The following is a 70,039-nucleotide window of genomic DNA, read 5'->3' on the forward strand; positions in this document are numbered from 1 at the left end:
TTATTCATCAGCAATATTTGTGCTCAAGGATAATAAAAAATCCTTGACCAACACCGCCTGGCATGCCTTCGTGCGGCATCCGCCCCTCACTCTGGCAGCTGGCTGAATGCTCTTCCTCTTTCCGCATCGGGACACGGCTAGACGATGCTGCCATACGCATCGAGTGGCTCACCGTCTCGGCCTGAATGTTTGCGCAGACACCGCTGCAGATGCGGTGAGAACGTTGACGAAAAGAAACTGCACCCACTTTCCTGCAAGAGGAGCGCAGGCAGAGAACACAGACACAAGGCCCTCAATGAAATCGTGAAGGGCGGTCTCGAACCGGTCGGACTCGATCGGAGAGACGGCAAAAGGCCTGACGGGATGACAATATTCCCGTAATCGTCGGGGAAGGCCCTCGTATGGGACGTTACCGTTGTGGATACCTTTTCAAAATCGAGGATCCATTCTTCCGCCGCAAACCCTTGTTCAGCTGCAAACCACGCCGAAAAGATGAAACTACAAAAATATTCTTCGCTCGCGGACCGCTACCGCGTTACGGCAATCGCCCTGGAGACCGCTGGAGCAGCTGGAAAGGAGACTGACTCGTTCCTCAAAGAGGTCGGGCAGTCCATTGGGAGTAAGCTCAAGGACACGAGAGAGGCCCTCTGGTTCCGCCAGCGCATCGGTCTGGCCATTGTTCGGGGCAACGCACACTGCGTCCTTGCCGCTGGGACTTAACGATTTTCGGTGTTAATTGATAAAAAAATTAACGATTAATAATACATTTTGTAACAAAAATTTTTGGTTGAAAAAAAAAAGATAATAAAAATCGAAAATACCATTAGTTTGGTCACGAAAATAGTAAACTATATCAGAAGTCATCCCCTCAACCACCGAGATTTTACTAAACTGCTGATAGATATTAATAATCAGTTCAGCGACATTCCTTTTATAGTCCAGTCAACTCAAAGAAAATTTTGAAAGAAAGAAAAACGTAAAAAAGAATAAGTCCCAAGAAACGAACATGATAATTTTAATTCCTGATTAAACAATTGTAAAAAAATAATAAATGTTAAAGACCTAGGGAATGCAAAGTTCGCATTAAAATGATATAAACCTCAAGAGCTTTCAATTCTTTATCACACTCTTTACGGTGCATATTGAGCTTTTCAGTATACTGCTGTTTTTGATAAAATATTTAAGTGCCTCTTTTACACTTTATTTGTGCCTTTGATAGCATTGATTGGTTATTCAATAAATATTGATCACGTAATAGTATTCAGATTAAATCAATAACTCAATTCAAAAAATAAAACTACAAAAATGACAAATCCAGTATCTATTCAACTGATTTTAGTGAAAAATTCAAAAAACAAAATTAAATCATGAAATAAACTAGAAAATTCAGCTAAAAATATTCTCTCCTAAAGTTGTTGTGGTGTTGTGCATGTCCGTTCCTAATGATATGAGGAAATCGAATCCTAGGGGCCTTCCTGCGAAAAAGGATAAAAATAACATAACAAGTGCAGGAGTGTCGTCTCTGGGGCTGGATAACAGCACAAGGACTAGTATTCATGACAATCCAATTGCTGGGAATCCTACTATCCCCAACTAACTTGCATTCCCTTTCGGCCATTATCGATGATGCTATTTGTGTTTCTGAAGCTGAGTGGGTGTCTCAGATTGTTTATGCCACGAAGCAAAGAATTGGGAGGATACCAAGAGGTGGATGGAACCTTATCCGTGAGAAGTTTAATTCAAAATTCTTGAAGAGTGCAAGTCTCAGTCAACTCAAAGGAATGGTTAAACCAATGAGAGTGGATAGTAATTATGGAAGCAATTGCCATCAGAAGCAATTTCTTGAGAGCTCAGAAATTTCCACTTTTAGAAAGTGTCTAGAAGAGTTGAATATACAAATTAAGAATATTGAATCGATTCCAAGGGATTCACGTAAACCAACTCCAAAAATTCAAAATAAATATTTGAAAACTGATATATTGACAGGATTGAATTCGGCGATATATTATATTACGAAAGATAATCATCCTAATGATATCAATAGCATTTCTGATATTCTATATGCTGCTCAATGTGCGTATTTATCTCTAACCATGAGAGACAAAGCACAGAGCACATGGGTAGAAAATATTGAAAAGAAAATTTCAAAATTATCTGCAGAATTGGAAATTGTTAATTCTCATTCCAATCAAACACTACCTCCATCTGAAAAGCAAAAGGTAATGGATGTTCTCTGTCGCTATGGGTATAAGAAAACTAAGAAAGGTGAGCTGTCGAGGATTCAGATATTATTGCAAGACCTGATTAGGATTAAAAATAAGAAAATAGAAGTTCATAATTCAAGGAAGCAATTTTGTAAGGATAATCAGTGCTTTGAATTAAATCGAAAAAAATTCTATCGAGACTTAACAAAGAAAGAGGAAGTGACGCTGTATGGATTTGATGATGAAGAATGTGTCTCTTTTTGGCAAAAAGTCTGGAGCGAGAGAAATGGGAGGCCTCAATCTTATGACGTTGTTGGAAAACGAACTACTTGTGCTGAACATATGCTTCCAGAGTTTACGGAAGAGTTTTTTGGAAATGTTATTAAGTATCTTCCTGACTGGAAGGCATGTGGATGTGATGGGATATATAACTTTTTCATTAAGAAGATGGAGTCATTACATGGATTTCTGTGTCACGAGATAACCCGAATAATTAATGGAGAGTACATGCCTGAAAGTTGGTTTTACACTGGAATAACATATTTGATTCCTAAAAAAGATGATTGTGAGACCCCGAAGGACTTACGTCCTATAACGTGTATGCCGACATTGTATAAACTTGTCACCAAATGTGTTAATGTAAAACTGGCTGATTTTGTCGAGGCATTTGGCCTAATTTCAGACAACCAACTTGGAACGAGGAAGGTAATGATTTTAGGATCAATTGATGAATATCTGAGTTTTGAAAAACGATAACTTCTCCCATAAATTGGATTAATTCCAAGAATCTTCTGTTTGTCCAACAATCGTTAATTGCACGTCTCGAAATTTATTTTTTGAAACGCAACGAAAAAATTTCTGAAACATGACTTAAACTCAGAGAAGAGTTATCAATAAGATAATTTATAATTTCTCTTTTTTGATCATAAAATAATCTAGAGCACTTCCTCGTGTTACACAAAACAAATAATAAATTTTAATTTTTTAATACTAAAAAGTGGCGAGTAAGAGAATTTTGCGAGCAATGGACTTTCTTAGTAAAAATGGCATTTTTTCCAAAAAAGTGGAAAGAAATAGAGGGTAAACTGTAGTTTGTTTTTGGCAATAATTAAGGATATCTAAAATAAATGCTTGAATTATCAATACCTCATATGAGCTAGTAGACATAATTTATCTATTGGTCTAAATCCGAAAGTTTTCAAGATTTATCATGTTTAGTTCTTTTTGCAATAAAACTGTCGACAGTGTCAAGATTTTGTGGGTGAGTTTTTTTCCTTATGTCATTTTAATTGTGCGGCTTCAAAAAGTTGTTTCCCATTATGACGTCGCATATCATACACTGCGCTTAATCGACGTTTTCAGATCCAGTATATTGGGTAAATTCACATTGGACATGAGGACCATTGCTAGTAAAATTAACTAATTTTTAAAATAATTAATAACAAAACAATTGTCAGTTAACTAATTAACCCAGCCGAACGGATTGCTTGCGCGTTCCCGCGCACGATTGCGAGCGAGATCCTCTGCCACAACCAAGAGGACTCGCGAGCATCCATCTTCTTCGAGCGATGAGGATACCGAGGTCTTTTAAGAAGCATGTGGTCTGCGGACCGGAAGCGCCTGATGTCTCAAAAGCCACAGGCACGAAGGAATGCTGAGTGGATTAACTAATTATATTTTTAATTTAAAAAAGATATAAACACAGACATAGATAATTTAAACTTCGGCGCATAAGATGGCTTGGAAGTTACTTCGAATGATTGGTTTTAGTTTCACAATAATTTAATCTTTTTTACATTTTAACATTTAATACTTCTTGGATTTTTCTATAAAACTCTATTTCTTGCCTATTTTTATATTTATTAAAATTTTACTATATGAAAATTCAATAATTTCATTAATCTATTTTTTGTTCTTTCTCAGTCTCTGTTTTTGAATGAGAATTTTGAGATGTTAATATGTCGCGAGCCGCGAATAAAACCGAGCCGAAAGTGAAACTGCCATCAATTTCAATCCTGTCAATCATTGTCAAAAATATAATAATCAATTATTTCAAAGAAAACATTAACTAATTATTGTTAATTATTTTTTCGATTGATGCACTCTCATCTCTTTATTCATTTTTTATAATAAAGAGAATTCAAATCTACCCAAAGGAAAATCCAATTTTTAATTATTTTTTCTAAAATTATAACGCTTACTTTATGTTTTGGGACTGTTTTTACTGCCTGGCTTTATACTGCCAAGACTTCTATACTTGAGCGAACATCAAAAAACAGTAGAATTGGATATTCTGAAATCGCTCGATAGTTCTCTAAAGTTGGCAGCTGAAAAAATCTCTAACATATGCTTTAATCACGCTCGATGGACTTGCTGCAAATCATCACTACGCCCTTTGAAGTTGGACTACGTTCGCCACTGAACATGACCCTTCCTGCCTTTCTTTCCTCAGGCGCCAGCTCCCACGTTTTCATCGCCCGAATCCTACGTTACTCTCGCGGATTGGAAGAAGATCGGGTTTCTACATCGAGAATTTAATAGTCAATCTCAAAACTTGACTTTGCTTTGAGATCAATGACTTCACCAAATTGTCGGAGGGACAGAAGACCACATGGAGAAGCTTTCGTAAAAGATTGAGTTGAATCTAGGTTATAACAGGTGTTTTGGTTATATATGGAGGACAGTACATCCCAGGCCAACTTTGAAGCCTTACTCCCAGTCAAGATCATTGTGTTTGACCTCTCTTTTTCTAGCCGGTAGCAGGACGACGGTACTTTAAATTGAGTGCGAACATGCTCACGTAGAGTAATGTCTTTTTCATATCTTTTTCATGTATAAGCTTTGATTGATGCGCCAATAATACAGCACTTAAATCGATGAAAGTTACTTATTAATTAAAAAAGCTGCCCATTTTAACAGCAATTGTATGCGGTGACTAAGATTCGTGATGAAGAGTCTTAGGAATATTAAACAGACTAAGCAACATTACCAAAATTCCATTCACATACCCCAGATACCAGTACAAATTCACACCGACTTGAGGTTCTAAACCTCATTACTTACAAAACTTCGACATTAAAGTCAAGCCATTAGTACGTGAATAGTAAAAGAAACGGAACACATTGTAAAGATGATAAATAGTCTTGTTTCAAATCAATCTAAGCACTTTTCAAACTGATTAAAAGTCGCAAAGAAAGAAAGCTGCTGATGTAGAAGCTTCGACCTATTTCTAAATCTACATTATTGTACGAGTATTTTGTTTTACATGCAATCATTTCATCGAAAGAACGGAGAGGAGAGAGTTCTGCATGAGACTCATTTGCAGACTGACATAAACTGTTAGAATCATACCAAGTGTATTGGGCATAGACATCCCAACCTTCATAGAAGATTTTATAGCCAAGTCCTGCTTTGAGTCGCCATTGCCAGTCGAAATCATGATCTTTCGTTTGTTCATCTCTAGCCAGAAGTGAAAAGAGCACATCTTGTTGATCATAAATAATCTGAAAATTATAGGAATGTTAGAATTCCCATATAGGATATCGAAAATGATAAAGAAGTTGTTTCCTTCCATGTATTAGTTTTAAACTGAGTATTGTCCTTCCTCATTCAGGCTATGCTCTCACCCGCTTGGAGGGGACTACGGGCACACCTGAGAAGCCCATTTCCGACCACGGACTGCACGCCTACAGGGCATATTGGAAGTGGTTGAGTGGTTGGATGGTCGAGGGGAGTCTCGTCGGTTGTGTATAAATGGTATTGTGGAGTGATATTTGGACATGGCTCACAAGACTGGGATCAGTCCCAAGGATTTGATCTCGACGTTGCAGGAAATGAAACTAATTAAGTGTGTTGGTGGAGAAAAGCGGATTATTTTATGTTCCGAGTTCAAACTGGAAAGATTCCGTCGGCCTCCCCCGAGAGTGGGCTTTGACGAGACCTGTCTGTCTATTCCATGTTCCTAATAAACACTCCTTTTGTTGGGAGTGACTCACATAGTGCGAGTAGTGAGGCCGCAAATATCTGTCCTTCTTCATAAACTCCTCCGTCTCCCCCAACAACACTGTTTGTAGTGGCACTGGTAGAAGGAATTGAACAACTCCCGTGGCAAAGGCAGGTCGAACAGGGCTTCCTGGATATCCTGATCACGTCCTTCTTCATTTCCCGACGGTCGTAGGCAAACACGTACGAGAATATCGTGTATGTCGCCAACTCCCGTAGTCCATCAACTCCGTGCTCGTGTATGTCGACACTCCGTCACGGAATGAGTCAGCAGCTCCGCGGAAGTCGCGGATTGTGAGTAAATAAAGTCCACGGTAAATCTTGAGACGGTTTCTCTGTTCCCAGTCCCCGGCGTCCTCCACAAACCTACAAATGAGGAATTCAACTCACTTTTGTGCCCGTTCGATGGTTGCCCGCATGTTCTCACTCTCCAGGTAGAAGAAGTGTATTCATCAGGAAGTGGTACTGCAAGTTCTGTCCCACCGTGTTGGCCACTGCAAGTGCAGTTTGGGGGGTGTTTCTCAGCTCGAAAATCCACTTCGCTCGAAAGCCACGTCCAGGTTTGGTATTTTCTCACATATTTCCTCGCTGGCAGCCATTTCTAGTTGTTATACGACGTAAACATGCCCACAGCAATGTCACTATTTTATTTATTATTAATAAATTAGACAAATAATATTAATTATATTGCTATATATTTTTAATGCATTAACTGTACTTTATTATTATTATTTGTACTATAGAGACCTATTTTTACACTCCCTAAGTAGCACTGCAGTGTGTCGACATATTATGAGACAGTCGGCATACTTCCGTTATTGACTTAGTCTTTACTAGTTTTCTCAGATATTATATAAGCAGTTGATTTTTGAATCCATTTAAACTAGCAAACAGATAGTCATTGAGAGTATCTTTAATACGTTCGAGTGTTATGAGCAAGAAGATTTTCAGAAATATTATCAGACAGGCTGTTTTTTAATCCTTTTTTTCTGTCTTATTTACAAGGGATAATGCGAATTCATGAACCTTTGTTTGTCGACAATTTAATTATTTTCAAATTTCTTTTTCCTTGTCGGAACTCTACAGGACCGTAAAGCAAAAAACTCGCCGTCCAACATCCATCTTGCTCCGAACGATAAGGAGGCCGACGTCCCTTGCGTTCCTCTGATACTCGAGACTTACGGAGGCTTTAATTTACAAACATCGAAATTACTAAAAGACGTCAGCTTCCTTATCGCTTGGAAGAAGATGAATTCACACGAATCCTCTTGGCCGAAACAGAGGATCTTGGTAGGATCGTGCCCGGCAACGCGCAAGCTATCCGCCTGGCCGGAAGTTAACTTGATTTTGCTGATAAAACATTACTGATTAAAAAAAATTTTAGAAAGAAACCTGAAAACTATTACTCGATTAGTTAAACATTCAATTAAATAATTATCAATAAACAACTGAATTAGATAGACACAATACTATATATTTTCGGTAAATAGCCTACGCATTTACGCGCAAAATTAAAAAGTCAATAATCAAAGTGCAATGTTACAATTATTGGAAGACCAACAGCAAATGTTTCGGATAAATTTACATTAAAAGACAATTGGTTTATAATTTCGCCATTTTAGTCCGTTGAGTGATCAGCAATAGTTGAGTGTCAGATCGTGAGTCAGTTCAGTGTTAGTAATAGAATCAGCTGAGTGGCCCAATGAGAGAAAATCTGAATACATGGAAATAATTGAAAATTAGTGTTTATATCGAAAGTAAGTTAAGATCGGATCGGTTTAGTTTGGGGGTTAAAGAAATGGTCGAAAACTTTGTCGACAGAGTTGAAAGCATCTCTGCTGTAAAAACGACGTGCATTGCGGGAGATTGTCGTCCTCAAACATCATAAATCGAGACAAATTTAATTTGTGTATGTTCCGACTGAATTCGTTCATCCGATTCTTTGCATTTTTCAAATTTTTGCGATCCTTGCGACTGAGAAGGAAGAAATTGGAAAATTCGAACTCTTCTTGATCGTAGTAATTGGCGTCCTTGTACGACTTTGTGGTGCCCTTTTCTAATCTGTATTTATTCCTCGATTCCTGGTCTTTTATGGTTTCATAGGCTTTGTTGATCTCTTTAGTTTTTTCAGTAGCATTGGCCGCTTTATTATGATTAGGATGGAATTTGATGGCCAATTTGGGATAAGCCTTTTTTATTTCTTGGTCAGTGGCGTCTAGAGTCTTGTTCAGAATCTCATGTTATTGTATTTGTTCGATTTGTAAATAATAATACGATTGAGGTACACTTCTTATGCTGTAAACAAATAAACTGTACGACCAAAGGAGAAGATATATTCAATCTTGTATCTACATATTTTGAGCAGAATAATATATCATGGAAAAATTGTGTTGGGATTTGCACAGATGGTGCTCCCTCAATGGTTGGATCTAGCAAAGGATTTGTCGCTTTTGAAAAACAGGAAAATGATGAAATTATCACAACACATTGCTTCACTCACAGAGAAGTGCTGGTTTTTAAAACTCTTGGAAAAGAACTAAGAAATGTTTTTACTGACGTTATCAAAATGATCAATTTAAATCCCGAAAGCGTACAACAGTCATCTTCATAGCTATTTTCTGATAATTTACAACCCAGATGAATAATTTGTTTAAATCGTCTTAACACATATTTCATTTTTTAATATACAATTTCCGCATGCTATGATTTGTTTCAAATCATTCTCAAAATTACTAAAAAGTGTGTTTTAAATTATTCAAAATTGTGATCTATTCGTATGACGGAATAAATCACTTGTAAATATAATAAACAAAAAATCAAAATTAAATACCAAAAAATGGATTAGTTTCACAATTATTTTCACTAACGACTGATTATTTTCTCTCTCAATAATTTCTTTAAACTTTCAGAATCAGCAACAAACTTCCTCATGCCCTCCGACAACTTTTCATTTGCCATTTGGTCTTCATTAAGAAACGAAATTCCGCCTCATCAATAAACACTTGTATCTCATCCGAAGCCATTGCTAATAATCAGAATCTCATATCACACCATTTTCGACAGTCAAGACTGCCTCAACTGACTCATTCGAGGAATCGAGTTGTCCAAACAAGTTCGAACTAAGAAATAAGATTTTTATATACGAAATAGTGAGCAAGTCACAACCAGCCAGTGCCTTAATTTGTCCAATATTTCTGAACGAAGCGCGCATAATACTCGTTTTATAACCATATTTTTAAAATAATTGTAAATTCGAGTGACAGAGAATACACCTATTAATAAATCCCCAAATTAGCAAACCAGGATCATCTCTAGGACCGTACTCAATTCCCGTCTCCTTTTTCCACCAGTCATAAATACAACACTTAAAAAACTGAAAAGCAACACAAGTCCAGGAATCAATGATATTCACGGGAAACTTTTAAAACAGCAGCCAACGTCTCTAAAGTATTAACTAGGCAACATTTTCAATGAAATATTTAAGAAACACACTGATATTTGTTATTTCTTTTTTGCAAAAAGTTTTCTAATATTCGAATCCATGTTGCTAAGAGCGATTCGCATATTATCTCCAACTTTCAATCGATTACGAGATTTATTTTTAATTAAACAAGACATCGCAGTTTTGCATAAGTATGTTGTTGGATAAGGAATTAAATATTGCATACTAGCCATAGTCAATAACGAATACTTTGGAATCATTTTACTCCATTATAATTCAATAATCATGATTAAAAAAGTAGCTGAATATAAAAAATAAAAGTAATGTAAATTTTCTTATAGCTTGTAAAATAGATATAATAAATATGTATTTATTTTAAAATTATAATAATTTTCCTGTGCATAAATACAAAGAACCCTGTATTTGATTGTTAAAATAATTATTGTGAAAAAATTGGAAAAGACCAGAAGATTTGTGTTGTGTTGTGGTGGTGGCGTTGCGGAGTAGCAACTTTTTTTTATGTATTCAGTCAGTTTGTGTATTAAAAATTCTAAACTTGGTAATTTGACAATCATTAACATATTCAATGGAATAGATTGTGTTAGAAGAGCGAGGATTTCTCGACGGCATACTGGCGATTTTATTCTGCAGTTTAAGAATTTGGACGACTTTGAAGGGTTCAAACAATCTTTGGAGGTTAGAAGTCCCTTTGGACAAGGTGGACATGAGGTGGTAAAAGTTAAGCTGCTTCCTTCCACTATTATTCTAAGAAATGTTCCGACATGGATAGAGATGGATGAATTAAAAGATTTTCTCAAAACAAAGTTGACAGGAGAGTTTCAAGTTGAAAGATTTGTACGCCGTGAAGTTATTTTACCTATTGTTAAGCTTGTCCTAACAAGCAGGGGAGAAGCAGAATCCATAATCAGATTGGGATTGATTATTGGGTTTTTAAAGATAAAGGCAGAATAGTTCATAAAACGAGAAATTCAATGTTTTCGTTGTCAGCAGTTTGGACATATTGCTCGGTTTTGCAAGAACTTGGAAAAGTGTTTACATTGTTCAGGACCATATAGAAGATCGGAATGTAAAGAATCACGTGATTTGAGAAAATGTGTTAACTGTGGATCGACTACACATCTAGCGAAGTATGGAGGCTGTCCGAAAGCATTAGAAGCTCGTCGTGAGAAGATGAAGAAATTTGTAGAGAAGCCAAGAATCTCACATAAAGAAGATAAAGAACCTGCCAGATTAGGAAGTAATAATATTCCAAAGAAAGCTAAACTTGATTTTCTAAATGGACGGACAAGTTGGAATACTGCAGCGGTCGAAAAGAAGGCAGAAGATGCTATTACACAGACAGAAGAACCTGCAGAAGAGAACAAAAATAAAATCTCAACATAGATGATAAGTACGAAATGTCAACTAGATTACTCACAAAATTTGGAGAAATTAGAAAAAAGCATTATAGAAGTAACAAAAACAAACAAGGATACGAAGCTTTTACTGGATTTGGTGGCGATTCTAAGAAAAGGGATCAGCCACCAAAAAAATCAGAAGTAATCAGGATAACCCTGATCAATGCCCGCTCTCTTAGAAAGCGGGCCTCAGAGCTGACTGCATTGGTCAGCACAGTGTGTATGGATGTTTTTGATGGTAAATGAGACAAAGATCAAGAAGGGTAGTTCCTTTAAACTCAATGGATTTTCATCAATTGATATTCCATGGAAGGATGGTTCTATTTCTGGAACTGGAACTTCAATTTATTATAGAACTAATTTTAAGACAAAGAGGGCTAGAATTATTGAAGAAGATGTATGTGAACTAGTCAGCGTTTAAATACAAACAAATATTGGATGGATAACAATTGGAGGTATTTATTCGAAGAAATTACGTGAATACCCATGGATTATTGATGAATTCTTTAACAAAAACGTGAATCCGATTTTGGTTGGGGATTTGAACTCGAAGCATGTTGATTACGGGTGTGTTACAACAAACCAAGATGGAAAATGTCTTGTAAAGTGGATGAAATCAGGAGAACTGAAAATATTGACGTCGGCAGAAATAAATCACTATGCAACTTATAGTGGTGATAGACTTGGACTGTTCATAATGCCTCAAAAGATGAGTGAAATGTGCAATCCTTCATATATTGAAAATGACGTAGAAAGTGATCACATTCCACAAACGATTGAATTAAGAACTGGCCCGGTTCACACACAGCACATATTCGTTAGATATGATATCAGTAGAATTGATTGGAATCACTTCAATTTTTTCATCAGAATGAAACTTGGTGGTATAGATTCTTTGAGGATTTCGAAACCGAAAGATATCGATAACCTGGATAACAAATTAAGATGCTTATTACTGAGTTATCTGGAAAATTATGGAAAAAGAAAAAATCTCCTACAGCAGGAGAATATGATAATAGGAGTAGAAGAACGTTCTCTACGTCAGGAGAAGAATAAATTAGAAAATAAGTTAAGGAGGTGTTGGGATTTCTTTGACTCCCAAGAACTTAAAGTTCAGATCAAGTTAATAAAGAGGAAGATAATAGATGTTGTAAAGAAGAATGAAGAAAAAATATGGAAAAGGGAATGTTCAAAGCTACATCGACAGAATCCAAAATTTTGGAAACTATTTGCAAGAATGGTTTCGCCAAGTAATGAAAAAGAAGAAATTTCTCTGAAATCAGATGATGGTTTCACTATTCCGAAGGAAGAAATACCGGATATATTACGTAAATAATTGTCCAGAATTCAAGAAACTGATCCAGCCACCTTTATTCCACAAGAAGTGCAAAATACAAGAAGTAATTATAAAGAAACGTCGAAACTGAATAGTCCCTTGTGCCAACCTATAACACAAGAAGAAAAAATACTGCGATAAAAAGTTGCAAAAATAAAGCACCAGGATGGGATTTATTCCAATGAGTATCTTCAAGAATGCGGACCAGATTTTAGTTGGATTACTAAATATATTATACAATTCCTCGTGGAGTTTTGGACATGTTCCGTCGACCTGGAAACGAACAATTGTACGTATGGTCGTGAAAAAAGGAAAGCCTAAGTCAAAAGCAGATAGCTATAGGCCAATTAGCTTAATCTGCTCAATTTCGAAAATTATGGAGAAAATTGTTTTCAATCGTCTCTCAAGGCTTGTTGAGGTTAATAATTTTCTCTCTGACAATCAATTGGGTTTTCGACATAAAAAAGGGACTGGAGATTGTCTCAGAGAGCTAAGATCTGCAATTGATAGTTCGAGGAGAAAAAAGGAATTTCTTACAATAGCGTGCTTGGATATAACGAAGGCCTTTGACAGTGTTTGGCACTACGGACTTCTTGATACGTTATCAAAAGCAGGAATTGGGAGAACCGCATTATTATGGATAGAAAACTTTCTTTCAAGAAGGAGGTCGTATATACGTTTGGAAATTTAATTTCTAAGAAAATTGAATTACGAAGAGGGGTTCCGCAGGGATCAATTCTCAGCCCGCTACTCTTCAATTGTGTAATGAGTGAGTTACCAAAAACTGAGAGCATAAATAGTCGTATGATTATTTATGCTGATGACATTCTTGTGCTTGATTCAAGCATAAGTAAACAAATTTCATGGAAAAGGGTAGAAACCCATATAAAAAACATTGGGAGGTGGTGCCAAAACAATGGGTTGACTCTGTCAAGAGAAAAATCAACAGTCACATGGATTGCAAGTAAAAGAAAAAATATTGATGAATATGTAAATACAGGAGATATAAAAAACTCTGGAAAATTGAAGTATCTCTGAGTATCGATAGATCGAAGAGGATCTTTTAAGGATCATATCAAAACACGAAGAGAGAAAGCTACAGGAATGTTGAAATTTTTAACTCGATTTCATTTGGAGCCTGAAACTTTCCTTTTTGTGTATTCTACATGTATTGAGCCATTCTTGATATATGGCTATCAAGGATGGTATAGATCCGAAGAAAGTAGCATTTTTGTAAAAAAATTGGAAAAGACCAGAAGATTTGCTATTAAATTGGCATTTGGATCGGACTTAAATTCAAAAATCGAAAATGCTTATGACGTTAAAGTCAGAAGGATAGAAGATTTGTTACATCACTTGTGGAAATTATGATGTAATTTTTTCTTTTGGGTATATGCGAAGAAGAGACATGTGGTGTCTCATAAAATGACCCTATACAATGAAATCAAACCCACATTAATTAGCCTCTTGTTCTGCTTTTGGCTTTTTTCCTAACATTAATTTATGGGTTTGTTGGAAAATAAAACTTGTCTTGTTTTGTCGCTTCTCGGCCTTTTGGCTTTGATCAAAGTGTAGTATCTGTTCTTTCCAGCTTTATATCTGGGACGCCCTTACACGCGGCAAGATATAATGCTTATTTTTGTGCCTTTGTGTGTCCTGCGAAGCTTCCTAACTCCATTCCACGCGTCCTCCCGGTATTGCATTACTTTCGGGTTGGGCGCATTCCCTTTTGGGAATTTTATTTTTTTAAAAGTGATTAGTTTATTACAAAAAGAATTTTATTTTTTTAAAAGTGATTAGTTTATTACAAAAAAGAATTCGGTCAAGTGTTGAAAGCTTCATGGAGGGGAAGACAACGCGGCTTTGAACGTTATTTTAATATGTCTGATTTTTATACACTTTCTTTTACTTACATGTATTCACAATATTATCCCCTTCAGCTCCTCCCTTCCAAGATGCATTTGGTGGAGTGCACAGGCTATAATCCACAAAGATAGAATATAAGGAAGACTTTAGTACATTTGGTGGAGTGCTCGGGCTGAGGTTCTAGCCAAGGAGTGACTCTAACGCTTCCTCCACCAACCTTCAATCAGCAAAATATATAAACCCGAAGCTCAACCGTCAACACACCAGTCAGGAACCTCACTATGCTGGCTCGATTCAGCCAGGTACTCCGAATTTGTTTGTTTTCTGGATCGCATTCTGCAGCTTCCAAAAAAGGGTATATGTTTTTCTTGTATCAGAATCAATAATGAGGTAACTGTTTAGCGATTTTGAAAATATGCTCACCATTTTTAAGGTCAAAATGCATGGTAATTTCATAGGCTTGATCGCTTTCATGATAAACCTTTTCACTTTTTGAATACGGGCAATACGTTTGCTTTTTTCTAAGTAATAACTCTTTTGCTTTTTGATATGATCGTTTATAAAATCCTGAAGTCTTGTCTCTGAGTTTAAGGCGTGTTTCAGAAATTTTTTTGTAGCGTTTCACAAAATCAATTCACAAACGTGCAATTAACGATCTTAAATTTAACAAACAGAAGATTCTTGGAATTAATCCAAATTATGGAAGAAGTTCTCGTTTTTCGAAACTCAGATATTCATCAATTGATTCTGAAATCATTATCTGGATAGATTACATGGAATTTATTGGAGTTTGCCTCAATGAGGAGATAATTTTATCTGAAGCAGCTAAATTTGCTGCGTTAAACGGTCTCTCCGAATTTAAATCCAGTAAAGGATGGCTTGAAAAGTTCAAAAAAGGCACAATATAAAGCTAAGAATTTTTCATGGTGAATTGGGATATACTACGGATAAGTTCAAAGACGAAATCGAAAACTTTTAAAAATTATCTCTTCAAAAATAAATGAATATGGTTTCGAAAATGTCTATAATGCCGACGTAACAGGCGTATTTTACAAGATCATTCCATCAAAAAGTGTCTGCAGGAAACACCAACCAGGACAAAAATTACTTAAAGATAGGGTTGACATTTTTTAGCCAATTTTCAGATTTTTATTAATGGAAGAATTTGGTTGTGGAGAAACTGACTCGAAAGACTTAATTCACTACTTTGATTTGGCCAAGTCGGTGAGAGACTTTTTAGGCTTCTGTGGAATATGACTGCTTTCTATTACAAAAATAATCTTTACTTTTGTTTCATAGAACACCGACAGTTCGTTTGCAAACAGGTCGCATTTGTACAAAATTCTTCACTTTAACTCGCTTTAAGCTGTCGTGTAAGATAATGTCCACTTCAATTAAAGTTACAGTAAAACCTTTTTAATATACCACCGAAAAATAAGCTCCTTTTTTACCGAAAAATGAGATTCTGTTTTTCCATTTTTTTATAGAACTCTTTTTTTAATTTGCTTTTATTCGAATTTGAGCTTCCGAGTTTTAAAGCTAATTCTTTTTGTTGCTCTAAAAAGTCTCTAAATTTTTGTTTCTAGGAATTTCCTAGTATCAAATAGTCCCAATTGGCAATTATTTTTAAATATCGAAGATATTCACAAGATCAATTGAAGGGGTGCCACTGGTTTCAACCTCATGTAGACGTTTAGAAATATCTTGTTGGTATCTCTTTTGCCAATTGTCAAAGTTCAATATTTCCACAGCCAAACGTCCATTTAGAGACGTACTTTTTCTCTTTACTGCCTCAATTCTGAATTATCGTTTAAGTTTCAATCTGGCAACTGTCAGTTTATAGTCACTGTAATTTATCGTTCTTCCATAACTTATAGAGTCTGACAACAATCTCTTTAATAGATTGGGAAGGTAACATAGTCAATTTGATTATACACATACAGCTGCCATTTTTGGATCTCTTGGTGCCGACCCAAGTGCCTTGCAGAGTTTTCAAAGGTGATAAAGCTGATGAATTACAAAAATCAATGAGTGAGTGTCCAGAGAGATTTCGAAAAACTTCGTTTTGTCTTCTCAAGCCAGCTTTAGCATCTCAATCACTACAGATAAAAGTCATTTTAAAATTATTAACTTGGCGGTATGTTTTCGCGAAGATTTCGTAAAATTCGTCCAATTCATCATTTTTAGAAAATTCTGCTCATACGTGGAGCATAAACGTTGAAAATGGTCATCATGAAATTCTCCGTGGATGATAAATGTCATTGCATAACAGCAACACGGTCATTGACTGTCCATATTTTATGCAGGCAAATCATTAGGTTCAAATTGATAGCAAAACCAAGACCGCGGAGACGATTGTCAGGCGCGAGTAAGAGAATACGATAGTTACCAAAGGTTCCTTCAAATCCAAAAGCGTTCTTCGTCTATTGAATGCAACAGATACCAATTTGTAGCGTGGCGGATCCTCAGCCAATTGTTTCCTCTTCGAACATTGTATGTGACGATGGTGATCAGGGATTTTGAATTTTAGCATGCTAAATGTATGATTTTTCCTGAGAAAAACTGAAGCACGTCACCATTTCAATCAGTATATTTTCCTGTAAATAAAATAAAATTGGATGAGCAATCGCAACTATTTATGATTATTAAACGAAAATGTAGTGGCGATAATTTGGTAAATACTTGTATGTTTTTAATGGAATTCGTTCATTCCCAGCATTTATGTTTATTATTGTTATTTTCGCACTGACGAAAAATCATAAGCTAAAGTTTTCCTTGTGGCACGGTTAGTATTCTTTTCCAGATGGGTTTCTATGTCTCTCTGTTGTTTGCTAGTGTTCGTAGTGCATAGAAATCCTCTTCAATTTGCAATTTTTTGTTTATTCCTGCTAAGCCTTTGTTTAATGCGGTAAGTAGGGTGGCTCTGGGCTTTTAACGGAATGCCCCTTCGGGTCTGAAAAAATAGCTTTTCATCGCGATATTCGGTGGAGTGAGACTGTCGAGTCAAAATTTGGCCAAAAAACCTCCATTTAGAATTCAGGATTTCCATGGAAATGGAAACGGCCAGCGCTACGACGGCAAAATAGGGAATTCTATGTTTATAATTCTTCTCAATTAATTTTGATAAAATTGTTTAAAACTGTTTATTTAAGCTTTGGTGATTCCCCATGTCGATCTGTTATACGTCAGGACTGGAACAACAAACGCCTTATAAATTTTTAGTTTTGTCTCTGTATTTAATCTTCTTTGACGCCAAATGTTTAAGAGTTTATTATACATAGCGATTGATGGTATCCATCTATAGGTGACATCTCCAGAGTCACCTAGCAGTAATCCGACTTTTTTGTGCTTTCTCCAGGATTCATCATAAGTGCGTTTAGCTAGAACAATTTTCGTGTATGTCACAGTCCAGACATGAGCCACGCCGGACGTGAGTCACTTTTCAAAAATTAATGAAAATAAATAAAAAATAACTAAATAGATATAACTTACTCCAATTATACCATATTAGTGTTTTTTATGTTTTTTTTGGATAAAAGTTAATAATATTCACCCACAAAAAACAAACATAACGCATTTTTGGCCCGACTTTTTAATTTCCTTAGCCGACTAAAATGTACTTTTTCAATAATTTCCCCCTCTTTATTTTCTAAATCTAATGTGCCACCGTCCTGTTTTATCACTCTGTATGCAGATGTATCTATCTGGTCATACAGAGGATATTTTCTTGTGTTTTCATTTATATCTTAATCCATCCGTAAAAGTGCGTAATGTCCAACTGATATTTCCTCTTCATCAAATCTCCATCTTCTCTTTTTTTTCAATTTTTCCCCCGCACTTTCCAAATTGTTAAGTACGTCTTCTTGAATTTTATTTACTTCTTCGCTTTCTTGATACACAAAATCTACTTCTTCGTATTCATTTTCTCCTTATCGTAAAATAATTTCATAATTACCAGTAAAAGCAAATAAAGACTGCATAATGTAATCATCTAGTTTTTTTTCATATCCCACTCCCATAAAAATGTTAAATGGAATATACTTTGTTGTGTCATGTTTAGAATTATTATATTCGTAGACAATTCTTTTAATAATTGGATGATATTTCGCAAACATTCCATTTGAAGCGCTTCGTTTTATAGATTGGTTAAATCTTAAAATTAACAAAATAAATATACCGTTCTACCTGACCTTGTATCCATGGGGCACGTGGTCTTCCACATATGTGCTCAGGGCCAAACTTTGTACACATTTCCTCAATCATATTGTTTTTGAACTCCTTTCCATTATCTGTTTGCAAGATTAATGGAGCTCCAATCATCATAAAAATGTTTTCAATAATAAGCACTATTTCTATTCTGCCATTATAAACTGCTTTCGTTACTGCTCGGCAATTGTCGTGTTAAAGTCAGTCCATGCCCTGGTTCGACTACTGATGAACAAGTTTCCCGAAGTCTTTTCCAATTCAAAAGTCGTCCTCATCAGGAACGAACTTGAAGAACTGCAAACACTAAACAATTCCTTCAACAAGTTTTTGAGTGAAGCCTTCGTGAACACCGAGATGTTGAGTGGTGTCTTTATTTCTAGGTTGAACTATCAATGTGATATACAACTCGTTGTTCTTGCTAAAGATTGGGATGGAGTGTTATCCGACATACGCTGATCTATTTTTGCCTCAGGCATTGAGATGCGCACGAAAACTTGTCACTTATTTCATCGATAATCAGCGTTTCCAGTGCAAAGGGTTGCACTCAGCTCTGTCCAGTAATGGTGCATTCGAATGTGTGTAGTCACTGATTTAATTTCAACTGCTATACACATAATCAAGCATCGTTGTGGAGTTATGAATCCCGAAAACCAGCGATAATTCCTAACTATGCTACAAGAACTAATATTAGGGACAAATGACACCAAAATTGTGACTTCGATATTGAATGCTGTAGAAACGTGAATATTGAATGCAGTCAGATCTCCCCTTTACTCATTTAATTAGTCTAGCCAGTCCCAGTCACTATTTCCTAGTGAACAAAACAAAAATTCTCCAATTGAATCCGAAAATGTATTTTTTGACGGCTTTATAATTTTACAGGAGGAAGAAAATCCGGACTAATTTAATAATTAAATTTGAAAAATTTGTTTATCCTTTAAAACTTGAACAAATTGAAGATCCTTAATTTAGATTTGTATTACATTGCTCAAAAATAATTACGATACTTCTCGTTTTCGGATTTTATAATTTAATAGGGATCATTACCAACACATTTTGTTTTATTGTTAAAAAATCCTGAGTATTTACTATTTTTAAAAAAGAATTAAAAAATTGTCATTTTAATTTTCAGCCATTTGTTCTAATTATAACATTTGCATTATTATTTTGTATTGAATGACGTCGCATTGTCATCTTTAATTATTTAGGGGGATAGTCATTAGTTTGGTATTATTATCTATGCAAAATAAGTTGGCCGATTTCTGGACTAAATGGCTACCCACATATTGATTACAGTTGTAATTCAAATAGCCAGATAAACGCTAATAAAACTCGATATTTGGTATAAAAATGAGGCAATCGGAGAAAATGTATTTGGCGACTTTGTTTATCGTTTTCTAAAAGTCGACACGAGTACAAATATGTGGTCAATGGGGTCTGGAGGGTCAATCACAACGAGGTGGAGCGGTTGTTTATTTGGGTAGAAAACTATTCAAAGTCCTTTAAATACTCTTAATAATGTGATTTCAATATCCAGGGGGACTTTGATGTGCATGAAGTACTTAAACAAGAGTTGTTGTTGTTGCATAACCCCGGTCTCACATTAGGGTATGAGACCGGCGGCTAGCAGAAACAACAGCGCCTTCGCGGGTTGCTCCCAAAGGACCTCGGGGGAGTGGACAGCAAATTTCCTGCGGACAGGGAGGAGAACAGGGCAGCGGAAAAGGTGATCAGTTGAGTGATCTTCGGCACAGCAGAGGTTGCATAGCGGGGAGATCACGACGTTCAATGAGTGAGCGTAGGAGTTTAGTGAGTGGTGATGGCCCGAGCGGAAACGAGCATGGTTGATCTGAGCGGAACGCTCCAGAAGCATTTCGGAGGGGTGAACTTCCGGAGGAAGTTTGTTGAGGACAGAGTTAGGCTTCAGCCTTAGAATGGACGACGTTGAAATGAAGTCGTGGATTTTTTTCATTGGCTGTGAACATTGGTTTAGGCCATTGATTTTGGCAAGTACCCGGGAGACTTGGCCCTAACGCCATCAACGCTATAGTGTCTATTTTCAACAATTCCGTTGTAAAAAACGAAATTCCATCTCTTTGGAAAAAATCACGTATCATCCCGTTAATCAAACCGAAAAAACCGGCTGGCATTCCAAGCTCCTACCGCCCAATCTCTCTTTTGTGCACGCTATCTAAAATCCTCGAAAGACTAATCCTTTCACGAGTCTCGAAACACTTACCAACATCCCACACCCAACATGGCTTCAAACCACTGCACTCAACAACCACTCACTTAACAACGCTTTCCCAGTTCGTCCTGGACGGCTTCAATGTGAAGAGGCCCCCTAAACGAACAGTTCTAGCTTCCATCGACATATCTAAAGCTTTTGACAGCGTCCCCCGTTGCGGTCTCACCAAGAAAATTCTCACGACCGGCCTAGACTCAAACTACAAATCCTGGCTTGCTAACTTCTTATCGGGCCGCATGGGCTACGTCTCCCTCATGGACCATTGTTCCAAACAACGCTATCTTCCAAACGGGGTACCGCAGGGTTCCGTGCTGTCTCCATCCCTGTTCAATCTTTACTTGCACGACTTCCCGGCAAACGACCCTAACAACTTGACACTATCTTACGCTGACGACATTATTATTGCCTCAAAACACGAAGACTACAAAGCTGCCTCCTTCAACCTTCAGCAACAACTCCACTCCGTTGAGAATTGGCTCTGAGAAAACAGGCTCGAGGCCTCGTCCTCCAAGTCCTCGGTCACCCTACTATCTTCCGACAGAAGACAATCAAACATACATCCCAACCTATCTCTCTTTGGCTCTGTTCTCCCACTATCAAAACACCCCACTGTTCTCGGACTAACCTTCGACCCAACGATGTCCTTCAATAAACATGTCTCGAAGATCTCTGACAAGGCTAACAGGCGTACAAATATCCTGAAAGCAATAAGTGGTCGCATCACTGGTGCGCAGAAACCACTTCTCAAACGTGTGTATAAACAATACATTCGCCCTGTCCTAAGCTACGCGAGTCCGAGTTGGGCTCCCTGTCTATCTATGAGCTCCTCTGTGGCTCTCCAATCAATTCAAAACAAAGCCATGCGCATCATATCCGGGTGCCTGAAATCAACACCCATCGACCATCTGCACTGTGAAACCAACCTCCTCCCGATAGAGGAACATCTAAACATGAGAGGAGCACAATTCCTATTCGCTTCGCGAAAACTCTACCACCCTTGCACTGCCCTAAACACGCTAAATGACAACGGCCGTGCATTGAAGAACACGCCTGGCAAACTATAAACAAGAGTTTTGGACGGAAAGAATGACAATACCACAGAAAGCAGTGGATTATTGTATTTATTTAATTATTTAAATATTATTAACTATTATATATAATTAATTATTTAATTAATTAGCTGAATATTATGAGGATGATGAAGGATTCTCTCAGGAGATATCTTTACGGTACACATTCGAGAAGAAAAAGCCTCAAACCCTGCCTATCCACCTCATACCTTGTGTTTAAACGAAAATCTGCCTATAAATGTAAATTATATTAGCCATGGCAAGGTAGAACCCAACCTCCTGCCCGAGCCAAGCCATGCTGTGTTACAACACATGTTTGTTTTGTCCATAAAAGTAGTTTTGGTGGTGTAATCTGCCAAAAAGGAGTCCTTGTGATGAGTGCCTTTAATCGCTATCGGAAAAAGTTTTTTACTACTCTGTTATATCGGCTTGCCTGATTTGTTTTAATAATAATACTTTTTAACATTTATTATTATATTTAAATTCTTTTTTAATTAAATATATTTTTATAATAAAATTATTCACCTAATTAATTACCCTAATTAATTGTTGGTGATTCTTGGGTTAAATAATAATAAAATTATTGTCATGTCGTGTGTCATGTGACTGATATGGATGATGTAGAACAATCAGAAAATGAGAATATGTGTGGTATTATCCTTTTTATTACAAATTAAAGACCGAATTATAGTCAGTGGTGGTTTGGATAACAGAATAAGATTATTTAATAACTTCCCAAACTCAATCAGATCACTCAATTTCTGGTCACACGTAAACGACCTGGAATTCAGTCCAAAACACGACATCCTTGCCGTGTCTGGACATGAGGTGGTCTTCCTCTACCACTACCCCACCCTCCGAGAACTCTTCGGCGCCAAACTGGGCTCTTCCAACGTCATTTCCATCAAATTCCGTCGTGACAACCTCACCATGTACACTGCCTCAGACCAATTCCACAAAGCACTCAATTTGTGCGATATTTCCCGCCATTTAGAACCCATCACGTCATTCGATTCGAACGCCATCCTGTCCTGTCTGGAATACAGCCCCACCATGGTTGGCCCCCACCTCCCCACTCCCAGGACACGTGCCTAACTGGGGACTTGTTAGGCCGGCTGATTATGTATGACTGGAGGTCCCCCACCAAGATTATCCTCCACTCTGTGCCTAATAATGTGTGTGCCATTTCGATGAGGGGTGACCAAGTGGTAGTAGGGAATAGTGGGGGCTATATATATTCGTTTGATGTGAGGAAGTGTGATGAGTATGTGGGTCTGTATTCGATGGGGAGGGGGTGTGTGTTGTCCTGTCGAGTGGGGGATCGGTTTGTGTTTGCTTCCTCGTCTGTGGGGAGGGTGGTTGTGTTGGATTCGAGGACATATGCGTTTTGTTATATGTTTGAGGATGAGTCGGCCAAGTATATATATGATTGTGTGCCTGTGAATGATGAATGTAGATTGGTTACTGCTAGTAATTCCCTTATTAAAATGTGGGATTGTACTACTTTTCGTGTTATTCATACGTGTAGTATCCACACTGAATCAGTCACGTGTCTTGCTTATCTGCCAAATGATCACGTCGATTTTTAATTTTTTTATGTTTTATTATTTTTTATTTAAATTAGTTTTACAAAGACTTTTAAAAGTAGACAGAATAAAATAAAGTTGAAAGCGGTCAATTCTGGGGAAATTTGCAATATTTGTGGCCTGAGGGCAATTAGTCGACGATTAAATAGCAATCTGAGCATTCCATTTATTTGGTAATATTTTCAAAATGAATCAAGAAGGTTATTTTTGTTATTATTCCCAGTTCTTGGAAAAGGGTACTACATGTTCATTATTTTGGGGGGCTTCACGTTTATTTGTCCCAACTCTCATCGTGTCAATCTAAGTCTAGTGATTGTCCAGGTAGTACAAACTGACGATAAAAACATTTCTGGAAACGTGCTTGTTTTAATGACTAATTTCAAGTTTATTGTGAAATGGAATTCTCTCGAGCGGGGAATGGTCCAATCCTCGTTTTTTCTGGGATATTTTTTGATGCAGTTCACAGGGGGAATGGTAATAGAAAAATACGGACCACCGACGACAGTCCACGGTGATCGGACTTATATTTCCCGGAATTTGACGTTGAGTAGACCACCAGGAGCTCAACTGGGGGCTGTGTTTGGATTCCTTCTGACCTCCGCTATTGCTCGACTGCCGAATTCGTGGTCATATTCATTTTACATTCTTGGTTTGATATTGTAATATTCAGGCTGTTTTGGCTTGGTTTTGGGGACTGTTTGGCATGTGTGGATGGACAATTTCCCGGAGGACAACAAATTTATTTCTGAGCGAAAAAAACGGTATATTGTTCAGAACTGCAAAGAACCAATAAAAATTAAGTTTTCGGTTTTAAAATGACTTTTGTTTGTACAGCAAGTCCCACTAAAGTCAATATTTTTGTCCAAACATTGCATTGCTGTGTTTGCGAACGAATTCACTTCGATGTAGACCACATTCACCAATCTGACTATTTATCCCAAATATTTATACGCAAAATTCGGATTTCTTACAGAAAATGTCCATTTTTCTCTAAATTTTTGAATGTGAGTTCTGAAATTGTCAAAAATGTGAATGTCGTGAGTAGGGAGTTGGAAAGATTCAACAACTTACGGACACTTATTTGGACAATTCAAATCGTGTGTGGAGAAGGGTGGATGACTGTAGTACAAGAATGAGATGTGAGTTGAATTCTTTTGCTTTTTCCTTCAAGTCGTTCAAAGAAGTAGTTTCTGTCATCACATCTTAGCGGTTGTTGGCCTCGTTGGATAACGAGCCTGTGGAAAATAAGGAGATTAAGGCGTATATTGGTGAGACTGATCATTTGGGACTGTACAAGTCCACTTTGGAAGGGTTGTGTCGAGTATATATGTATATTTCGTGGGCAAGTATATCAGCACAATAGAAGGAATGAGAAGTTCAGCATACTTAAAGGAGATTGAGAGTGTCACCTCACTTATTCATCAAAAGGTGGTCCAATTGTTTATTCCAGGTCTGTGATCTCACTTCTCAATTGCGTGTCGAATTTAAGAACTTTGTTGAACGCTTTAATGACATGGACAGGAGAAACACACTTCTTCATGTGGTGTGAGAGTAAAAAATTTGACCGGAGAGTGAACGAATGGAAGACACCCAGCAAGCGTCAAATAATGAAATGTGCACTCAACTCTGCCCAGGTGGTGATTGCACTCTCCGGGGGGCAGATTGTGTACTTTGAATTGGATGTGGTTGGGTGTTTGTATGATGGACAGAATGGCCAACTGAACGAGTTCACTAAGAGGAAGGAAATGATGAGTGAGATCACGTGTTTGGCAATCGGGAAGGTGTCCACTGGCCAGCAGAGGAGTCGGTTCTTGGCGGTGGGGTTGGCGGACAGTGAGGATACTCTCCTTGGACGTCCACTCCATCAACGTAGCGCTTTCCCCCGACCGTATGATGAGGGACTTGTCTTTGCAGTCACTCCCCACATTGCCCGAGTCACTGTGCATATCCAACATGTCATGAAGAGTGGGGATGACAGTCTGTATTTGACCACCGATCTCCAAAGCGGGGTGTTACTGAAGGCAGTGCTCGACCCGGTGATGGGGGACTTGTCTGACACGAGGACGCGTTATTTGGGGGGAAGACTATTTCCCGTGACAGTGCAGGGCGTGGAAGGGGTATTGGTGGACTGATTGTGCAGGTGTTGGGGTCGTCCAGCACCCAGCATCAATCAATGCAAGAGTGGTCGCGTTGAAACAGGCAAGGAGAATACTCCATAATAAGGGACTGATTATACCTCAAGAAAAATGTCGATCTGGGATGAAGCTCCAGTTGGATTGAACTATTAAAAGCTTTTTTGATCATTGTCTCTATCTCTTGAACCTTTCTTCCTCGTGAGAGACGTTTCCTCCATTCCGCGGCAGTAAATGAAGACTGACTGTATAATGCTTAAAATTATTTCTTATTTGAAAAAATCCTCATTTAGAAAATTATAAATAAACAGAGTAATTTTTCATCTGTTTTTAACAGATCATTATTTCCATTTTTATGAAAAGAAGGGTTTGTGTCATCCTTTTTTTGTGACACTTTCGTTTTGAAATGTTGTATTTTGTTTGTCGATGTGAGTCACCAACAGCTACGTGGCTTTGTCTTCCAAATCCTCGGTCACCTTATTATCATCCTACAAAAGCGATTTTCTTTATGAAGGACTGGATATTCGGACGTATCCTTTCTTAGTTCCAAGTTTAAATTTCTCCCAATAAAGCATTGAATTTTTATTCATGTTTATAGGTCATTGTTCAAGAAAAGATACAATCGTTTTTATATTCGCGAAATCATGCCATTACTAGTCTTGTATTTTTTGATTAGCTGTCTTTCAAATAATCTTTTCTTCAATGTCAATTTAGCAATCCTTAATTTTGTTTCGTAGCTGATAACCATCACAATAAAAGTATAAATAGACGCGAAAATGACCAAAGAAAAAAACTATTAAATACCCGAATGCTTTGGAATTGATTAAACTCAGGGACATCAGGCTTTGTATTTCAACGATTGAAAAGATGAAGTTGTTGGGGTTGGTCATGTTTTAGGGACGGATGGATAGAAATGCTTTTGGTGATCTTCTCTTCAAATAGCAATTGCTGGTTTCACCAGACACCGAAAAGTGTGTTCGCCCCTGTGGCCCTCGTCCACGGAGAGAATAGCTCATAATGTGTGGTCTATCTTCCGTACTAATGGAAACAAAATGGGAATCAGCTTTGAAAACGGATCGATGTTTGTGTTTAGACCACATTTGTTTAGTATACCTCTTTCGGGAGATTCATCACAGGATTATTGTGATGAGATTGCAAAGACTTCTAGTTTGATTGTTTGCATTCTTCGACACCAATTGGTTTATTTTAATGATGGAGGTTGTAGGAAATGATTGGACCGGGGAACACCATGCGGTCATTCGAGTGGTGGCCTGTCACTCGCCAGTGATATCTTCTTCCGATTATATTCTCAAAGAACGCTACGGAATTAGCTCCAAGAGTTCTCTTGTGAAAATGACCGTTTAACCCCAAATTTACTTGCAGGGAGACATTTTGACATTTCGTGGAAGATTGGTTGCAATTCTCGACAATTCAGACACTTCCGTGATTAATCGACTCGACTTGTCTTCATGTGCTTATTCAACGGGGATTTTTGCGTTGGAAAACTTGCGGTAGTTTTTCATTTGATGTGTAGGACTCAAGTTGTGCGGATTTGAATTGGGCAGTCCGACAAATATATACATGTCCCAGTCCTCGCTTGGTTGAGCGACTGGAGGACATTTGCAGAGGATATGAACAGTACGGCAAGTATTTGTGGGAGACCAAGCAGGAGAGCATAAGAAAGCTGAACAGTCTGCTCAACTCAGTGCGGAATGTATGTGCATGTGAGTAATGACAGAGAAGACAAACACTGCGACACGAATATAATCACGCTTATCTACCACACGTACTTCACTCGAAAGGCCCATCTCTTCCACGGGTTGTCGGCTGACTTGCAAATAATCCGATCGAATGTCGACAAGTTCAAAGGACTGACTAGCATTTATTTATTTTTATTTATTAAACACCAAGACCACAGTTAAGACCGAACTAATTAGCATGTGATCCCGACGCACTTTGACGGAGATCCTCCGGAAAGGTTCAATCCTATGCAAAGTGCATCGTCCTGCGACGACGATGTCCCAGGGGGTAGGAGAGCTATTGGTCCTTTTTCGGTGAGCATTAGGTGCCCCCTCGGCGTTTCCAAATCCAGTCGAAATCTCCAAGTGAATTTGGTGGACCACGTAACGCCTTTCTAAGGCCGGATAGGAAGGAGATCCCTTTTTGACATACTGTGTCGTGCCAGATGCTACTCGTCACCTCACGGGCAAAGGAACTTCGACGAGATTAACCCCGACTCCAAAGTAGCCTCTTCTGGATTCGAACCCACGACGGCTGAATTCCAGTATCCAGGAGTTGAGTGTTCCAGTTATAATTCAGGCGACTTGCAGCCACTCGCCGATAGTCTTGGCCATGTCTACAACATGTTCCCTACCAACACGGACGAGTGCACTCGTCAACACATTAAAAGTCTTCCTCATACGTCATCTTCGCTCCCGAGTTGAGGCACTTGGCCCATGTCCTTGGTTTATGGCTGAGAGGGAGTTATTCCGTATTAATTCCTCCAAAGTAATCATCCCACCCTACTAGACCCCCCCGAGACAAATTAGTGTGTGTGCAAATGACGCGAGTAATGTGTGGTGCAAATGACGCGAGTAATCACTGCCATTCTGGCTACACAAACACACCGACATGCTCTTTCCCGTCATTATATACGTCATTTGCAAGGCCAACCCACCACACTTGCTCCACAACTTGCACTTTGTCCGCTCATTCGGAGACCTCACTGGGGAGAACAACTACTGCTGGACTCAGTTCTGCATGGCTGTGACCTACATCACAGAGAGCTTGATTAATGAAAAGAACTTGTTTTAACAGCTAATGTCACATAAAGTAGCTAATGTCCAACACAATAAGAACATGTCACATAAAATAGTCGCGGAGGTCAGTGTGGTTGGCGGAGAGGGGTGAGTGAGTGAACTGTACACTGGAAATGAGGGGAGGGAGTGTACAAAGTAGTGTGTAGGTGTGTGTCCAACTTCATGAAGGCAGCCATGTTGCCACTGCGGTAGCAGTAATTGGGGGCGGAGAAGAGAGTGAGGACAGCTTGGTGGTGACACCAATTGTATCCCTGTGAGTGAGAAATGGGGAGAACAGTCATGGCGAGTTGGTGAGCACGGGCAATGAAGTGTATGTGATTGTGGTGGACGAACAGAGTGGTGATATCGGGACCAAAGACATAGCCGGCGCCCCTGGGAGAGACATTCCAGGAGGGGAAGTCGTCGGGGTCAGACCAGAGAATGTCAGTCATAGCACCCTGGAGTGAGTGGAGAGTATACTTCGTGGGGGATTTCCTGGATTCGGTCGAGAGTGCGAATGTGGTCAATCGAGTCGATGGAGGGAGACAGTCCTCCGTGCACGGCAAACACTCGGTCGTCGATGACAGCGCACAGGGGGAGGTAGTCGAACACGTCAGTCAGCAGTCTCCACACTTGCACCTCCAAAGCTGAAATAAACAGTTTGAACCAATTTCATCTGAATGATGGCAACTTCTTGGCCATAAGACTGGGCAGTCTCATTGCGGTGGAAAGTTCTTTTGTCCGATCTGAAGGGACATTCCGTGAAAGACCCAGAGCCACCGCAGCTATAAACAAAAAATTGCAAAGTGGAGAGAATCTCGACGCACTACAAACAACATGTCACTGTCCTACGCAGACTACATTATTATTGCTTCTAAACACGCAGACGACATATCAGCTTATTTTAACATCCAGCAACTACTATACTCCGTCGAGAATTGGCTCATTGAGAACAGGCTCGGTCACCTTATTATATTCCGATAGAAGACAATCAAACCTACACCCCAAGTTATCTTTCTTTGGTTCTGACCTTCCGTTGTAAAATCCGACTATCCTCGGACTTACCTTTGATTTAACTACGTCTTTAAAAAAACATTTCTCAAACATTTCTGACAAGGCAAACAGACATCCTAAAAGTAATAACTGGTCACATTACTGGTACCCAGAAGCTACTCGTCAAACAAGTTACAGTATTAAGTAACGCGAGTCCACGGTGAGCACCCTGCTTATCTACAAGCTCGACAATGACACTTGAATCAGTACAAAACAAGGTCATGCGCACTATATCTGGGTATCTAAAATACTCCAATCGATCACCTCCATTTTGAAACATACATTTTATCGATTGACGAACATCTAAATATGCGAGGAGCACAATTCCTATTTTCATCTTGGAATTTGTATGATCCTTGTCCTGCTCTACATTTGCTAAACGGAAATGGTCGTTAACTAAAGAATACGCTGGCGACTCTATATTCTCAGACCCTTGCTAAAATTGATGGTCTGCACAGATGTTCACATCCAATTAAAAACATTCACAATTCAATCTCAACGTCAGAAATTCTCAAGCCGTCAGAAATTCTATATTTATAGTATTCAGTATGGCCGAAAAATTCTTCCATGGCCATATTGCAAGGTGTTTCTTTCTTCATTCGTAAAATATGTCCAAACAGGCGCCAGCGGGTTTCAAGTACATTTAGACTTATAGGCCCGCAGTTAGCTAACCTGTATAATTTATCATTTGATATTTTCTTGGGCCACGAGTAGCCGAGGAGTTTTCTCAGTTGACCCCTGTGGAAAGAGTCAAGTTGCTCCATGTTTTTCTTTAATGTTCCCCAAGTACCTGCGTTGTACATGAGGACAGGTCGGACAAATGCATCATATAATCGTAGGCGCATCTTAGTCAAAATTTGGTTAACCACTATGCACACAAAATGGACATCTCCCCCTTATATAATATTTGCTGTGCTGACAAACACTCAACTGCTCATCTATTCCACTGTCCTGGTCTTGTTTTACTCCGCGAAAAATTTGATGCTCACTCCCCCGAGGTCCTATGGGACCAACCTTAAAAGGCGCTGTCATTTCTGCTAACTGCTGGTCTGATGATCGGGGTTAACAACAACACGGAAACGCAAAGGACACTAACCGTGAAACAAGGAAAACTAAATTAGCTTACATTTAAGCACATTTTATTGACCAAAGGACCAGGGTAAACCAATCAATTATAATCCCCCGTGATCCCCGATTCAAGCGATGGAGATCCTTCTGAAAGGTTCCTGCCAACAATGATCGGACTGAGATGACAATGTCCCAGGGTCAGAGTTCTAGAAGTCCTTTTCGGTAAGCATTAAGTGCCTCCTGAGCGTTTCCGTATTCGATTGGAAGTTCCAACTGATATGATAGACCGCATAACGCCACGCTAAGACCGGAAGCCTTTTTTGCCTCCGAATTTACACTCTCTTCGATTTCAAAGTGAGAATCAAGACTTTATTTTGGCCTGAACTGTTTTGGCCTTAAAGTTACTGTCTTTTTCAACAATATTCATTAGCAATTTGAATATTTTATTCTTATCAATCCAATCGAACGCTTTGCTGATATCAATTCCAAAAATATGGATCCCGACTTTATACATCTGACATAACGCAAAGAATTAAAGTTGGCTTTAAACTACATCGGCTGTGGATCTTTCGGGTATAAAACCACTTTCTTCTAAGGACAGATTTTGCATGAGGTATTTTGATCTTAGCCATCCAACAGGACCACTTGTTAAAAGACCAAGACCTTAGCAACCAGAAGTACATCACCCCGATTCAATTCCTCACAAAAACTGTTCCCCGCCCGTCCCGCTTTTGCGTTGGGTCCAGAGTCCAACATCGGGAAAAGCTGAGAAAGATTTTGAGAATTGTTGGAATCACCTAATTAATTACCCTAATTAACTGTTGGTGATTCTTGAGTTAAATAAAAAAATGATTATGTTACGGGCAAAGTCATTAATCTGGGCAATTATGTTAATTATTATTATTATTTAAGCCAAACAAAATCACTGTCTTAACCAATTAACTAACACGTTCAGGTGATTCCGACACTTCTCAACAGTCGAGCCATTTTTTCACGATGTTCCGACCGTGACCCCACACACTTTCTGTATGTACGGTGAATGGTTTGTGGTCCATTTCCACGATCCCCCCATTTGCCTCTACGAGAGACTCCAGTGTTCTATGGACAATTTCCCTATCGGTATGGTCCTTCAGTAGGTTGATAGATTTTTCTTGAATTATTTCGATTTTTAGCCGGTTCGTTACCGCCAGGTTCCAGCCCCAAGCAGCACATGCATAGCCTATTTATTGTTGGCTCGAATTCCCGGGCATTATTATTATTATTTAAGCCAAAAACAGAATCACCGTCTTAACCATTAACTAACGTGTTCAGGTGATTCCGACACTTCTCAACAGTCTAGCCATCTTTTCACGATGTTCAGACCGTGACCCCACACACTTTCTGTATGTACGGTGAAATGCTTGTGGTCCATCTCCACGATCCCTCCCACTTGCCTCTACAAGAGACTCCAGTGTTCGATGGACAATTTTCATGTCGGTATGGTCCTTCAGTATGTTTATGGATTTTTCTTGGATTTTCTCGATTTTTAGTTGGTTCGTTGCCGCCAGGTTACAGCCCCAAGCAGCACATGCATAGCCTATTGTTGGCTCGATATACTGCTTGTAAAGGGTCTCTACCCCTGGCGGACAAGTTCTCCCACAGTTCCAAAGAAAGGCTTTCACAAAATTGATTTTCTTTATACAAGTTGACACGATCGATTCAACATGAGGTGAAAACAGAGGAAAGTATCAAACGTTACACCCAATATCTTCTGTGTTTTCTTTTGTGGTATTGGGACTCCATTCAGCGTGACTTCAATAGTTTTCGTCCCCATCTTCCTGTTTTTCGTGAATAGGGTGACTGCTGACTTTTCGGAACATGCATGTAGTCTGTTTTCATATAGCCATCCATATAAGTCGTCCAGTATTCTTTGTAGTCTTTCCTTCGCGTATTCGACATTTACATCCCTTGATGCGACAACTATGTCATCGGCATAGGAGAGTAGTATGTCATTATTATCCATAGGAACCGGGAGATCATTCAGAAACAAGTTGAAGAGGGTCGGGGATAAAGGAGAACCCTGGGGTACACCATTGGGCAAAAAGCGTGATCTTGAACTCTCGTTCCCGACGCACACTTTCCCACGACGTCCGCTCAAAAAATTCGCTATCCATAGCTTCATAGGTGTAGAAATATTTGTACCAAATATCTTTTGAATTAGGATCTTCCTTGGGACGGAGTCAAACGCTTTTTGAATGTCGATAGTGCATACAATTGATTTCTCCTGCAATTTCTTCTTTTTGTGTCCTTCATTTATGAAATCTGTTAGTGTGGTGAGGAAGGAGGTCGTTGACAATCCTTCCTTGAATCCATGTTGAAATGTGGATTGTGGGAGGAAAGGGCGAATATGTTTTAGGACCAGTTTTTCCAAGATTCTTGACAGCACACATATAAGGGATATTGGTCTATAGGAGCCGGGGTCGTTTTTCGGTCTTCCAGGTTTTAATATTGGCCGGATTTTTGATAGTTTCCATAAGTTCGGTATAGAGTTCGTGAATAATGATGTGTTATAGATCGTGGTTAAAGCATTTATTGAAACTGGGCCCAAGTGTTTTAGTAGAATAAGTGGAATTCCATCCGGTCCACATGAGTTTGTTTTCTTCTGATTCGAGATTGTTTCAGACACCTCTTCAGGAAGAAAATAAGTCGTCGGGGGCCTTTTGGATGGCTTTGATTTTAATCTTGACTGTGAGTTCATTTTTTATAAGGAATATGACTAATCTTGACACAGTGTTTCATAAAATTGTTTAGATTGAGCTGGTATGTTTCTGTTTTACGCTCGTCAGGATTCTTTAAGCGTCTCAACATCGTCCACATGGCCGAAATAGAGGCTTGTTTATTCATGGCTCTAGAGATTCGGCTGAGCTTCTTCCTTTGGACTTGGTTGGTATTATTCGTAATAAGCATGTTTAGAGCCCTGATTCGATCGATGATTACTTTGGGTCGATACTTTCTTTTCTTGAGGCTGGTTCTTTCTCTGATTAGTTTTTTCGTTCTTGAGTCATATTTTGAGCTCCCACTTCTTATACATGCTCTTCTGATAATCAAATTTCTTGCATCTATGATAGTTTTGTTGAAGCTTTCCACTGCCCTGTCCAAGGAAGAAAAATTCTTAGGGTGAAAGTTCTGGAGTCTTGAATCGACGTAATTTGCGAAAGCATTCCAATCTGCGTTTTCGTAATCATAGAAATAATTTGGTTTCAGTATGAGATGTGGAGAACAGTTCATTCTCATTATCATTGAGTGGTGGTCACTTCGGAGATCATAGCGGACCGACCACTTGATGATAGGGGAAAGCCGAGGTGAGCAGATTGATAGATCTGGCGATGTCCTCGTGTCCTTAGAGTTGTAGGGTGTTCGAGTGTTCTTTTTCGGGTTGTTAAGGATTATTAACTTCTGCAATTGCGATATCAAAAGGTTTCCTCTGGCATCGGCAGTCTGATATCTGAACCAAGCGGGATGCTTCGCGTTCAGATCTCCGCATAAGAGTAAGTTATCCAATTTATCAAGGCTTGATAGGTCAAAACGATAGCCCTTCTTGCATGAACCTGGGGGAGGTACGTAGACATTGGCGATTTCAAGTCTTCCGTAGGAGGTCATAAGTGAGATTCCAATTATTTCGGTGTTGGAGTCCTTCTTTAGGCTTGTATACGGTAAGGGATTCTCGAAATATTTTATTCCTCTTTTTATAAGGGTCAGTAGACCCCCTCCATGCTCCGACTCGCGGTCACATCGTAGTGCATCGTATCCAGCAAAAAGAGGAGTAGGGATCCGTTTCGAAAGTTTCGTCTCTTGGAGAAGACAGATATCTATTCGGTTCTCCTCCAAAAAACTGGCAAGTTCCGCCGTCTTTCCTCGAATCCCGTCAATATTCAGGCATTGTATTGTTAGCTTTGGACCGGGATTCTGTTCCACGTCACCTGAGGTCAACAGCAACAATCGATAGTAAGTGCCAACGTTGAGAAGATGCCGTCCAGGGGGAAGTCCTCTGGTTGGCGGGGAGCAAATGGTTCTTTTTAGATACCGTTTAGGACTGTATCCGGCGCCACCAGAAAAGGTGAACCACATGACGCGCGCTAAAAACATCAATTATATTAATTGAGTTTCATTTGTTCTTTGTTTTTTTCATTTGTTGAATTGAATTTTTAGTGTCATTCGAAGAATTATTACGCTAATACAAATGATGACTGAATTTCTACTTCTGAATAGTGATTAAGCATACTTGCTGAGGTAATATAATGAAAAGCATTATGTCTTATTACTGTTACCTCAAATATAACAAAATTCGAACTAATTTTCTTTATTTAATAAGTAGAGACATCGAAGAATGGCTCTTAATTCCTAAGTTTGTAGGGACGAAGGAGCTAGATGAGGTTGAATAGGTCAATACAGTCATGTTGATCCTGGTGACCCGTGAGCAATTTTTAGTTAATTTAGTTATAAATTATTATGTTTTAAATCGATTAAATTTAATGGGTGTTAATTGTTTCTAGTGGGTGCACCACGTGCGATGGCATTCAGGGTCAACTTCGGATCTATTTGAGTCCCCTATTGTAATATATCAAACCGCAAGTATCTTACTCAATTTGATCAAATACGTCAACAAAATTTACCTTAGTGGCAAGAAACATAATAAATCACTTCTAAAATAATAGCGTTCTTATTTAAATCTAAAAAAGTCGTTTTTTATTTTCACCAAAAATAAACTCGAGATCTCCACTTGTGTGCAAAGAATCGACCTGATTTTTCCAGGACAACTACCTGCCTTGAAGGTCTACTATATTAACTTGTTTGACCTCCTCTAAACCTTTTTACTATCTCAAACTAAGGAACCATGTACGATCTAACTTAAGATGTCAGACTTACAATGAAAATGAGAAAAAAAATTAATTAATTAATAATATTGTTATATATCAATTTTGATGTTTTATGAACGTTTTTGCATGCAAAACAGGAGTCAGACGTTCCTAGACCTTAGTTTCTTTAAAGCCTACTACAATGTATGCTAATGGAGATACGACAGGTCATTGAGAAATCTATCCGGTCTTTCCGGAAAAGAACTCAGGTGACCGACCTGTTTATCGATCGGAAACTCTCTGCACTCGTCAAAAATTAATGAACCTACTTTATTAACTCTGGCTCACGACAGATGAATTGGACGCAAGTTCAGAAGAGTTCAGTTGCCTTGGCATCAGTCTCGTCCTATCACCGTCCTCAATTCCTGTCACTTTCTCTTTATCTGTTAATTACAACTTAATTGAATTGAATTGAACTTGCAAATTTTGTTAATAATGGCACCTAAAGTTAGCACAAAAGGACAAAAAAGAGCTCCTATAAAAACCAAAAATGTTTCTGTTTCTGTTGCTGTCTTACCAACAAGACAATCATCCGAAACATACTTCGACAATAGCAAAGAGCTTTTATGGCCAACACAAAGCCCAGATTTAAACCCTATAGAGAATGTTTGGGCCTGTTTAATGTTTTAAATCAATAGAAGTTATTTTTTAAATATTGTTTCATAGTAAATTCGTAAACAGATTCCGATGCGGACAGATTCGTCGTCTAGCAACATTCCAGCAGAGGAAATCGGCAAAGCGTCAAGCCAATCGGCCGAGTGGGGTTGACAGGCACAATTAATGCTTGCCAACTGAAACTGGTCAGCACGTAGGCGGATATCTTCGAGTACATGGGAACAATGTATATCATCCCATTTCTTTTGAACTCAGGGGACGTCCGGGATTTTAAGTCCATGAGAAATCCACATGTTGACACCCGCCGTATATTCCAACAACTCGGGCTGTTCAGGGGAGGGGAAGAGAACAGAGTTGAAGGAACTAGCAAAAGCAGACAACGAGGAAAGGTAACATGGGAGGGATAAATCAACACAAGAACGAATGCCGATGCCCCCGTAACGAATAGGTAAATTAACCCGTCGCATGTCTGAAGGTTTGAATTTGATATTTACGAGAAGCTCAAGAGATTTGGAGACCATGTTGTCGAGACGAGACAAGTGATTTTGTTCGAGAAAGCAGGGCGATAAGCGCATGAGATAAGTTAGCTTCGGATTCTCTATGAAACAGAAATAAATATTGTTATCGCAGTCTTTATTTCAGATATCTGGATCATCATTGAGATATCCCCTCTGGTATTTACACTGTTTATAAGCTACTAGGTAGAATTGTGTTTTAATTAAAATTATCTTAATTTTTAGTTAACCAATTATTAATAGAAAACATAATAAATTGTGGCACGTGTGAGCACACTTTTGACACACATTGTTGTCTTGTTACATTATTGGGTCAATCTTTATTTTTTTATTTAATTGGATTAGAAGAAATATTTTGCGATGTAGTTTCTTTTAATTAATAAATTATCTGAAATTTCATCATTTTGTAATATTTGCGAGTTTATTCTTTCAATCTGTTTATATCGCTTATTTGAAATCTTCTCATTTATCTTTATTCATTGAATTTCACCTTATTTTTTGATAGAAAGTTCTATTCTTTATATTCTTATGGCAAACTTTTATTTATTTGTTGCCGGATTAGGCGATCTTGTATTTTAGCGCCCTAAAATCTAAAATGATCAATTTCTACCAAATTTTAATCATTATTGTTATATTTTTTTTCTTATTATTATTATTATTAGCACTGTCATAGGAACATAATGTAATTTAAACTAATTAAGTTCCCACATGTGCCACATATGAGACTATCTTTTCGGTCATAATTTTCCATGATGTGCGGTTGTATGCTATACTCCTGAGAGTATCTAGGTCGTCTCCATTTTTCAGTTGTCTTTTAACGCGTTGTAGTTCTTTTGAGATTACAATAGGTAATGTATTTCGTGGGCGTCCTCGGGACGCAGATCTTTCGTCCTTTGCGTAATATGATTCCATTGCCCAGTTAGCATAGACATCCTGGTCGAGTCTTAGAATGTGGCCCAATAGGCGCCAACGTGCTTCGGTAATGTCCACACTGACGGGTCTGCTGTTGCAGATATTGTATAGGGTGGAGTTCTTGATTTTCTTTGGCCAGTTGATGCCAATAAGAATTCTTAACTGTCTTCTATGGAATGCATCAAGAGATTTTGATTCAGACTCAGATATTCCCCATGTTCCTCCGTTGTACAAAAGTATGGGTTTAATAAAAGCATTGTATAATTTGGCACGTAAGGCCGTTCCAACCTCGCGGTTTCGTAGCCAAGTGGTCCGCAGTTTGTTAAGTGCAACAGTCGATAGCATCTTTCTCCTCATAATGTCTTCACTATCTCCTAAAAGAGTTCCAACTTTTTTCGAGTTTCGCCATTTTTCGTCTGTTCTATTTGCCTCCCGGTTGATTGTTACATATTCGGTTTTTTCTATGTTCACTTTTAAGAACCATTTTTCCAGTGCATGAGGAGCAATGTTCAGCAGTTCTTCGAGTGTCGACTTATCATGAGACAAAAAGTCTACATCGTCGGCATATATCACTTCAGTTATTGAAGTAGTCTTCACTAGTTTTCTCAGATCTCTTAGTGCCGCTTCAAGATAGACAATGAATAGTACAGGTGATATTGAATCACCTTGGGGCGTTCCAATGCTTGTTTTGAAAGATCTTGATTGTACGGGTCCGATCTTCACCGTTAACTCGGTGTCTATAAGTAGTGCTCGAACCATTCTGATCGAGTCATTGTCAAGAATGGTTTTGAGGATCTCCATTAGCTTGTCTCTGCGGATTGTATCAAATGCCCTGCTCATATCAATGCCCAATATTGTGGTCGCCATTTTAAATTTCTGAGATATGGCACAGATCCATCTATGTCCCCATACTACATCTGCAGTTGATCGCCCAGGCCTGAATCCACTTTGGCTAGCCGACAGATATTCATTAACAGGGTCCTTAATACGTTCCAGTGTTACGAGTGAGAAGATTTTCCTTATTGTGTTCAAGAGTATGATTGGGCGAATGTTGTTAAGAGGACCTTGCGGCTTGTTGGGTTTTTGGAGAGGAATTAGCGTTCCTTTCCCAATAGGCGGTATGGTATTTCCATGGAACATCTCGTTCAGGAGATTTGTGATTATAGTTGAGATCTCCATTGGGGAGTACTTTATCAATTCACCGTTGATGTTGTCTGGACCCGCCGCACGGTTGTTTTTTAATTTTTTTATAGCCTTCAAAACTTCAAGGTGTGTTATTTTGTTGTTTAGATAACGTTCTTCACCCTCATCGAGAGCATCGGCCCTGCCATTGAATAGTATTTCGAAGTGGTCGGCGATTGTATTTACCATTTCGATTGGGTTTCCAATTGTTTTCCCATGTTCATCGTGCACAACCAGTTTTGTTTTCTGTTGTCGTCGGCGTAGTAGTCTGATGGCTGCGTACATTTGCGCACCATCCTTTAAGTCTTCAACTTCTGATATTCGAGAGTTTAATAAAGCTTTCACGTATTTAAGATTTTCCTTCTTGATTGTTCTCGATATTTTCCTACGTTCTCTTTTGAGTTTTTCCTTTGCCTCCTTGTCGTTGGTGTTTTCAATTTTCAGTTGGATGGCTTTTTGTTTTGTTGCCATTTCGGCAACATTTGGATTCAATGGGTTTGAGTGGTTTCTGAATGCAGTCGTTCCAATGGTTTCCGTTGCAGCTTTGTGAATAAGTTTTTCTAATATATCCCAGCTTTTGTTTGGGTCTTTTACCGTTTCTGTTACTTTTAGGTTTTCGATGATTGCCTGGGAGTATTTTTCCTTGGTAACATCTGATGTAATCAGTTTTTCCACTGAGTATCTAATTCGGTTTGATTCATTTTCTTTTGAAAGAGGCGATCCAAAAATTCTTTTCAGTCTCAATCGTGCCACAATGACTTTGTGATCGCTCAGTGTAAGTGCCCCGCCATATGACCTGGCATCCAGCAATCGATGTTTTTCTTCTTGTCTACAGATGATATAATCGATTTGATTATAGATGTTGACGTACTCCCCATTTTTGTTTCTTCTAGTCCCGGTCCACGTGGTTTTATGACGTGCCGCATGAGGAAAGACCGTATTGCATAGCAGTAGCTTGAATATTTTTTTTCTAGACTTTTTTTAAACTGAAGAGGAATTTAATTATTGTTATATTATTTTTATAAATTATTATGTCACAGGCCTAGGGTGTACCGAGCCTAGGTGGTTATACTTTCGGACTTGGAAAAAAATTCAAAAAAAATGTCACCGGTTTTATAGCCCACCGGGTTGGATAACCCATCATCGAAAAAAACTATCAAAAAAATATAAATATAATCTAAAAATCATCTGAAAATATAATTAACTTTGATTTTCTTCTTTTTTATCAGTTTTTATATTTCTGCCTGTTGCATAAATCACACATCATTCATTTGTGCTTTACATTTTTTAAATAAATAAAATTTTATTTATTTAATGCGAGTCAATAAAAAATAAGAATTCATTCATTTAAAAAAATTCAAAATTTTAATCAAATTTTTTAAATCTACTTAAATGCACGTTTGATACTGTTTCTCCATTATCTTTCATTTTCAAAATAATTCGAATTTGACTCATCACTTAATTCTGCATTTGTTCCGTCGAACATTAACAATGCATTTATTTGATCTTCTGTTTCTTCCGAATCTCTTTTATCCCCCATAAAAATTTTGAAGGGCGCCCATTTGGTAGTTTCATGTTGTGTAGTGTTATATTTGTATACAATTTCTTGATAAATTTTCTCGAATTTCCCTAGCATTCCGTTGTATGCACTTGTAGAGCTAATCCATCTTTTAATTGATTGATTAAACCTACAATTAAATTGACTATAAGGAACCTCTCCACTTGCCCCTGAACCCAGGGTGCTCTAGGACGTCCACATATATGAGTGATGTTTAATTCGGAGCACATTAATTCCATGCATTTATTCTTGAACTCTTTCCCGTTGTCTGTTTGCAAGATAAACGGGAGTCGGATTGAGAAGAAAATCTTTTTTAACTTTTTTGTTATTTCTTCAGCTGATTTCGTTTTTGCTAGTTCTACCACTGCAAATTTGGAAAAGGAGTCGATTAGAACAATCAAATATGACTTATTCAAAAAAAAGACCCATCCGTAATTGCTGTTAAGGTTTGAATATCTCCTTAGATCCACTAAATCTGCAGTATACCGATCTCTAGGTTCTCTTGCAATTATGGGGGTGATAGTTGGTTTTATTGCCATGAAATTTTTCGACTAACACTGATTAACAACATTACTTGGCAATGGACACATTTTGCTATCACACTACAAAATTCTTCCCTTGTTACTGAATATATTTGGTCTTTTAGTAACCAGAGCATTCTGTGCGCTTGGTCTCATTTAATCTATCCATATTATCCTCCTTTGATCTTCTCCTTTCTTTCTCGTCCGCCAAGGAGTATCTTGGAACACCACCTATGAATGTTATGTCAGGGTGTGATATTGGCTCATAATTTGTGAAAACCTCAAGTAATGAGCCTTCTCTTTTTCTCTGCTTTCCAACTCGGGATTTAATGTGATCATACTCCTGAGGGGTCAAATAAGGGTGGTATAGCATTCTTCTTCTCAATCTTACAACAAGAGAGGTGTAAGGATTTATCACTTTTGCTATATCTCGCTCCACCTTTTTGTATTCCTCTGTCTGGATTATCTCACAGTAAATCTCGTACTCTGCGTCTGTCAATCTTTTTCTTGGGTCCTCAGACGGCACATTTTTCGAAAGATCATACTTTATTGCTTTCTCGATAGCATATTCTTGCGCAGTGAGCGCTGGAGTTTCTCTTGTAGTTCTGTACGTTTCGTGCATAATGGCAAACAGAAAACCGTTAACCATCGCCTGAGGATTTGGAGTAATGGACCGTGAAAACATAAACTTCGGGTGTTTGATCATTGCTGCGATAGCACTGCTATACATGAAGTAACCAGGCAGAGACATGGAACTGAAGGCTGAAGCTTTAACAAGACCTAATCCTTTCTGATATATACAGAGATGGTCAGGATCAAGAACTTCGAAGCAGTGGCCTATAAATCGACTGACTTCGTTGACATGTGCAGGGCGAATAGTGATTCAAACATGACAGCCCTTTCGAGTTCTCTTGGAAAGGCTGCACACAATAAGACCACCCTCGATAAAACAGCATTTCCTGGGTTATAAAAAGGAATGGTACAAAAACGCAATGCGGACATTTGGGTCTTCTGGACAAGTGTATAACATTTTATCCAGAAGGCAGCAGAGTTTATCAAGTCCCCTGTCAGGAAAATACTTTTGGTACATTTTAAGAACAAATGATCTTTCTGGCTGGTATGTTGGATCAAGATTCCTCATTACTGAATGATACCTCTCTATTAGAGGGTCGATCGCATCCGGATTTCTCTCAGCGGCATGTGCGAACCTCACTGGTGAGAGAGCCCTCATCAAAGCTACTCTCCATTCATCAATAGTCGCCCTCCCTCTTTCAGCTCCTGATTCCCCAAAGTTCATTGCCATTTCGGCAGTCTTTATCTTGAAGCCATATCCAACTAGAGAGTAACCAGTTATATCCTGGTATTCCTCGGTAATCGTGACATCTCCAAAGTGGGCAGGCGCATCGAATGTGTAATTCATCAGGAAAATGGCGAGACTAGAAGTCACCAAGTTCTGGTTAAACTCCGTCATTTAATTACCGCCCGATCATTTCTCGTGTACTTATACTTTAACTCAATTGTGAAAGGCCTGTACTCTCTTGCGGAAGTACCAACCTCCATCTTGACATTTATGTTCAGGAGGATTGGTCCCCGCTCATATAAACTTTCTGATAATTTGGGTTTTCCCAATTTGCATCTTTTGGCTTTGCCTGACCCCAAAATATTTATCATTCTTTTCTTTTTCCCCTTATTTCTAGTTAATAAATTTATTAAATTGTCCTAGCCAATTTAAAAATATCTTGTCGGGAGGAATGGAATAAAATTCCCAAAGAACAATGCTTTAAATTAACAAAAACAACGAAGATTAAAGGCAGTAATTGTTGCGAAAGGTCATGCACCATAATATTAATGATGTATCTTTGCCAACAGTTTTTGCTCATTAATAGCATTAGTAAATTAAAAAATGGTCATCTCTTAGTCATCTCTTAAACAACTTTCCCTTCAATTCTAGAACCGACGGGCCTTGTCTTTGAAGATGCCAAACGTCCAGACGGCTGTACACTTTTCGCTTTTGAATCCGGGAAGCAGCTCGGTTGGGACGTCACCTGTCCGACTCTTTCGCCAAGGGAGCCTTGAATTCAACGGCTTGTCGTCCCGGTTCGTCAGCCGAGAAGGCCGAATTCGCTTAATATGTTAGAGATTTAAAATTATTTTTTATATTGTGAAACTTTCTAATTTTGTAAAAAATGATTAAAAATAATGGACCATAGGCCGTGAATAGTCCATGTTGATGATCCCGCTTTAATGTAATCTTTATTCTTATTGATTACTAGCTCGGCAGCTCGCTTCGCTCACCGCGACCTAGCTCCTGCGGAGGGCCTGTTTCATCAAACAACTATAAGTTTATGTAGATGTATAAAACTACCTGGTTTAATGTAACCCTATTCTATCGCCTGTTGATAAACGATGTTTGTCGTCCGTCCTTCCTTGGCATATATGAATAAATTTTCTCTTCTGCCTACCCTCGAGCATCCCACATACAGCTGTCCATGTGAAAAGCACTCACTCTAAAAATAACCCAACTACCTTTAATGACTGTCCCTGGGCCTTGTTTATTGTCATTGCAAACTTTTTTTTCATTTTTTGTGGTTTATTTTTTTTTATATTTAATTTTTTCATTTTTCCTTTGTAATTTCCTTTTTTTTCTTTTTTTATTTTTTACTGGCGGAAATGGGGCAGGGGGAGATGCGGCAGGCGGAAATGCGGCAGGCAAGAAAGCGACACACAAAAAAGATTTAATTAATTACCTTATTAAGCTGACCGTTTTTTCTTCAGCTTCGTTTTTCCTCCTTCGGTTATCTATTTAAAAAATTATTTTTGAATAATAAAAAAGTTTAGGAAAAGAGGCATACCGAAAATAAATTCTATCTTTACGAAAAACTCAAGTAAATAGTTAATATTTTTACGCAAATTCTTCTGATTGCGCTGTCAATTGGTGGTAAATTGTGTTAATGATTGTGCTAATGTGGTTTCAACTATCAAAGTGTTTTTAAAAATCTGTTAATTGCACACTCTATTCAAGGTCGTGCGTCAATTGGTGGTAAATTGTGTTAATGATTGTGCTAATGTGGTTTCAACTATCAAAGTGTTTTTCAAAATCTGTTAATTGCACACTCTATTCAAGGTCGTGCGTCAATTGGTGGTAAATTGTGTTAATGATTGTGCTAATGTGGTTTCAACTATCAAAGTGGTTTTTCAAAATCTGTTAATTGCACACTCTATTCAAAGTCGTGCAATCTGTGATTGCACATTCTGTCAAAGTCAAATATGATAATAGCTTTAATTTTGATTCATGGTCGATAATGATATATGCAATTAATTTTAAAGAGAAAAACATAGGATGAATTGAATTTCTTTATCGCGAATAATTGGGAGTTCATCATTGTTAATATTCTCGCTGTCGTTTTCATCAAGGATATTCTTAATACGTGAGATTTTTGCCTTGAAGGTTTTAATGGACCTCATCATGAATGTCGAGGACATTCGCGTTGTTCATTTTAATCAAAATGCAGAAAATAATTTTTTTGATTTTTTGGGGGGAAGGTTTTAAGGACTTCATCATGTAAGTCGAGGACATTGTAGTTGTTCATTTTAACCAAAATGCAGAAAATTTTTTTTTAATTTTTTTGGGGGGAAGGTTTTAAGGACTTCATCATGTAAGTCGAGGACATCGTAGTTGTTCATTTTAACCAAAATGCAGAAAATTTTTTTTTAATTTTTTTGGGGGGGAAGGTTTTAAGGACTTCATCATGTAAGTCGAGGACATCGTAGTTGTTCATTTTAACCAAAATGCAGAAAATTTTTTTTTAATTTTTTGGGGGGAAGGTTTTAAGGACTTCATCATGTAAGTCGAGGACATTGTAGTTGTTCATTTTAACCAAAATGCAGAAAATTTTTTTAAATTTTTTTTGGGGGGGAAGGTTTTAAGGACTTCATCATGTAAGTCGAGGACATTGTAGTTATTCATTTTAACCAAAATGCAGAAAATTTTTTTTTAATTTTTTTTGGGGGGAAGGTTTTAAGGACTTCATCATGTAAGTCGAGGACATTGTAGTTGTTCATTTTAACCAAAATGCAGAAAATTTTTTTTTAATTTTTTTGGGGGGAAGGTTTTAAGGACTTCATCATGTAAGTCGAGGACATTGTAGTTGTTCATTTTAACCAAAATGCAGAAAATTTTTTTTTAATTTTTTTTGGGTGGGAAGGTTTTAAGGACCTCATCATGTAAGTCGAGGACATCGTAGTTGTTCATTTTGACCAAAACGCAGAAAAATTTTTTTTAATTTTTTTGGGGGGGAAGGTTTTAAGGACCTCATCATGTAAGTCGAGGACATCGTAGTTGTTCATTTTGACCAAAACGCAGAAAAATTTTTTTTAATTTTTTTTGGGGGGAAGGTTTTAAGGACCTCATCATGTAAGTCGAGGACATCGTATTGCCAATTTGAAGTTGGTGTGCACACACAGACAGACAGACACACAGACAGACAGCTGGATTAAAATTATGATAATTAATTATTAGAGGCTTTTTTTACTAATTTGTATAAACAAAACCAACCAATTCAATTTATTCAGTTAACGTATACGTTTGAATATTGTTATTTGTTTTAGGTTTATACTAATAAATTTTTCGGGTAAATTTATCGTTAATTTTTAATAAAAACTTTGACACCTTAAAAGCACAGTCGTTCCAAGCTTCAAGGATATAATCTCTCCTTATGCTATTGAAAGTGTTGCGTAAATTGACCTTCATGTCTGCGTGGAGGGAGTTGAGTGCTAAGTTAGAAGAAAGCGTAAACTGGGGCCTCGAAACCGTTTGTGATCCTCACCCCGAATTCGGTGCTGAGGCTAGGGCATACACTCCTCGCTGCCTATTTAGCAGTCAGAGGACAGAAGTAGTTTTCAATTCCTATGGGATGGCTTTTTTCGGAATGCGAGTAAATGTGCCGAGAAGAGCATGTTCCTGCGAAGTGTGAAATCCCACCGCTCCGTATCCTGCCAACTAAAGCGGCTATAGCGGATATCAGGCTCTTGCCTCCCTCACAGTCAAGGGACTCGTTCTGGGACGACTTAGAATTTGTCCAAAGTAAAGTAGAAACCAGCAGAACAACTTTACGAAAGAATACGAGTTGGCATCGAGTTCATCAAAACACCCGCTGTTACTTTTACTCCACGAACAGTCTATCAACTACTGTCCTGAAACTGAACAGACCGATTAGTCATAATGTAATAATGTGACTTAAATACTCCAGTAGTACTCAAAGCCCAACATGATTCCTTGTCCTTTCCATAGGAAAAAGCACATACGATTCAGATACACCACACCAACAAATGTAAGGCTATCAAAGTTATTAGGAAAATTGCTTTCAGACAACGTGGCGTCGTGAAAACCACCAAAATGTTGGTTCCCAGTCTAATTCATATCTTTTTAACGAAATGTAAAGCTCTTGCAAGTGTTCCATCCCCAAATACCTCTTGGAGTGACTTGATAAAACATGTTGCGGGGATTATGAGTTATAACAAACCTGTTTTATACCAGTCTTTAGACAGGATGAAATCTAAATGAATTTCTGTGATAAATTTCAAAATGAATGAATCATTCCAAGCTTTCTTCATCGTCCATACAACAAAAATAAGAAGAGGGAAGATGGAGCAGAAGAAACATATGACTTCGTTTAGATTAGTTAGTTCCTTGGTAACATGTTCTCTTTCTGTCTTAATCTTTCTATAAAAAAAGTGTGGGCGGCCTGAGCTAGATATCAACATCTCGTTTACATCTTGCAGCAGTGGTATTTACGATGATTGAGAGTCAAATAATCTAATTGAAATATCAAAATGTTCTTCGTAGACTTGATCACTTTCCTTTTGGTCAGATATTTCTGAGATCAAGTAAAGATGAACAGAAATTTTATTTTCTTAATCGTCGTAGGCATAAAATTCAAATTATATATAAAGTTAATTAGAGTACAATTTAATGATATACTAAAAGATGCTTTTAAATAAATAAATTAAAATAATATTTTTAATACAACAAAACATTATGACTGCTACGGACATTAAAACATATTTTAAATATGTAACTGTCACTCGAACAAACTCAAAATTTTTAAGAAACTCAAAATATCCTATCCAAAAAATATTTTGATTTTGCCTTAATGTCCCATTGAACTTCAAATAATTCCATTTGATTGATTGAAAACTAAAAATATATTATTTCATCTCACATATAACGTTTATTTCATGTTTGAAGCTCAATCTTCATCTATATCTGCAATCACATTATTCAAAAATAAAACCAATAGACAAGCATTCCCAAATGTCCCTTTTTATTAGGAGATCTATGGAAGAGAGGTTGTGGATAGACATGAAAAAAGTCAATAGTATTATTTTTGTTAATGGATAACTTGACATTTTAATTCTGATTCCAATCTAAAATTATTTTTTTATAAAAAAAACTTAAAATTTCCGACTACCTTCTTTAAAAGAAAGAGACCCTGAACTGCCAGCAGTGTCGAGAGAAAACTTGTCCGACCAACAGCAATTTCCAACTTTAATCGAAAGCTGTTCAAAATTAATTTTAATACCAAAAAACCGCGCTGGACGAATCGAATGCACGAGTATCAAATAGGAGATAATTGCTGCAGATATCAGGATGTCCATATGTCGACTTGTTCTTAATCATAAAAAAATTAAAAGTAACTATTTTATAAGTTATATTTAATCCAGTCTTATTGAGCATCCAATAGGGAGAATAAACATCCCACGTCACCAATCCTTCTCTAACCGTACAGGACAGTCTGAGTGATTAAATTAGCAAATTAGCTGAATTTATTTCTCACAATCTTTCCACTCTGAGATCTGAATTCCAAATATTTAATGTTTGATTCAACAAAATTCGCGACGGAGACACAACATTCCCAAACTTCAGTCAAATAATCAAAGAGCTGGCAAAAAGAATTAAAAATACCTTCAAAAAATAAAATTACCGACCAAATAGATATCAGACTGAGAATCGGAATCCACAAAAGTGTATGAATCATAACAAGACAAATATGCGATTCAATATGGCAGAAGATTACGGATTCTAAGAACAGGAAACAGTCCAATTGTTGTAGATACGTCTAAAACTCCAGTTTCGTCATTTAAGATGAAATTTTCATCCAAAAATGACTAAAACATGAAATTTCCCTAAAAACCGAATATGTAAAAATAATGTTCGCATTCACGTCAGAACAGTCCACATTCTGACGACCCTTAAAATCATCTGATTTATTAATTTGAACGGATTTAGATGGAACAACTATTCTAAAACATCAAATAAAAAAATACTCTTTATGCAGAATAGGAGAACATAAAACCTTTCCATCACACATATTAAGAAAAGGAATAGAGAGATATATAGACTTTCCCGCATAAACAATCATTTTCTCTGATCCTTCCAGATAGACACAAAAATCGAGTGAGTGATTATTGCAAATCTACGATTCAAAATGATTAATATCACCTCCACAGTAGACCGTAAAATTATCCCCAATCCAAGCTGGAGTGTTACTACGTCGATCATAAGCTGGATTATTTGTCCCGTTTCAAAATTTTTTAGGTTAAGTACAGTCTTGTGTGCACCTCTCACCTTGATCACAAAACAATCTCCATGTTCTTTCAACTATCACATTATTTATAATTTTTGACTTTGAGTGTGAACATTTTTGATTTATATTCAGATTTCTTTGAAAATTCAAGATATTTTTCTTTGGAAAGAAAATCGTTATTTCTGTTAAAAACTCTCAAATCATCAGTTCCCGGCATTATAACAGTCGATTTTTCTCCCGTCGATGTCATTAGAATTTCGTCAAATATAATTTTAACAGGAATTCCTCAATATTTTGAAAATACAAATTCTGGTTTATTTTCGTGAGTTCCGAAACTAATGTTAATCAATTCTGATGAATCATCAAATTCCTAAAATATACAACACTAGCTCGGCAGCTCGCTTCGCTCACCGCGACCTAGCTCCTGCGGAGGGCCTGTTTCATCAAACAACTATAAGTTTATGTAGATGTATAAAACTACCTGGTTTAATGTAACCCTATTCTATCGCCTGTTGATAAACGATGTTTGTCGTCCGTCCTTCCTTGGCATATATGAATAAATTTTCTCTTCTGCCTACCCTCGAGCATCCCACATACAGCTGTCCATGTGAAAAGCACTCACTCTAAAAATAACCCAACTACCTTTAATGACTGTCCCTGGGCCTTGTTTATTGTCATTGCAAACTTTTTTTTTCATTTTTTGTGGTTTATTTTTTTTTATATTTAATTTTTTCATTTTTCCTTTGTAATTTCCTTTTTTTTCTTTTTTTATTTTTTACTGGCGGAAATGCGGCAGGCGGAAATGCGGCAGGCAAGAAAGCGACACACAAAAAAGATTTAATTAATTACCTTATTAAGCTGACCGTTTTTTCTTCAGCTTCGTTTTTCCTCCTTCGGTTATCTATTTAAAAAATTATTTTTGAATAATAAAAAAGTTTAGGAAAAGAGGCATACCGAAAATAAATTCTATCTTTACGAAAAACTCAAGTAAATAGTTAATATTTTTACGCAAATTCTTCTGATTGCGCTGTCAATTGGTGGTAAATTGTGTTAATGATTGTGCTAATGTGGTTTCAACTATCAAAGTGTTTTTAAAAATCTGTTAATTGCACACTCTATTCAAGGTCGTGCGTCAATTGGTGGTAAATTGTGTTAATGATTGTGCTAATGTGGTTTCAACTATCAAAGTGTTTTTCAAAATCTGTTAATTGCACACTCTATTCAAGGTCGTGCGTCAATTGGTGGTAAATTGTGTTAATGATTGTGCTAATGTGGTTTCAACTATCAAAGTGGTTTTTCAAAATCTGTTAATTGCACACTCTATTCAAAGTCGTGCAATCTGTGATTGCACATTCTGTCAAAGTCAAATATGATAATAGCTTTAATTTTGATTCATGGTCGATAATGATATATGCAATTAATTTTAAAGAGAAAAACATAGGATGAATTGAATTTCTTTATCGCGAATAATTGGGAGTTCATCATTGTTAATATTCTCGCTGTCGTTTTCATCAAGGATATTCTTAATACGTGAGATTTTTGCCTTGAAGGTTTTAATGGACCTCATCATGAATGTCGAGGACATTCGCGTTGTTCATTTTAATCAAATGCAGAAAATAATTTTTTGATTTTTTGGGGGGAAGGTTTTAAGGACTTCATCATGTAAGTCGAGGACATTGTAGTTGTTCATTTTAACCAAAATGCAGAAAATTTTTTTTTAATTTTTTTGGGGGGGAAGGTTTTAAGGACTTCATCATGTAAGTCGAGGACATCGTAGTTGTTCATTTTAACCAAAATGCAGAAAATTTTTTTTAATTTTTTTGGGGGGGAAGGTTTTAAGGACTTCATCATGTAAGTCGAGGACATCGTAGTTGTTCATTTTAACCAAAATGCAGAAAATTTTTTTTTAATTTTTTTGGGGGGAAGGTTTTAAGGACTTCATCATGTAAGTCGAGGACATTGTAGTTGTTCATTTTAACCAAAATGCAGAAAATTTTTTTTAATTTTTTTTGGGGGGAAGGTTTTAAGGACTTCATCATGTAAGTCGAGGACATTGTAGTTGTTCATTTTAACCAAAATGCAGAAAATTTTTTTTAATTTTTTTTGGGGGGAAGGTTTTAAGGACTTCATCATGTAAGTCGAGGACATTGTAGTTGTTCATTTTAACCAAAATGCAGAAAATTTTTTTTTAATTTTTTTGGGGGGGAAGGTTTTAAGGACTTCATCATGTAAGTCGAGGACATTGTAGTTGTTCATTTTAACCAAAATGCAGAAAATTTTTTTTAATTTTTTTTGGGGGGGAAGGTTTTAAGGACCTCATCATGTAAGTCGAGGACATCGTAGTTGTTCATTTTGACCAAAACGCAGAAAAATTTTTTTTAATTTTTTTTGGGGGGAAGGTTTTAAGGACCTCATCATGTAAGTCGAGGACATCGTAGTTGTTCATTTTGACCAAAACGCAGAAAAATTTTTTTTAATTTTTTTTGGGGGGGAAGGTTTTAAGGACCTCATCATGTAAGTCGAGGACATCGTAGTTGTTCATTTTGACCAAAACGCAGAAAATTTTTTTTAATTTTTTTTGGGTGGGAAGGTTTTAAGGACCTCATCATGTAAGTCGAGGACATCGTAGTTGTTCATTTTGACCAAAACGCAGAAAAATTTTTTTTAATTTTTTTTGGGGGGGAAGGTTTTAAGGACCTCATCATGTAAGTCGAGGACATCGTAGTTGTTCATTTTGACCAAAACGCAGAAAAATTTTTTTTAATTTTTTTTGGGGGGAAGGTTTTAAGGACCTCATCATGTAAGTCGAGGACATCGTATTGCCAATTTGAAGTTGGTGTGCACACACAGACAGACAGACACACAGACAGACAGCTGGATTAAAATTATGATAATTAATTATTAGAGGCTTTTTTTACTAATTTGTATAAACAAAACCAACCAATTCAATTTATTCAGTTAACGTATACGTTGAATATTGTTATTTGTTTTAGGTTATACTAATAAATTTTTCGGGTAAATTTATCGTTAATTTTTAATAAAAACTTTGACACCTTAAAAGCACAGTCGTTCCAAGCTTCAAGGATACAATCTCTCCTTATGCTATTAAAAGTGTTGCGTAAATTGAGCTTCATGGCTGTGTGGAGGGAGTTGAGTGCTAAGTTAGAAGAAAGCGTGAACTGGGGCCTCGAAACCGTTTGTGATCCTCACCCCGAATTCGGAGCTGAGGCGGGGGCATACACTCCTCGCTGCCTATTTAGCAGTCAGAGGACGGAAGTAGTTTTCAATTCCTATGGGATGGCTTTTTTCGGAATGCGAGTAAATGTGCCGAGAAGAGCATGTTCCTGCGAAGTGTGAGATCCAACCGCTCAGTATCCTGCCAACTAAAGCGGCTATAGCGGATATCAGGCTCTTGCCTCCCTCCTAGTCGAGGGACTTGTTCTGGGACGACTTGGAATTTGTTCAAAGTAAAGTAGAAACCAGCAGAACAACTTTACGAAAGAATACGAGTTGACATCGAGTTCATCAAAACACCCGCTGTTACTTTTACTCCACGAACAGTCTATCAACTACTGTTCTGAAACTGAACAGACCGATTAGTCATAATGTAATAATGTGACTTAATACTCCAGTAGTACTCAAAGCCCAACATGATTCCTTGTCCTTTCCATAGGAAAAAGCACATACGATTCAGATACACCACACCAACAAATGTAAGGCTATCAAAGTTATTAGGAAAATTGCTTTCAGACAACGTGGCGTCGTGAAAACCACCAAAATGTTGGTTCCCAGTCTAATTCATATCTTTTTAACGAAATGTAAAGCTCTTGCAAGTGTTCCATCCCCAAATACCTCTGGAGTGACTTGATAAAACATGTTGCGGGGATTATGAGTTATAACAAACCTGTTTTATACCAGTCTTTAGACAGGATGAAATCTAAATGAATTTCTGTGATAAATTTCAAAATGAATGAATCATTCCAAGCTTTCTTCATCGTCCATACAACAAAAATAAGAAGAGGAAGATGGAGCAGAAGAAACATATGACTTCGTTTAGATTAGTTAGTTCCTTGGTAACATGTTCTCTTTCTGTCTTAATCTTCTATAAAAAAAGTGTGGGCGGCCTGAGCTAGATATCAACATCTCGTTTACATCTTGCAGCAGTGGTATTTACGATGATTGAGAGTCAAATAATCTAATTGAAATATCAAAATGTTCTTCGTAGACTTGATCACTTTCCTTTTGGTCAGATATTTCTGAGATCAAGTAAAGATGAACAGAAATTTTATTTTCTTAATCGTCGTAGGCATAAAATTCAAATTATATATAAAGTTAATTAGAGTACAATTTAATGATATACTAAAAGATGCTTTTAAATAAATAAATTAAATAATATTTTTAATACAACAAAACATTATGACTGCTACGGACATTAAAACATATTTTAAATATGTAACTGTCACTCGAACAAACTCAAAATTTTTAAGAAACTCAAAATATCCTATCCAAAAAATATTTTGATTTTGCCTTAATGTCCCATTGAACTTCAAATAATTCCATTTGATTGATTGAAAACTAAAAATATATTATTTCATCTCACATATAACGTTTATTTCATGTTTGAAGCTCAATCTTCATCTATATCTGCAATCACATTATTCAAAAATAAAACCAATAGACAAGCATTCCCAAATGTCCCTTTTTATTAGGAGATCTATGGAAGAGAGGTTGTGGATAGACATGAAAAAGTCAATAGTATTATTTTTTGTTAATGGATAACTTGACATTTTAATTCTGATTCCAATCTAAAATTATTTTTTTATAAAAAAACTTAAAATTTCCGACTACCTTCTTTAAAAGAAAGAGGACCCTGAACTGCCAGCAGTGTCGAGAGAAAACTTGTCCGACCAACAGCAATTCCAACTTTAATCGAAAGCTGTTCAAAATTAATTTTAATAATACCAAAAAACCCGCGCTGGACGAATCGAATGCACGAGTATCAAATAGGAGATAATTGCTGCATATCAGGATGTCCATATGTCGACTTGTTCTTAATCATAAAAAAATAAAAGTAACTATTTTATAAGTTATATTTAATCCAGTCTTATTGAGCATCCAATAGGGAGAATAAACATCCCACGTCACCAATCCTTCTCTAACCGTACAGGACAGTCTGAGTGATTAAATTAGCAAATTAGCTGAATTTATTTCTCACAATCTTTCCACTCTGAGATCTGAATTCCAAATATTTAATGTTTGATTCAACAAAATTCGCGACGGAGACACAACATTCCCAAACTTCAGTCAAATAATCAAAGAGCTGGCAAAAAGAATTAAAAATACCTTCAAAATAAAATATTACCGACCAAATAGATATCAGACTGAGAATCGGAATCCACAAAAGTGTATGAATCATAACAAGACAAATATGCGATTCAATATGGCAGAAGATTACGGATTCTAAGAACAGGAAACAGTCCAATTGTTGTAGATACGTCTAAAACTCCAGTTTCGTCATTTAAGATGAAATTTTCATCCAAAAATGACTAAAACATGAAATTTCCCTAAAAACCGAATATGTAAAAATAATGTTCGCATTCACGTCAGAACAGTCCACATTCTGACGACCCTTAAAATCATCTGATTTATTAATTTGAACGGATTTAGATGGAACAACTATTCTAAAACATCAAATAAAAAAATACTCTTTATGCAGAATAGGAGAACATAAAACCTTTCCATCACACATATTAAGAAAAGGAATAGAGAGATATATAGACTTTCCCGCATAAACAATCATTTTCTCTGATCCTTCCAGATAGACACAAAAATCGAGTGAGTGATTATTGCAAATCTACGATTCAAAATGATTAATATCACCTCCACAGTAGACCGTAAAATTATCCCCAATCCAAGCTGGAGTGTTACTACGTCGATCATAAGCTGGATTATTTGTCCCGTTTCAAAATTTTTTAGGTTAAGTACAGTCTTGTGTGCACCTCTCACCTTGATCACAAAACAATCTCCATGTTCTTTCAACTATCACATTATTTATAATTTTTGACTTTGAGTGTGAACATTTTTGATTTATATTCAGATTTCTTTGAAATTCAAGATATTTTTCTTTGGAAAGAAAATCGTTATTTCTGTTAAAAACTCTCAAATCATCAGTTCCCGGCATTATAACAGTCGATTTTTCTCCCGTCGATGTCATTAGAATTTCGTCAAATATAATTTTAACAGGAATTCCTCAATATTTTGAAAATACAAATTCTGGTTTATTTTCGTGAGTTCCGAAACTAATGTTAATCAATTCTGATGAATCATCAAATTCCTAAAATATACAACACTAGCTCGGCAGCTCGCTTCGCTCACCGCGACCTAGCTCCTGCGGAGGGCCTGTTTCATCAAACAACTATAAGTTTATGTAGATGTATAAAACTACCTGGTTTAATGTAACCCTATTCTATCTATCGCCTGTTGATAAACGATGTTTGTCGTCCGTCCTTCCTTGGCATATATGAATAAATTTTTCTCTTCTGCCTACCCTCGAGCATCCCACATACAGCTGTCCATGTGAAAAGCACTCACTCTCTAAAAATAACCCAACTACCTTTAATGACTGTCCCTGGGCCTTGTTTATTGTCATTGCAACTTTTTTTTTCATTTTTTGTGGTTTATTTTTTTTTATATTAATTTTTTTTTTTCATTTTCTTTGTAATTTCTTTTTTTTTCTTTTTTTATTTTTTTTTTTTTACTGGCGGAAATGGGGCAGGGGGAGATGCGGCAGGCGGAAATGCGGCAGGCAAGAAAGCGACACACAAAAAGCGACACACAAAAAGATTAATTATTACCTTATTAAGCTGACCGTTTTTTCTTCAGCTTCGTTTTTCCTCCTTCGGTTATCTATTTAAAAATTATTTTTGAATAATAAAAAAGTTTAGGAAAAGGCATACCACCGAAAATAAATTCTATCTTTACGAAAACTCAAGTAAATAGTTAATATTTTTACGCAAATTCTTCTGATTGCGCTGTCAATTGGTGGTAAATTGTGTTAATGGTTGTGCTAATGTGGTTTCAACAACTATCAAAGTGTTTTTCAAAATCTGTTAATTGCACACTCTATTCAAGGTCGTGCGTCAATTGGTGGTAAATTGTGTTAATGATTGTGCTAATGTGGTTTCAACTATCAAAGTGGTTTTTCAAAATCTGTTAATTGCACACTCTATTCAAAGTCGTGCAATCTGTGATTGCACATTCTGTCAAAGTCAAATATGATAATAGCTTTAATTTTGATTCATGGTCGATAATGATATATGCATTTAATTTTAAAGAGAAAAACATAGGATGAATTGAATTTCTTTATCGCGAATAATTGGGAGTTCATCATTGTTAATATTCTCGCTGTCGTTTTCATCAAGGATATTCTTAATACGTGAGATTTTTGCCTTGAAGGTTTTAATGGACCTCATCATGAATGTCGAGGACATTCGCGTTGTTCATTTTAATCAAAATGCAGAAAATAATTTTTTGATTTTTTGGGGGAAAGGTTTTAAGGACTTCATCATGTAAGTCGAGGACATTGTAGTTGTTCATTTTAACCAAAATGCAGAAATTTTTTTTTTAATTTTTTTTTGGGGGGGAAAGTTTAAGGACTTCATCATGTAAGTTGAGGACATTGTAGTTGTTCATTTTAACCAAATGCAGAAAATTTTTTTTTAATTTTTTTTGGGGGGAAGGTTTTAAGGACTTCATCATGTAAGTCGAGGACATTGTAGTTGTTCATTTTAACCAAAATGCAGAAAATTTTTTTTTAATTTTTTTTGGGGGGAAGGTTTTAAGGACTTCATCATGTAAGTCGAGGACATTGTAGTTGTTCATTTTAACCAAATGCAGAAAATTTTTTTTAATTTTTTTGGGGGGAAGGTTTTAAGGACTTCATCATGTAAGTCGAGGACATTGTAGTTGTTCATTTAACCAAAACAAATGCAGAAATTTTTTTTTTAATTTTTTTTTGGGGGGAAGGTTTTAAGGACTTCATCATGTAAGTCGAGGACATTGTAGTTGTTCATTTTAACCAAAATGCAGAAAAATTTTTTTTAATTTTTTTTGGGGGGAAGGTTTTAAGGACTTCATCATGTAAGTCGAGGACATTGTAGTTGTTCATTTTACCAAAATGCAGAAAATTTTTTTTAATTTTTTTTGGGGGGGAAGGTTTTAAGGACTTCATCATGTAAGTCGAGGACATTGTAGTTGTTCATTTTAGCCAAAATGCAGAAAATTTTTTTTTAATTTTTTTGGGGGGGAAGGTTTTAAGGACTTCATCATGTAAGTCGAGGACATTGTAGTTGTTCATTTTAACCAAAATGCAGAAATTTTTTTTTAAATTTTTTTTGGGGGAAGGTTTTAAGGACTTCATCATGTAAGTCGAGAGGACATTGTAGTTGTTCATTTTAGCCAAATGCAGAAAATTTTTTTTAATTTTTTTTGGGGGGAAGGTTTTAAGGACTTCATCATGTAAGTCGAGGACATTGTAGTTGTTCATTTTAACCAAAATGCAGAAAATTTTTTTTTTTAATTTTTTTTTTGGGGGGAAGGTTTTAAGGACTTCATCATGTAAGTCGAGGACATTGTAGTTGTTCATTTTAGCCAAAATGCAGAAAATTTTTTTTTAATTTTTTTGGGGGGGAATTTTTAAGGACTTCATCATGTAAGTCGAGGACATTGTAGTTGTTCATTTTAACCAAAATGCAGAAAATTTTTTTTTTTTAATTTTTTGGGGGGAAGGTTTTAAGGACCTCATCATGTAAGTCGAGGACATTGTAGTTGTTCATTTTAACCAAAATGCAGAAAATTTTTTTTTAATTTTTTTGGGGGGGGAAGGTTTAAGGACCTCATCATGTAAGTCGAGGACATCGTAGTTGTTCATTTGACCAAAACGCAGAAAAATTTTTTTTAATTTTTTTTTTTTTTGGGGGAAGGTTTTAAGGACCTCATCATGTAAGTCGAGGACATCGTATTGCCAATTTGAAGTTGGTGTGCACACCAGACAGACAGACACACAGACAGACACACACCATACCATTTTATTATTAAGATAAAACAAACATTAGTCAGACTTCTTAGAAGATCGATTAAATGTGTGGTAACTGTAAATTCAAGACAGTCATTCGACGAAAGATTCACTAAAATTTCTTTTGGTTCACATAACTAATTTTCGCCTAATTAATCAAAGTATAAATAAAACAAACTTCAACTGAAGCAGTCCATGGTTTAAACAACTCCCCTGCTTCCAGAGGTTCTAAATCGGTTCCAGCATAGAAATTGTTTATTGTAATATCCAATACTTAACTTTAAATCATTTTTAAGACACTGTTTTCACAAACTTTATTTGACAAATTTTCCTCCCCCTTCGCGTGGAGAGAACTTTCAATTAAAACCAAAGGCATTGCAGTTGGACAAAACCCAGAATAGAAAAATATTGACATCGACAAAATCGCAAATTCAAACTTAAAATAAAATTAGTTGAAAAACACTTTTTTAGTCTTAGATGAAAGTATCGGACAAATCGAATCCTCACTGCTCCCAACATTAAAATTTTTGTTTAAAAAAGGAAAATCAGATTCAATAATATTCCTTTCGTGTAATAAAAGATTCAAATCTTTTTCACGTTTTTCCGTTATTACCTAAATTTAGCTCACTCGGAAATTACACCTCAGGGGAAAACAAAGAACTCAAAGCTATAGACAGACTTGCAATTATCGCAGGGGACCAGTGAACATAAACCTCAGGTATTGTCACCAATAGTATCTCATCCGATAAATCAACTGAATAAAACACACGATAAAAAACACGTAATCAAAGACGTTCCAGAATCTAACACATTTATGATAAAATAAACATATGATCCGCATTTAAGTTTTAAATCTTCGATCAAATTTGGAAGCATATATTATCAAATCACCAAACTCTATTTTTAGAGTTGTCTGGTCTGAATTAGCAGCAATATAATACATTTTAAAATAACACTAAAAATTTGAAATCAATATTAACCTGTAAGACAAAAGCACGAGAATCGAGAACAGATGCATTCTCGACTAAAACAAAATCAGCGCGAGCAGCAGTCTTGAGAATAACACATTTCTGTGACTTTCTGACATCTAATATTAAAATAAATCTCCAATATACATTTTTGTCACTGCTTTGTGTGTGTAGCCTCTTTCTTCTTTCCCGAGTCATCTTGTTCAAAAATACTCAAAAGACGCAAAATGAATTCCAAATTTAAAATAAGAAGATATCACAAATTTCATTTCAACATTTACTTTATAAAATAGGAAATTAAATACTAAACAAAAAATTTGGTTTGAATTAATCAAGCAGTGAATTTTCACGAGCTTATCAATCGAGTTTGGATTGATTTTTCGACTAAAAAATCTAAACGAATTAAGTCAACAAAAAAAAATATTGAATTTAAAAAAAGTAAAAAAACCTGTTTATTTATTTTATCATGTCTACTTGTCTGGTGTCCCAGAATAGTCAAATCAACTCAATATTAGAAACTTCTAAGATGGCGAATAAACTAATATATGCCCTCACTGGATTAAACTCAATATTTTGATCTATTTAGACATTAAAAAAATATCTACAATTTGTGTACTTTCCAGTGAATCTCCGAAAAAGTTGAAACACCATCCAATATTTCAGTAAAAAAGGTATAATCATCAAAATTTAGTTCAATTTTAAAAATAATATTCAAATGGAAAACTTTAATCGACTGAAGATCCGCATTTACCTCAATTTGAGGACAATTCGAAACACACAAATTATTGAGAAGCCTTTTAATTGACAAATTTGTAGTTATGGGAAGAACAAGCATATAGTTCTGGTGAGTTTCACTTTTAATACTCCTACGATTCGTAGAGTAGAAATAATTGATAACCTGGAAATGGATAAGTCAGTAAGAAAAAATTTTAATATTTCAGCCAAAGGACTTTTTTCAAAACTATTAATATTCTTAATCTCCCAAAATCGAGAATGAGAGCTTAACCAAGCTTGACAGGATGGGGATAATGATCTCCGGAGCGTCGAGTCAATCTAAAATTCATCATAAAACAAAACATTTAAGTAAATGAGTTAGACTGTTCACAGGTGACCATTTCTGTAGTGCGTTCGGCAAGTGACGTCAACTTTGAATCAAATGAAGACCTGATGTATTCGTAGTTGTTAAAAAATTGGATAATTTCCATAAAGACGGGAGGATAGTACACAATATAGAGTTTTGAAATGTTGGATGTCACTTCAATGTCAGGAAACGTTTCGTCGTGTGTTCGGCAAGTCCAAAAAACAAAATTTGCATAAAAAACTAGCTCATTCTCCACATTGGCAATAATGTGGCGATAAGGTCCAGGAGATTTACTCTTTTGCGACATAAAATATTATTTCTGTTAAAAACTCTCAAATCATCAGTTCCCAGAGAAAATGTCATTTCTGTTCTACCTTTTGTAAATTCTACGATGGAGTACATTCCGCGGACATTAAAATCTATTCCTTCAGAGTTCACAGTCTTCAATGTCATCATTATCTCCTGGATGTCCGCCACAATAACCAGATCCACACCATAAGGTGCTTTTGACAACTTTTCTACGTTTTTGTCATCTTGAGCTAAAAAAATATTATCAAAAATAAAAACGTGTTTCTTCTTTGGGAAATTCGCAATAAATACTTGATAGATGCTCACAATTTCAGCAATTGAAGAATCGACCATAAAACAGTCTAAAGTCGAAATATCAAACGTCGCACGTCTTGTACAATTCTGACCGTCTAGAACCCCACAATTCTAAAAATAAATAAATGTGCAATAACCGTGGATTGATAAGAAATTCTAAACGACCGGACAGATTCTTTCTTATTGCTGGCGATGTTATAATTTGAGTTTGTTTATTTCCTAAACTAAAATTAAAAGTTAAAACCCGAAAAATGAACGAGTCCAATAGACTTTAATTGAAAATTTATTTCATAATCTATTGTACGAGTTGATAACGCGAGAATTAACCTCACAAGTCCAAAAAGCGACATCCTTAGAAAGTCGCAATTAAGCTTAAAGTCATTAAAAAGTTTAAATACTGAATTTATTCAAACGTAGTAGCTGAAAACAGATAATCGTTTCTCCACGAGATTTTCTACTAAGTAAGCACACATGGCAATACCTTGAGAGACATGCACGAAACATATCATCATAAACCATTTTATCGGCGTGGACACTTCCCCCAATTTCCTGTGAATATTCAAAATCTAAGATTAGTGATTTCTAAAAACATTGTAGAATCTGTGAATGTGTGTGGAAGTGGAAATTCACAAAATTATTGACCAACTGTTTAATTTGTTGATCGCTTACATTTACGTGAAGATCAGGCAAATTCGCAGCAATGGACAATCTATCAGAATTACGTGACGTTAAAACCGTGGAGTATCAAGACAGGGGACCGTACAGTGTCTTAGACATAGAGAGACATTGATAGGTCTCAGAATATGAAATTCAGAATTTTTTAAAATGCGGGCAGTCTGTTAATCACTTTCTATTGTAGAACGAACAAACCTAACCTTTGTGAGCATATAATATTTGTATCCCTTCAAGCGACAAAATATACTTGTTGATTGGACCACAACAAATCTCGTGGTCAGAAGTAATCCTCAAATACTCGAGATCCACAATAAGTGCACGAGATCCCCTTACGTCATAAACAATATGTACTCTCCCAAATTTCGTTATCCGGGATTATAATATGGAGAGATTCAGTTCAACGTTGAGATCCATTCGGTCTTTACTATCGGCAAGCTTGTGAGTGTGGTCGCTGAAATGTCCTTCAGTTCTTCTAGTTTCTCGTACGCCATAGTTTTGAATCTAAAATATCCAAATTCAACAACTCTTGGAAAGCTACGGACTTTGGGGGTATAAAAAAGTTATAAATTTTGTTGATGGATTCCTAAAATCATAAATTTAGACTTACGTAATCATATGCCATGGACATTGGACTTGAGAACACATTACAAATGCTGTCAAATGGTTGGTTAATTGGGTTTTTTTACAAATTGGAGGTCCAGTACAGGCAAATTTTGTTTTGTGTTTGTAGATTCTTTGCACAACAAAATTCTCTCACGTACCGCATTTGTTTTGCCGCAAACAAACAAATCCTCCAACGAAATGTCAATTCTGAATCCGTCTGAAATAGCCTCGTAAGTCAACATTAGTTTTTTGCTTCTAAACACTGCCAGCGATCTGCTAAACATTATTTTAGTAGTAAAACATCAGTTGATTGTCAAACAGAGATAAAGTCACATTTAAATATCACATACTTACAAAATTAACTAAAATAATACAGAATCTGGATATTTTGACATTTCTCCGACATATCCAATAGCCTTACATAACTTTGTCTTCTCTTCGGCGGTAATTTCTCTCGACTCGGCAGATTCAAGTTTGGTATCAAACCAACTAGTAATTTTACCCCAAGTGGTTTTAGAGTTATTTGCTTATCCGACAAACTTTACAGTCACTTTGAAAGAAGCCAACTTTCGTGCAAGAAAAATATTAAAGACGTCCAAATCCCGTTCCCCTTTCTGCCAATTTTAAATAAAAATCAACATTTATATCCGTCATGTGACGGTTGAGGGATTATTCGATTTGATTAATTTATGAAAAATATGCTTCCGAATATTACTTAAACAACCGTCTATGTGCATCATCTGAGCTATTTCTCATCTTTCTGTGAGATTGGGTGTCCATTACACATTTTATAGCATATTGCAACCTAAAAAGAATCAAAATTATAATGGTACATATGTCTCCAATTCGTGTGCAAATCCATGCCATTTCTGAATTTTCTAACTTGGTCCTTCTTTGGGACAGAATTATGGAATCACAAAACCCCCATGATATCCAAAATACTGCAAAACTATATTTATAAGCAAAACCTGCGTGTTTATAAGATTGATTTCAACTTCGTCAACACGGACATCGGCATATACCTTTGGCTGCTGGTACTCGGTCAGATCAGGCCGAGAGTCTATTCTAATCATACAAACAGCATGGATCGGACGTATGACTAAGTTAAATACTCAAAATACTATATGAATTCTCGTTTATTTCTTTAACTTTATTTGTTTGATTAAAATAAAAACCAATCGAATCAACTTTAAACAACTAATCAAATAAATGTTCAATTCAAACCTTATTGAAGATAAAATTGCTGTCAGAACAGGGTGCCTCGTGCCACTCTGAGTCAGTAGTCTACCCAATATTATATATTTATGGACCTAAGGGTTGCACTCTTCAGAGTCAGTCCAGAAACGAAGGGCATTTCAATTCATGTCTTCAAAGCGAATATGTACACGATTTATGACAATTTCCAAATTTTTGAGAATTCTTATAGTCAACATTTGTAAAAATGTCGTGTTTTTGTGTCCTCAGTTTCTGTGTTTTCAGTGACTCTAACGAGGCCAGATCAGTCAATTCTTGGCAATTTTAAGTCTAATTTCCTCTTGTGGATCCAAAATGACTTGCTTCCATTCTAAAATTTATAAATTAAAAAGTTGGACTGTCCAAAGGAGATGTGCATAACAACAAATCGTCCAAAACGACTTCAATCGGGACGAAATAAGTTTTCCCAAGGGATTTTAAGCAAAAGGCGTTCTATTGTGAATAAATGAATTATTTCTAAACCAATACTGCCATGTAGTAAGACAAATGGCAGGTCTAGTTGATTATAGCAAAAAATTAACAAAAAAGTAGTATACGAAGGCAGATGCTTTAAGTTTTAAGTTTGTTAAATGAATATTTCCTATTTATATTGAATTTGAAGTTCACCTTGCCATATGTTTACTTTTAGTTGAGATTTATCGAGATTTTCAAAGTATTGACGAGAAATGAATTACAGAATTTCCACCGCAACAGATTCGAATACCATTTAAAAAATTTTATCTTTGATGTTAATTTATAATAAATTCAATTGAAGGAATAAAAATAAATAAATAAAAATAAATATATATATATTTTGTATAAAATAACAGGTCAGACTATTATTTTTTATAAAAATTATTGAGACTTGTAAATTTTTTAAGTATAATCAAAAAAAATTTAATTATAATGATCAAATATATCTTTTTATTTGTGAAATTGATCTTGATGGTCAGCATAAATTTAAAATAAATGTTCAAAATGGAGCGAAAAAATTATCTTTACGTTTTTGTCTTGTGGGTTTTTCATTAATACTAATCATACAAATTCTAGTCATAAAATGTCTTCAACGAACAAATCACAACTTTGAAAACATCTATTAATGGGGATGAAATCGTTATCCATAAAAATAATGTTTAGTTCTTTGGCTACCACGACATTGACTTGCTTGAAAACTACGGAATCGTTATTTTGTTATAAACATCGAACGTCGCCGACATCAAAAAAATCAAATCAGCAGGAATATGCACGAATTAGAGTTTATATAGCAAGAAATAATTAAGGGAATCCAAATGACCACAACCAAGAAACTCCTCGGAATTAAAGGTAATTCCGACACCAAAGTTGAAAAAAATCAAAGAAAGCGCTCGTTAAAATATAACGTAGACTGATAATCCCACTTTATTAGGAAAGCACGTTTATAAGGCCTCTGAATTTTCAATGAGAAGAGAACAGTGTTTCAGAGTACAAACAGGAAGCACTGAATTAGAGTAAGTTGAATATTGTTAGAAAAAAGTTCAATTTTGGGTGGAGGAATCGCGAAAGTATGGCAATCACTGAGTTCTTTGGGGAATCTCTCCACTAACTCCCTAATGAAGGGATCACCACTACACGACCAATATTGGTAGATGTGCGATATCAGTTCTCCCCCTTCTTGTCTAGTGGAGTCAGACACACTCCCCACCCAGACAACTCTCACTGATCATTCCCAGTGCTTTCAAAGTCTTTTTCATATCGTAAAAGGACACCTCAATTCGAGTCAAAATAATAATTCACAAGCTCTTGTTTGAGGGAGTATTGGAATGCCTACGTAACTAAGCCAGACAAATAACCTTCAGAACTAAGTATGGAGTGTCTGATTCCTCTCGATTGCTTGACATTGCCTGCACTTTGCCAAACAGCCAGCCAATTTCCCTCAGTCGGGAGGCCCGGTCTGCCAATGGCTGTGACAACTACACCTAATTTAACCCAAATTCCTTCTCTGCAGAGCTGTACCCCAACTCAATGTCCTGGATTAGGTTTAAAACGTCGCTGATTACAAAATCTTGTTCCTTACTTTTCGACCACTAAATGATCATTTCCACACAACTGCTAGTTTTGGAAACAATTTGTCGTCCAACCGGGAGAATCCTGTTTCCCGAGACAGAATGTTGTGAGTTTCGGAGTGACAGTGTGTGTCTGTGGGAAGGGAAACCACATTTTTTGACAAAGTGATAAATAAAGGCGACAAATCTTCCCGAATCATTCCTCGATTGGCGAATTCGTCTCAATAGTTCAAAGAGTAGAGTGATTTGCCGTCCTGGTCAAAAAATAGCCATCACTGCATCTCGAATAATCGGCAAAATTTCAGGCTACAGTCTGAAATCCATTTTCTCCAAATATCCCGTACTCCTCACTCACTTGACCTGTAGTTAACGTCCAATGTCGACGAAAAGATGAAACGGTCTCCTACTGTCTCAATTTGTTGGAACAAGCACAATTTCTCTACACAACTCCCCGTTCTAAAGGTGAATGTGTCTATAATATCCCAGTTACTGCAAACGTGCTTTAATAAGCTGTATAATGAAAGAGAATTGTGAACAAATTCCTACGTGTTTCCAGATTGCTGCCTCATATTTGCTGTGTCGACCTTTCTGAGACGTCGAATGTTCTGTCGCAGTTACTGAACGCGCAGTGGTTGGTAATAAACAAATGCTATGCCAGGCTGAGGTAGTATCCCTGTGTGTATAATTACGACGATCTTCACCCGAAGGCCGAGGACTCGAACCGGGATGCGTTCAGATATGCATTTCTTGGTGTTTTTGGTTTGTACTATTCTAATGAACTCAGTGAACATTCACCGGGAGGAATACAAGACCATAGTCCACAACATTATCCTGGCGGTCGTCCGTCACATTACTATCATTGATGTCACTAGAGATCTCGGTTTTTTGTTTTTGTTACTATCTGCAGGCATGACTCAAATGTCGGACATTCACGTTAAGAAGGAGACTACGTCCATTGTGCTGATGGATGCGTTTCTCGAGGCTCTGACTCTCGACCACTCCCTCTTTACTCCCGTGCAGTCTTGTATTTTTAATCTCATTGAAACTGCTTCGTGTGTCTGTCGTTCTAAGGAGAGGGTTTTGATTTGGCAGTATTGTAGGCTCTTAAACTGTCTTTTTTCGCCTAATTTTTTGAAAAGAGTTAAAATTCGTGTTTTGAAGACATGTTGCCTTCAAAGTTTGGAGGGTATGTCCTTGCGGAATCACATCTGCAGTTGTCGGGGAATCCTGCCTCATGCTCAACTTTATTCCTGACTTTACTATTCGCTATTCTTTGGAATGCGTCAAAGCTCTACTTTTTGTATTGGGTAATTTAAGTGAAGTGGTTGTATTTGCGGAGTTAATGTTACAGGCGTCCATCAGCGACATGTTTGGTTAGAACATTCTGCATTTTGTCATTTAGAATGCTCAGGCTGCCGCTATAAAGGATAAAAGATATTTCGATAGTTTTATGCTGGTGATGAAGACACTCATTCACGAGGCCTTCTCTGTTTACCCGAATTCCCGCAAACTGGTTATTTGCTAAGTTGACAAAAACAGAGCCAAAGTCTGCTTGCCGATATTTATTTGAAGTCGCCTGATCTTTGATAGATGCAATTGTCGAGAATAAGGACACAATAGTGCACTGTCTTCATTCTCTCCCCACGTGGATATTTAATGAAACTTTTTACGTTCGAGTCGGCTTGATTGTTTTGAGTTTTGATTATCCTGCAGGAGGGAATTATTTTCTTTCTCCCCAGGATTTCTCATTTGTGTGCTTATGATTTTTCATTGGAAAGCCACCGCAAATGTGTCGAGTTGGTCATTACCATTTTGGAAGATCCCGAAGAACGCCTGACAGCCATGAACTCATTTAAAGAAATGAACGAATATATCGAATGTCTTTTGAGTAGTGATTACGTAACAGTTGACAGGATTCCTCTCTGCCCTAAGCAATGCCGAGTTTTGCAAGCACAGGACTTTTGGACTTCTTTGCATGTATTTGGTACACCAGGAAGTGCCGATCCGAGAATGCGCCTTTATTGCACTTCAAAGGTATATTATCAGTCATTTTTAGTATCTCGAGTTTTTTAACTACGACCATAAAGTGGTGGCAAACATGATAAACGAGCAGTATTCAAAGATGAGTAATGTTTTTACCACAGATACCGACAGCTTTGAAATTTTCACCAACCTTGCCAATCTTTTCCCTTCTTTCATAACAGAGGCGATGATTAAACACTTTATAGTTTAATTGTGATGTTTACTGCCAAGATAACTCTAGAAAAGGGGTTGGACTATATTGTTAATCAGAGGATTACGGTGTTCTACCCCTTCAAAACAGAGGTTCCTTTTTTTAACATTCAAAGAATTTTGCTCGGTGCCTTGAACAGTTCAGAATGATTGGGAAAATATATACTCTCAATCCTTCGGTTATTGACGTTCTAGTCCGAATAGTACTTAAATTTGAAAATTTGCTATTCATCCAGGTTAATTATGATAGGCATATTGTCCAGGAAAGTGATAACCTGAGGATTCCCCTGCGCTACATTTTTTGTAGATTTCCCGCGGAAGCAGTCAGTTACCTCCTCACTGATCTCCCCGCTCGTTCTCAGCAGCATATGAATTTCATGATGGTTGTTTGTCTTTATGTATCGACAGAAAACATTTAAACACCCAGAGTGTCTTATCTCCATTTCATTGTCCAAAAAGATAACCAATTTGTGTTTTTGGTTATTGTTGTCCTTTAGATAGAGACTATGAATTAGGGATATCAAATATAACGACCAGGGATAGTAAAAAGGTTTAGAGGAGGTCAAACAAGTTAATATAGTAGACCATCAAGGGAGGTAGTTGTCCTGAAAAAATCAGGTCGATTGGTTGCACACAAGTGGAGATCTCGGGGGGTGTTTTGTCGGGAAATAAAGACTCATTTTTAGTTAGAAATATGTAAAGTTCAGACAGTTCAGCTTTTCAAATTTGTTAATCAACTAATTTATAATATGTTTAGGGAATTTGTTAATGTATTCTAGAGATTTTATCAATAAACTGCATAATTCCAGGCCTCTTGTAGAAGGGCCTTATGGATAGGCCATTAGCATACATTGTAGTAGCCTATAAAGAAACTAAGGTCTAGGAACGTCTGACTCCAGTTTTGCATGCAAAAACGTTCATAAAACATCAAAATTGATATATAACAATATTTTTTTAATTTATTAATTTATTTATTTTCTTATTTACATTGTAAGTCTGACATCTTAAGTTACATCGTACATGGTTCCTTAGTTGAGATAGTAAAAAGGTTAGAGGAGGTTGAACAAGTTATATAGCAGACCATCAAGGGAGGCAGTTGTCCGGAAAAATCAGGTCGATTGGTTGCACACAAGTGGAGATCTCGCGTTTATTTTTGGTCAAGATAAAAACGCATTTTTAGATTTAAATAAGAACGCTATTATTTTAGAAGTGATTCATTATGTTTCTTGCCACTAAGGTAAATTTTGTTGACGTATTTGATCAAATTGAGTAAGATACTTGCGGTTTGATATATTACAATAGGGGACTCAAATAGATCCGAAGTTGACCCTGAATGCCATCGCACGTGGTGCACCCACTAGAAACAATTAACACCCAGCAAATTTAATCGCTTTAAAACATAATAATTTATAACTAAATTAACTAAAATTTGCTCCTGAGTTGGGAAATCACCTCGGTTTTCTCCTCAGACCTTCCTAAAGAAATCAGGGACAGAATTCATAACTCTCTCTAGGAAGATCTGATGAGATTTCTGAATACAGAAATGAATTTAGAACGTCCAGATTAACATATAAATTTTTAATTGCTAATTATGTATTTGTGATTTGTTTAGAATTAATATGTTTTATTACATGTTCTCACTAGAAACATGTTACATCCGTCAAATTAAATTTAAATATTACACAATTAAGTTCTAATAAAATATAACTATATTAGCTAAAATTTTCTGGCGAACTCAAAAAACAAGTTCTTTTTTATGTTAGACATTTCTACGTGGAGATTGAAACCAATTTCTAGATCTCGAAGTATGAAGGTTGATCTCATATCTGATACATTTTTGAATTCAGCGTCCAAAATAATATAAGTTACCTTTTATTATTTTTTTATAAATCTATTAATAATTTAGTTTTTTTTCAGAAAATTTTTTCTGGCTCTATCCCTTCTGTTAATTTAAAGCTCTCCGCAAGGGCGATGGGGATTACGCCCGATCGCAGCTGACAATGAATTCAGATAACTGGTTGCAAAGATAATGTCACATCGCGTTATTCCGCAAATGAGCCAAGAGTTCCTACCTTTCTAATTGGTTTTGGTGTCAAATGGGCTGTGAAACTGGAATCTCGTGGTTTTCTTCATTTGTGAACTCTGGCACACGATTTTCGGCTGCGTCAATCTCGAAGCTAAGAATGTCCTACTCTATTAAAGGCATTGATGTCAAACCCAAAACTAGTTTTTAATAGTGTCAGGAGGGAACTACATTGATCAAGATTGTCGAAAAACGCTGACCGAAACTATTTCAAATCGTTTCTCTTGAATATTCTACGATGAGCGCCTGCATTATTTTTTTTATAAATCTATTAATAATTTAGTTTGTTTTTCAGAAAATTTTTTCTGGCTCTATCCCTTCTGTTAATTTAAAAGCTCTCCGCAAGGGCGATGGTGGATTACGCCCGATCGCAGCTGACAATGAATTCAGATAACTGGTTGCAAAGATAATGTCACATCGCGTTATTCCGCAAATGAGCCAAGAGTTCCTACCTTTCTAATTTGGTTTTGGTGTCAAATGGGCTTGTGAAGCTCTGGCACACGCTTTTCGGCTGCTGTCAATCTCGAAGCCTAAGAATGTCCTACTCCTCTTAAAGCTTGATGTCAAAAACTCATTTAATAGTGTCAGGAGGGACTACATGCTCAAGATTGTCGAAAAACGCTGACCCGAACTATTTCAAATCGTTTCTCTTGCATATTCTACGCTGAGCAGCCTGCTTTTTCGGGTAAAGTCATCAGGTCAGAATGTGGGATCCATGTGGCATTTTTTCGCCAATTAATTTTTAGTATTTGGACGACATCACTTTTGGAGGGTCGTTAAAAGCCATAATAAAGGATTCTCAAAGCCGCCCCCAGATTGTTGCTTTTTTGGCCCTTTCGAGGAGATTTATGTCTATGTATAACCGCTCTTGAATGATTTTGTGATTCTGGGTTCCCCAATTTGTAACAAGGGAGTCGCGAAGGCTATCGCCTCGCAACGTGGAAAGATTTTGGGTTTCATTTAAGGTGTTTTTGCTAAAATTATTTTATACATCCCACGTCTGACTGATCTGTTCCGTACATACATGTTTTCCGCTCGAATGAGCAACTTTTGGCTTTGGTTGACGTTGTTTCTGTGTCGTTACAACTCCTTCTAATACTTTGTTCACTGAAGTTGGTCGCTCTCCGTGTTGCGCTCTCACTCCGCTTTGGGGGAATTGGGATTCGTTTTTGTGCAGATCTTGTTTTTCCTTGCTATCTTCCCTCAAAGTATGCTTCTGGAAATTTTTTTCTC

At 36.8% G+C, this 70,039-nt stretch overlaps 3 protein-coding genes, 1 non-coding gene and 1 pseudogene across 4 annotated transcripts; 3 read left to right on the top strand and 2 right to left on the bottom strand.

Annotated features, from left to right (window-relative positions):
• The first annotated feature begins 1,556 nt into the window (after positions 1-1,556).
• On the top strand, positions 1,557-2,960 carry LOC115231814. Its single transcript, XM_029801747.1, has one exon. It carries the CDS (start codon positions 1,557-1,559, stop codon positions 2,958-2,960), a length of 1,404 nt encoding a protein of 467 aa, XP_029657607.1.
• An 8,803-nt stretch (positions 2,961-11,763) lies between these two features.
• On the top strand, positions 11,764-21,204 carry LOC115231815. The gene is made up of 4 exons (XM_029801748.1): positions 11,764-12,394; positions 13,451-13,728; positions 14,886-15,135; positions 20,699-21,204. The coding sequence occupies exons 1-4, from the start codon at positions 11,764-11,766 to the stop codon at positions 21,202-21,204; spliced, it is 1,665 nt and encodes a 554-aa protein (XP_029657608.1).
• Positions 13,941-14,130, top strand: LOC115231831. Its single transcript, XR_003883551.1, has one exon. It is a non-coding gene; the product is annotated as a U2 spliceosomal RNA (small nuclear RNA).
• A 7,190-nt stretch (positions 21,205-28,394) lies between the features above and the next one.
• Positions 28,395-31,901, bottom strand: LOC115231816 (annotated as a pseudogene).
• Positions 31,902-33,162: 1,261 nt separating this feature from the next.
• On the bottom strand, positions 33,163-34,536 carry LOC115231817. Its single transcript, XM_029801750.1, has one exon. It carries the CDS (start codon positions 34,534-34,536, stop codon positions 33,163-33,165), a length of 1,374 nt encoding a protein of 457 aa, XP_029657610.1.
• Between the last annotated feature and the right edge of the window lie 35,503 nt (positions 34,537-70,039).

This window comes from Octopus sinensis, unplaced genomic scaffold (genome assembly GCF_006345805.1).
Source record: "Octopus sinensis unplaced genomic scaffold, ASM634580v1 Contig18900, whole genome shotgun sequence".
Taxonomy (NCBI): Eukaryota; Metazoa; Mollusca; class Cephalopoda; order Octopoda; family Octopodidae; genus Octopus; species Octopus sinensis.

Bases quoted from the DNA above. Each gene is read 5' to 3' on its own strand.
- LOC115231815 (XM_029801748.1), top strand. From the start codon at position 11,764: ATGCCTCAAAAGATGAGTGAAATGTGCAATCCTTCATATATTGAAAAT. The intron at 12,395-13,450 runs GTAAATAATTGT...GAGTATCGATAG, and splicing joins AGAAATACCGGATATATTAC to ATCGAAGAGGATCTTTTAAG. The intron at 15,136-20,698 runs GTAAAGGATGGC...TCCTTTCACGAG, and splicing joins TCTCTCCGAATTTAAATCCA to TCTCGAAACACTTACCAACA.
- LOC115231814 (XM_029801747.1), top strand. From the start codon at position 1,557: ATGACAATCCAATTGCTGGGAATCCTACTATCCCCAACTAACTTGCAT.
- LOC115231817 (XM_029801750.1), bottom strand. From the start codon at position 34,536: ATGTGGTTCACCTTTTCTGGTGGCGCCGGATACAGTCCTAAACGGTAT.